Source organism: Micropterus dolomieu, linkage group LG06, assembly GCF_021292245.1.
Source record: "Micropterus dolomieu isolate WLL.071019.BEF.003 ecotype Adirondacks linkage group LG06, ASM2129224v1, whole genome shotgun sequence".
Taxonomy (NCBI): Eukaryota; Metazoa; Chordata; class Actinopteri; order Centrarchiformes; family Centrarchidae; genus Micropterus; species Micropterus dolomieu.
In genome coordinates this window covers 9,639,780-9,711,868 of record NC_060155.1, presented here as the reverse complement: position 1 = coordinate 9,711,868, position 72,089 = coordinate 9,639,780, and the positions used below count along the sequence as shown (strand labels likewise).

The 72,089-nt window shown below is 39.0% G+C and overlaps 2 protein-coding genes across 6 annotated transcripts in view; both read right to left on the bottom strand.

The window, feature by feature from the left end:
• The window catches only part of mfsd14a2 (major facilitator superfamily domain containing 14A2), a 26,148-nt gene extending 360 nt beyond the window's left edge, over positions 1-25,788 (bottom strand). Inside the window, exons 1-12 of the mRNA XM_046051737.1 lie at positions 25,556-25,788; positions 22,917-23,012; positions 16,057-16,119; positions 13,180-13,307; positions 12,908-13,022; positions 12,478-12,696; positions 9,432-9,545; positions 6,866-6,937; positions 6,111-6,223; positions 4,279-4,376; positions 3,209-3,366; positions 1-3,123 (exon numbers count right to left, since the gene is read on the bottom strand). The exon at positions 1-3,123 is cut by the window's left edge and continues 360 nt beyond it. Coding sequence (XP_045907693.1) covers positions 2,911-3,123; positions 3,209-3,366; positions 4,279-4,376; positions 6,111-6,223; positions 6,866-6,937; positions 9,432-9,545; positions 12,478-12,696; positions 12,908-13,022; positions 13,180-13,307; positions 16,057-16,119; positions 22,917-23,012; positions 25,556-25,639 — 1,473 coding nt within the window. The 5' untranslated portion in view covers positions 25,640-25,788 and the 3' untranslated portion in view covers positions 1-2,910. The remainder of the gene's footprint in view (positions 3,124-3,208; positions 3,367-4,278; positions 4,377-6,110; positions 6,224-6,865; positions 6,938-9,431; positions 9,546-12,477; positions 12,697-12,907; positions 13,023-13,179; positions 13,308-16,056; positions 16,120-22,916; positions 23,013-25,555) is intronic.
• Positions 25,789-28,469: 2,681 nt separating this feature from the next.
• Positions 28,470-57,915, bottom strand: LOC123972252 (unconventional myosin-IXb-like). Of its 5 annotated transcripts, none has more exons than XM_046051597.1 (40): positions 57,862-57,915; positions 56,336-57,172; positions 49,360-49,454; positions 49,101-49,163; positions 48,816-48,915; positions 48,006-48,106; positions 46,317-46,440; positions 45,935-46,024; positions 45,653-45,769; positions 45,118-45,252; positions 43,435-43,556; positions 42,703-42,844; positions 42,361-42,550; positions 42,082-42,157; positions 40,964-41,050; positions 40,802-40,841; positions 40,516-40,638; positions 39,902-39,982; positions 39,686-39,796; positions 39,398-39,520; positions 39,047-39,196; positions 38,794-38,930; positions 37,695-37,994; positions 37,339-37,420; positions 35,828-35,934; positions 35,613-35,692; positions 34,992-35,176; positions 33,923-34,030; positions 33,476-33,646; positions 33,346-33,387; positions 33,136-33,247; positions 32,966-33,039; positions 32,654-32,846; positions 32,053-32,181; positions 31,264-31,369; positions 30,961-31,092; positions 30,684-30,807; positions 30,064-30,164; positions 29,860-29,972; positions 28,470-29,518 (listed from the first exon to the last, which is right to left on the bottom strand). In XM_046051597.1, the coding sequence occupies exons 2-40, from the start codon at positions 57,104-57,106 to the stop codon at positions 29,244-29,246; spliced, it is 5,412 nt and encodes a 1,803-aa protein (XP_045907553.1). In that variant the 5' UTR covers positions 57,107-57,172; positions 57,862-57,915; the 3' UTR covers positions 28,470-29,243. The 5 variants fall into 5 exon arrangements, with proteins under 5 accessions (XP_045907553.1, XP_045907551.1, XP_045907554.1 ...); XM_046051595.1 differs by lacking the exon at positions 57,862-57,915 and adding an exon at positions 57,468-57,800; XM_046051598.1 differs by lacking the exon at positions 57,862-57,915 and adding an exon at positions 57,468-57,800 and having other exon boundaries at positions 42,082-42,154.
• Positions 57,916-72,089: the final 14,174 nt, after the last annotated feature.

Below are 72,089 nucleotides of genomic sequence, written 5' to 3'. Positions count from 1 at the left end.
TTATCTATGTGTTGGTCCAATAAATGATAAATAATACAAAAAATAATGATATTCAGAAATTAAATCCACACAAATGACCTCTTGTCTAGTAACACCCCCTCTGAAATAATAAAAACTATGACAGGTTAAGTCAAAATGTTGAGCGTGTAGCGTGGTCAACATGTACAGCTTGGCTTGGAACATTCAGCGACTTTTGTTATGAACTACTGATAAATCTGGGAAAAATTAGCTTATCAAATGTAACTAACCACGGTGAAATGCTTGTTATCAAATGAAGCCTGAAGACAGACAGATGGACATTCGATAATTTACCATCTAGCCACAATGTTCAAAAGATGCCTAAAAATGACTGGACAAAGTTTTAAAAAGCTATAAAAAAATAGCGTTAAAACTTAAACCTTCAGCCAAAGAAATTAAGACGAGAAAACAAAAAATATCCAAATCACTCAAGTACGCAAACACACATACACACACAGTATGAAAAAGCAAACCAATATTTTTTTGGCACAAAATATATATGATGTACATTTCTCTTCAGACAGATGTTTAACAGCATGAAACTCTTTTGGCTACTAATCCGTATCAGGTTGTAATTTGGCTATTTAAACGCACTTGAGGCATTTCTAAATGAAATGTTAAAAATTACAACAAGGATCATTTACCAGTTGCTGACACAGTATGTGAACAACAGGAACACACAGTCACTGATGCGAAGCACCAAAAGTATATTATCCAATTACGAGGCTGCAGCACCAGCAGCTTCAGACCTGCTTTTTCCAAGTTCAACCTGGACCACCTATTGGCAAGAAAAGTAACAGCTGCAGTTCAGACCGGCAGGTAGGCATGCTGATGTGCATCATCTAACTATAATAGATGCTGCACTTTGACACTTGCAAGCTCATTTCAAGTGTGCATATTTGAGGTTTTACATTTTATTTTATTTGTTAAGTGGGTCATATTTACTAATGCATTTTTGGACAACTACACAGTTCAAAAGCTCTCAATCATGTAACCTCTGAGCTCAAGTACCGTCCTCTTGGGTACTTTGTAGATTTACATTTTTAGATTAATTATCCACTGAAGGGTAGAAGGGAGGACAAAATCTGTCATTTTAAATCTTGAACCTAGAGTGACATTAATGAATATTTTTACTTTATCATACCTGTGGAAAATGTAAAACCGTAAAAATACTCAAAACACATCAGCTTTTAAAAAGGAACATCTGCAGATGTAATATTTGCTAAAATTGCAGCTGTTACCTTGCTTACCTGTACAGGGCAACATTGTTTTCATCTACAAGTCCGAACTACTGCTGCAACTGCCCCCCTATAGTTGGCGCAGGTTGGCCTGTATAGTACTGGTCTGACATAACCACATATCTCCCCCTTGTGGAGTATCTGAAGCATGTTAAATGTGAGATTGTGAGTTACAAGCCAATTCCACCAGGTGCTTCTCATGTAGCCTACAATATCTACCATCTGTTAGTTACTGTATAAGAAATGTGCAGTGCCCGTTATAAACATTTGTACTGGAGCTTAAATGTCAAGGATTCTGTGAAACCGTTTCAAAGTTCATGCCCAATTGCCACTGAAGAAATCTTTATCCCCCACATTATACCACACGTAGCCTTTGAATTATCTACTGCAGCAGCATGAGTGATATTCTGATCAACCTACTGATATTAATTCAAAGACGCCATATTAACAGTCAGTGCCAACACTGACATGCTGATAGCAACGCTCTAGCTCCAAATGGTCCAGAGGTTTTTACAATAAAACCATGGTAAGCCTTAACCCTGATGGTGATTAATGTCAGGAAACAAACGGGAAGGGCATGAAAACAAAAAGGAATAAAAAGTGTGTAATGGCTCCGATGGGAGCAATAGCGTAAGATTACAGAGCCTTCTCAGACCTCGGTCTTCATACAGGTTACGTAATTAATATATATATATATAAATAAATATATATATATATTAAGTCACTTTGAGGCAACATTTGTTTCTTGAATAAGAAGTTGAAGCACAACTAGACTTCAGTTTGAACAGAGAAAAATATACAACTCAAACTGTACTACTTATCTTGAGAATGGCAAGTAAACATTGAAAAACAGTTTCAGCTAATAAAGTGGTCTTTCTCACACACGTCTCTGTAAGAAGTGTGATGTTTAAACAAAGTGTGGTCTTACGAAGCTTTTTATATCTGAACTGGTTGACCCATCCTAACCTAGATTAGGCAGCGCCTCTCCAACACTCATCTGCGGAGACTCCCCTCACAGGTATACTGTTGCTGTGCTTCGCCGCCAAGCACACAGAGGAAGAACTGTGTTCCTTTCTTGGATGCTGTAACAGAGCTGTCGCAACGACAAGCATCAGAACAGATGTTACCTTATGAAAAACCAAGTGCTCAACTGTTACATTCTCATTGGACAAACAGACAAAGTTGCCACTGGCTACAGAGGAATATGAAGAATCACACAGGGATTTAGTAACATCTGAGATATAACCCACTCACACTCTAAACCAAATCACTTCTGTTCTGTTTTGCCCCGGAAGGGGCGGGGGTATGCTCCACTCTGTTACTGCTTTATAGAAACCAAGGATTAGAGTCCAACTCAGCTGTGTCTCACACACACCTTTCCACTGCAGCCCGAAAAATACTCAACACAACTCTCTTTACAGGGTCTTTAGAGAGTCCTCACAATACCCTGCTTTAAAAAAGAAAAAGGGCCGCTAAGGGAGGAGTGCCCACTTTTGTGCTGTGGACACAAACACCTTTTCATGGCACCTTCTCAAGTCTGATGTGTGCCTGAGGTGAGTGTGTGTGTCCATGTGGTAAGATGTATAAGTATCTGTCCATGTGTGCGGGAGGGTGTTTGGTTGGAGCGAGGGTGTCTGCCCACCCCAAGCTGAGGTTATACGCTGCTGTCCTCCAGCAGTGGCTCCTTGCCCTCGGCCCCGCTGCCTTGAGGGCTGTGGGAGTGACTCTGTGCCCCGTTGCTGTGCTTCTTATAGGCGCCGGGCCTCATGCCGGGCCCCGTGTGCTCCGGGATAAACAGGGCCACCAGCAGAGACAGCAGCACTGAGCATGCACCAAACAGGAAGGGCGGACCCGGGATGATGGCACTCTGAAGGGACGACAGAAGAAAATATTTTACCATTTGTGCTTGTATCGTGTAACTGACTTAAATGCTATTTTTCATTCACGCTCACCTCATCTGTGGGGTTGGCCATGTTGGATTTGGCACCTTTCTCAGAGCCGTCCGTGTCAGTCAGCTCCACGTGGAACAGGTAGAAGACAAAACCATAAAGAGCAGGGCCCAAACCGTTACACAAGCCCCGAATTCCAGTAATCATCCCCTGGACAACACCTATAGGCAGATAGATATAAACAGAACACAGTCAGAAAAATCTATAAATATCGGTTAAAAATTATGAATCAATGTAGGCATATTTCAGAGTCAACTGGATATCTACTTTACAGATATGTACAGATGTGTCTTTATCCCTCCTCTTTCTAGTAGATTAGTCTGCAATAAGTGGCACAGACTCAACAAATGGAAAGGGCTAGGGATAGAAGTTCAATAAATGTGCGTCTTGCACATAGAACAGAAAACCCAACACAACTTAATTTGGCATCGACTGCAAGTCTTGTTCATCTAGTGATGAACTATTTAAAGACGTCATTATTAGGCTCATTTTCAGGTTCAAAATCTTATTTAGGGGTTGTCCCAGAACAGTTTTACATGGTTTCATTTTCTAAAAAAACACCATATTTTTCGCCATACTGCACATTGCTGCAGCTCCTCTTTTCACCCCGTGTTGAACGCTGATCGTTTTAGCAATGGAGTGATACATCTTACCTTTACAAGATACAAGATGTTGGGAGTTGCACATGCGCAGTTCCTAGTTAAGGACAACTAGTAAATCAGAAGCAGAGTAGGCTTCGGTCCAGCTATATATGTTCCCGTTACCGTGTATTTTGCTGCGATGTCGCAGCAAAGCAGAAGTAAAGACCAGAGTTTTCTGTGTGAGATGGGAACTCCCTTTGCGGTGGACTTTGGGCTTTTTCACTTTGCAAGCCTATTACATGCACAATAAAGATATTTAACTCAATAAAAGCATAATATGACCTCTTTAAATATCACTTTAGCTAAATTTAGACATTTTATGTTTATTTTTAAGTTCACATACAGCCTTTTGTATTTAGACAAAATCAAGCAGTGATGCATGCTGATTTTATTAAATTGAAGGTGATAGATGTTGAAGATGTACAAACTTGCCTTGTTGGTCAGGGTCTGCATTACGGGACACAATGGCGCTGATAGCAGGGAAAGTGATGCTGGACATGGCTGCAACTGCTCCAGCAGCCCACATCATCCTACAACCAACAACACACATTTTTTAAGGACAAAAACAAAATCCTATTTAGCCTTTCAAAAAGTTGCCAACTTGGCCTACGGGAAATTGTGAAGAGCAATTTTTTTTTTTCTGCCATTTTATTGACAAAACGATTAAAACACTAAAACTCCAAACATGAGGTGGGAATGGCTCAATATAACATGTAATCTATAGCAAATGTGTATTTTTTTTAGTACCTGAGCTAACATTAAGAGGACCCCCACAACAGGCACGTATAATACTGTTTTTTGATTTTATACATGCCCTTAAAGGTGAGTTAAAAGCTTGTTAAGCCTACTATGGTTGTTAAGTCTACTATCCATTTCTGTAATCAAACTGCAGCTATAAACAAGCAGTGACTTTAAAGTCCAAAATGTCTAATCTAATTTTAGATTAGATTTGACAGTTGTACTTTCTATTCCATTTATGAAAAACTAAAACCATGACCACAATGACCAGTTGTATGTTTTCCACCATGAATTGACTGCTTTAGATGTTTATACTACTTAGTTTCTTTTTGTAAACATGGAAAGGTCTCTCACCTTAATATATGTTAAGGCCAACTTGACCTTTGTTTAACTTAATTTCCTGGGTATTGACCAAAGCAGAGAGGAGCAACAAGGAGACATGTTGTAAATGTTTTCTTTCAGAATCAATAGATATTATGTCGCTCTGCCTTTCACTCCAGGCCAAAACAACAAGAGAAAGTGGAGGGGTTGTTATGATCTCACCTCAACAGAAATGAAACTGATAATGTGGCCTGTGTGGGTGGTGGTTGTTTGGGAAAACCACCTTTCTTCCTATTTACATGTTTAAAGCGACTAAAGTGTTTTGGTTTCAAAAATCATGTTTCAAAGACACTGCCTCTCAAACCAGAAGTTCCAAAAAAATTAAATAGACTGTGCATATGTTTCAGCTGCTCACAATTTAGATTAGTCAAACAAAAGCTTTCAAGTTACAACACTACTTGATCTCTTTATAAAGAGTCTCAGTTATCAGATTACAGTGTAATGACCTTGCTGGTGACAATACCATTGATTAAGGCTTTGCTCCCCTCTGCTGGTTTGTCAGGGCATTACAACAACTGTGGACAATAAAAGATTTATAGGAAAAATGAATAAAAGATGACAATAGTGCTCATACATGTGCAGTGTTCACTGAGGGATTGATCCTGAAACACATAGGGTTGGTTGTCATTTAGATTTTATTGATTTTGATTGTCTGAGCTGTAATCCCACTGTGCTTCAAGTTAAATTAAACCAAAATTCACTGAAAGCAAAGTTGCACATCTTCAGCAAATTTGAATCCCAAAACATTTGTCACTTCTTTTAAAATTAAATATTTACTGTTTTACTGGGGCTGAATGAGCCACCATCTGATTCAGTGACATTATGACTATGACTGTGGGTTCGCATTATGCTGCAGGAAATGCTTTGTCATTTTAGACAAACTTCCTTCCTTCCTTGCTTGTATTTTATTCACAGAGTGACTACATTTCACTGTAGCACTACCATTTTTTTGAGAAGTCAATCTACACTTTTGAACCTGAGCTCTATGGATACATGCTTAACAAGTGATGCAGACGGAAGCAATCAAGGGCGGATTTGAAAAGCACACTTTTCATGAATTTCTGGTTCTTAGTGTGTGGGGTCTCTTTCCCTTTCAATTAATGTAATGGTGTGTGTGTTAGAGACAAGGTGTGGCAGTTACTTACCAGGGCTGAGAGCCAAAGCCATACCACGCAAGCTGGAGGATCTGGAAGCCTAAGCCGAGCAGGATTGTGTTTTTATTTCCAATGGAACGCATCAGGATGCCCAACACCACAGTCTAAGAAAAAACAAAGCATGCTGGTCATACTAGACATCTCTAGGGAGGCAATAAAAATGTAGCAAATACTTCATTTCATTACTCTTCCGTCTCAACTCCAACACCGAGTTGAAACAATTAATTGATTAACTGATGGACAGAAAAATGTATCTAACAATATTTTAACAAAATTTGTTTCACTAGCTCCGCTACTTCAAATGTTAAGAGTTGCTGCTTTTCTTCGTCTTCTCTGACAGTCAACTGAATAACTGGGTTGTTTTTGGGACAAAATAAGCAATTTGTTATTTCTGTCCACTCTGTACACACAACATCCATCACTTGTCTGTCCATCCTGGACGAGGGAGCCATTCTCTGTTGCTCTTCTTGAAGCTACTTCCTTTCATCCCTGTTAAAGTTTCTCCCCCCTTATCCAAACCATTGATCTAAAAACAGAGGGTGTGGTATGATGTATAGATTGTAAAGCACTTTGAAACTTTGCAACTTGGAGATATACCAAATACTTCAAGTTCTCAACAAGGGCTCTGGGAAATTGCGATGGGCATTTGCCCATGCTGTATTAAGAAAGAAACTAAAGACTCCAGACTCCACAAGGAGAAGATGGCTCAAAATTACATGCAAATGTGTATATTTGTTTCCCAGTACCTGTGCTAGTATTGAGAGGATCCCCACAACAGCGATAAAGGCAGCCACTGTCTCTGATGTGAAGCCTATGACCTGAGGGTGAGATAGTTCAGATTTCACAGGTTAAACCATGACAGGGTTCCTACACATTTTACATTTCAAAAATCCATACTTTTCCAAACTCAGTTGTGAACAATTGGCAACAGTTTTGGAAATCTTGGGGCCATGGTGAAAGTGTTTGGTGTGCACATGTTGGAGTTGGAGCTTTCCCTGGTAGGATTATCCTTTGGGATTCGTTGATAAAATCTTGGTAGTGTTGGTGAGCACGATGAGAGCAGTTGTCTCGTGGGCAGATCCCTGGACTCGGGGGGCTGTTTCTGCAGTTGCCTTTCTCGCTCTGGTGGGTATTTAGTGCATAATTACCCACTGTAAGTAACTGCATGACGACTAGGCTTGAGATTAATACGCTTCTGGGTAGGTAGTTAGTGGGACGGCTCTAATTTTCTTTTATTTTTGCACACCAGATTCTGTCTTGTTGTGGCCACTGTTCCTAGCTTTGTTCAGTCTCCGTCTGAGGAGCTTTTGAATAGTTGTACAAAAGATGAACTTTTGAAGCTCATTGAGCATTACGATTCTAGCGTTGGAGCAAAAAAAGTTAAGAAAATTAAAAAGAGAAATAAAAAATTTAAAAAAAGTAGTACTGAGGGCTGCTCTAATGGAAAATGGTGTTCTGCCAGCTACAATGCAGAGTCGACATGACAGTGTTGAGTGTTGAGTTGGTGAGTTTGACGTCTGAAGAGCTGTTGCGGTTGCAAATGTTAAGGGATAAATTGGGCATAGAAAAGGAATGGCTAAGGCAGTCATTGGAAATGGAAAAACTAGAGTTACAGCAGTACCGATTAGATCCAATTAAGGCAAGTAAGCTGACAAGTAATGCTGATAGTAGTGTGTTCAGATGAGTCTACAGTATCTGTTTCACAAAGTGTGGAAATGTTTAATGTGGCGGACAAATTGCGTCTAGTACCAAAGTTTGACATGAGGGACCCAGACATTTTTCCCCCTCCCTTCTTGAACGGGTCGGCAACGTGAGAGAGGTTGGCCCGAAGTAGGGATGAAACGATTACCGGTTTAACGATGAACCATGGTAAAATTCCCAACAGTTATTATTACCATACACATTTTAATTACCATGATAAAATGGGTTAGATTACCGTGCTATTATAAACTCACCGCAAAGTCCAGCATCAACCAAAGTTAGCGACAGTCTCCCAGAAGCAGGCGTGCATGCGCAATATGCAACGTGGGTTTGTTTGGGTCAATGAGAATATATCGGATGACAGCGCTGCGGAGATTTTTCAGTCACTCTGAAGTCTGGTTAAATTTTAGTTTTTGAGAGGGCTGAAAGACCTTATAGTAAACGCAAGGTGAGTTTTTGTCAGACAGACAAAACAAAGCTTTGTTTTGTTTGTCTGACTTGCTAACAGCTTGTAAACTGAAGCTCTCAATGTTAGCTGCCCTTGTAAAAATGTCAAGTTTTTCTGCAATGAAATTTTCATACTGTTTCATCCCTAGCATGAAGTCCGCGCGGGTAAATTTAGTTAGCAAAGAGTTAGCAAAGATGAATCATGGTCTGTGTTCATTCTTATAAACTTATTCTCTTGATGAGTATTGGTTTGCCACCCCAATATTTTTAGTGGTCCCATTTTGGGGCACCGATGTGCTCTGGCCCATGCTGTCTCACACGGAGTTAAACATTTTGACTGTGCTGGCTGCATGCACCAAATGCCATGAAAAAACACAATAGGGGTGCAAACACATTTTTCCCCCCATACTTCTATAGACCAGGAACTAAAATCAAATTCCATACTGTGTAGGGACTCTGACATGACCAGACAAGACAAGCATAGTCAGACACACACAAACACAGTCACAAACACTTCACCCATCTGAATCTTTGCCACAAAAAGGGGGCAGGAAAGTGTGTAGAGTATGTATTTATTTATGTTTAAATATATATTTTTTATCTCCAACTACTTTGCTGCCTTTTTCAAGATCGTAGCAGAAAAGTATGAGACTGTTTGTATGTCAGATAGGCTGACTGGTTAATCTGACACTGTTTTATGGCTTCCCCCCATTAGCGGACTAAATGTTTGACCCCTAAATGTTCCCCATACGTTCATTTATTTGTGGCGGCCCGCCACAATATCAACGCTGACCGCCACATTGATTTTCGATTGTTTTTTCACTAGGCCTATTTAAAATTGTATTTGATTGCACAGCGCTGTAGCGCAGCACACTCTCTCGCTCGTCTTTCTCGCTCTCTCTCGCTCATATACTAAAAAAGGAATGGCTTTTCCAATTATCTCAATTAAATCCATTTTACACTCAAACATCTAACACCACAGAGAAAGGGGCTGTTGGTGTTGAATACACTTTACAATGGAATCCTAAAATAACAATTCAATGACATTTTTGGATGAGTAGATGCTATGACATGTGGTGGTAAGTGAGTCTAAATGATGTTTGTGTGTATAATCATTCTTTGTGTGTTTGTGGAGTCGTGTAAGCAGGGAGAGCAGAGTGTTACCTGTCTAAGATAGAGGAAGAAACTGGAGTACTGGCCGGCCTCGGGGAGGTAGGAGAGAAACACTGTGATGCAGATGAGGAGCACCGTGGAGTCCTGGCCCACCTTACGCAGAGACTGTCAAGTGAACAGCAAGAAAAGAAAGAAAGAAAAAATTTACTTGTTATAAAGTTAAATAATTTGAAACATGAGCAATGGTCAGGAATTCTTGACATGCTGACTTACCACTGTCTCTTAATTCACCCTTACGTAATAAAAGACCTCTGCTGCCTGCTTCTGCTGTCCTGCTCTAATAACCATTCATAGTTTAACCATCATGCTGATGAGGCTATGTAAGAAAATTCTAATTTCAATTTGCATAATACGCTATTTATGTCAATACAGGTGCTGGTCATTATAATTAGAATATCATCAAAAAGTTAAAAAAGTGAAACTTGGATATTATATTCATTAATTACACACAAACTGACATATTTCAAATGTTTATTTAATTTAATTGTGATGATTATAACGGACAACTAATGAAAATCCCAATTTCAGTATCTCCGAAAATTAGAATATTACTTAAGACCAATACAAAAAAAAAGGATTTTTAGAAATGTTGGCCAACTGAAAAGTATGAACATGAAAAGTATGAGCATGTACAGCACTCAATACTTAGTTGGGGCTCCTTTTGCCTGAATTACTGCAGCAATGCGGCGTGGCATGGAGTCGATCAGTCTGTGGCACTGCTCAGGTGTTATGAGAGCCCAGGTTGCTCTGATAGTGGCCTTCAGCTCTTCTGCATTGTTGGGTCTGGCGTATCGCATCTTCCTCTTCACAATACCCCATAAATGTTCTATAGGGTTAAGGTCAGGTGATACCATGGTCCTTAAACCAGGTACTGGTAGCTTTGGCACTGTGTGCAGGTGCCACGTCCTGTTGGAAAATGAAATCTGCATCTCCATAAAGTTGGTCAGCAGCAGGAAGCATGAAATCCTCTAAAACTTCCTGGTAGACGGCTGCGTTGACCTTGGACCTCAGAAAACACAGTGGACCAACACCAGCAGATGACATGGCAAAAAACAACACTGACTATGGAAACTTTACACTGGACTTTAAGCAACGTGGATTCTGTGCCTATCCTCTCTTCCACCAGACTCTGGGACCTTGATTTCCAAAGGAAATGCAAAATTTACTTTCATCAGAGAACATAACTTTGGACCACTCAGCAGCAGTCCAGTCCTTTTTGTCTTTAGCCCAGGCGAGACGCTTCTGACGCTGTGTCTTGTTCAAGAGTGGCTTGACACAAGGAATGAATCTCCCCCACATTTTTGAATGGGTTTTTGTTTCACAATCCTCTCCAGGGTGTGGTTATCCCTATTGCTTGTACACTTTTTTCTACCACATCTTTTCCTTCCCTTCGCCTCTCTATTAATGTGCTTGGACACAGAGCTCTGTGAACAGCCAGCCTCTTTAGCAATGACCTTCTGTGTCTTGCCCTCCTTGTGCAAGGTGTCAATGGTCGTCTTTTGGACAGCTGTCAAGTCAGCAGTCTTCCCCATGATTGTTTAACCTACAGAACTAGACTGAGAGACTATTTAAAGGCCTTTGCAGGTGTTTTGAGTTAATTAGCTGATTAGAGTGTGGCACCAGGTGTCTTCAATATTGAACCTTTTCACAATATTCTAATTTTCTGAGACACTGATTTTGGGGTTTTCATTAGTTGTCAGTTATAATCATCAAAATTAAAAGGAATGAACACTTGAAATATCTCAGTCTGTGTGGAATGAATGTATACATTATACAAGTTTCACTTTTTGAATGGAATTACTGAAATAAATCAACTTTTTGACGATATTCTAATTATATGACTGGCAACTGTATAACTGTCTTCAAAAACCATGGGTGTTACTAATATGAACTGTGCATTAGAAGATAGGCTCACATTTCTATTTCACTCTGCAAGCCCGTTTTACTCACAGGCCCTTGTGTACACTGAAACAGGTTTTGCACATTGTAATCATTTCTCTTGATCATACTGGTTATTCAACTATCCCTTCTCAACATAGATCCACTGTAAGATAATTCTATTGTCCATGTTCTGTGCAAAAATACATACCAAAGTTTTTCTAAAGGCCTCAACATCTTCCAAAGTTAAAGTTCTTTTTGTTTCTCTGGACAGTGTTTTCCTGTTGCGGTGGAAGGACAGTAAGAAAAAGAAGGAATTCCATACTAAAAGACAACTGGAAGATGACTTGATTTGTCACAGAGTGCTGACTATTGTCTTTAGATAAACTTTGAAATTTATTGAGGACTGTGGACTGGATAAGACACATGCCTTCGGTGCGAGAGAGGTTTGAATCCACTGTGAGACACCATTGTGTCCCTGAGCAAGACACTTAACCCCTACTTGCTCCAGAGGCGTGCAAGCTATGACATATATAGCAATTGTAGACCACTTTAGATAAAATGTAAATTTTAATGAGCAGTATATACAGGAAAAATGATTAGTGAACACAATATGTTTCAGTGTACAGATGGGCACCTGTGCTTTGTGGCAGATTTAAAAATTGTCAACTTTTGTCCCTGCTTACCTCCAGTGATTTAATTTTTCATCTTGCTGCACTTTGCTCCATCTTCATCTTTCTTATACTTTTTAGCCTGCTATGTTTATTGTTAAGCACCAAAGCAAATTCTTTGCATTTTATTTATATTTTAACAGTAAAGTCCCATTGAGACACAGTCTCTTTTACAAGGGAGTCCTGTAAAAAGTATGTGTAAACCTATTTGTCAATAAAGCTGATCCTCATTATAGATTCAAGAGAGCACGCGTCTGACCACACCTAGCAGTGATGCTGGTTGTGGTCAGAGGTAAAACAGGCTTGAAACTTTAATCCAGAGAGGGCAACCCCCCCCCGCCTCAAAAGCTTAACCTTAAAAGGCATTAAACACTATTGGCTGATAAAACACAGCAATTAACTGATGTTTGGCTGGAAACAACCTGCGCATAATACCGGACCATAACTGACTAAAAATGATCAACAAAGACTATTATGTTGTTACTCACAGCGAAGGGGTCTGCCTGTTCCCAGGAGATGGGTGCTCCCCATGATGCTGGCCTCATCTTCTCTGGAAGTGACTCCGGTACGGCCACCAGAATGAAGCAGATGTCAAGCAGTGCAATGGCTGTGGCCAGGATCACCACCAAGGTGTCACCGTAGGCAACAGACAGATAGGCTCCGATGGCCGGGCTGGTGACCAGGCTGGCCGCAAAGGTAGCCGATACCTGGAGGGACACACATAGCTGAGGTCAGAGAAACACGAAGTGATAGAACTTTAACCATTTTTACTTTCTGGTTAAAAGTTTTTAAAAAAGGTAATTAACAAATAAAAAGAATGATTCTTCACCAATGACTTCACTGGATTACATAATCATTCTGGAGGTGTTTAACGAAAACATTTTAACAGGAACCTGTTTTGGTCAACCATCTCCTTACCAAACCGTATGCTGTGCTCCTCTCATGTTCCTGTGTGATATCTGCCACATAGGCAAAGATCACAGAGAAGGTGACGGCAAAGACACCGGACATGGAGATGACCGCAAAGTACCACCTGAAAGAAGAGAATGGTTTGGCTTTTCAGCACAGATAAACTAAAATGACAAAACCTAAATGTTATTACATTGTAAATTCCACCTTTGTAGAGTTTATAACATGTAATAATTTATAATATTATAAACTGTATAGAGTGGTCAATGTTTGGCACTCACCATGGGCTGATCTTCATTAGTGGAATGGGTGCGCATGTGAAGAAGACTGTAAGCAGCAAGAAGGACTTGCGGCCCCATACGTCTGACAACGCTCCAATCAGTGGCGCACTCAGAAACGATAATAGGCCCTGGAAAGGGTGGGGAGAGAGAGTTGGGGGAAGGACATGGCACAGAAAGATTGGTGGATGTATCAGGAAAGTGCTGTAAATTGATAACTTGAGTGAAGTTACCACTCATAGATTCACAGGGACTATGATTTGAGAACATGCACACACTCCGCAAACAAACCAGTTTGGTAGAGGGTAATTTAAAAACGTTACCATAATCTATGCATGAAACTGCTCTTATGGCTAACTCTTAGGTGGAACATGAACACCACTCACATCTAAAAGCTTTAAGTGTGATTTTTACTTCTGCGTCGGGTCTACACCGTAGCTTATAGCGTAAGCTACACACGCAGCCGTGCATTTATACTTGTGCATCGGTGTCTATGTCATTCTGCAATTACACTGCCAAACGCTAGTAGGCGGTGGTGCTACAGCGTCCACAGTGTTGACTTTTGCCGGCCGAGCAGTCTAACTTCCCTCCAGCTAACTTGAACAGGGGTAAAATTAAATACGCGCGGCTATTATAGATGTTTGAAATGTTATGGACAGAATGGACCACATTCTGATAGACAAACAAGTCATTTCGCTTGGGTTGTGGTGCTCAAATATATTGATCCACCGCTTGACTAGCTGCTAGTAAAATTTACTTCCAAGCACGAAGCACTTCCTGTCGGCTCCGAAGCATTGCGAGGCTACCCAGCCGACCAATCACAGTTCTTACGGTCCGCGTTGCCCCGACGTGTAGTTACATTTTTGAAGAGGTGCACGTTAGGCTACGGCGTAGGATACAGCAGAGGGTAACGGGGCCTCGCGTAGGCTCCGCTGTTGATTCAACACAGAAGTATAAATCAGGCTTTCGTTTGTCCTCTATAGCCATACTGACACAAAGGAAGACAATATCTTTACAACTTTTTTTTTGCTTATAAGTCGATACAACAATACATGGATATTCTAGCCCATCATATCAATACATAAAATAAATAGCGCTTTGATGGTTAGCTCAATGCTAACATATGATGGAAATCTCCGTTAACGTGCTAACACACATTAGTATAGCGATCGCGATAATATAATCTTAACATAAACTACACATTTTGCTTCACATGCTTAACATCCTGAGTGACATACTGTGCTACTGTACTTAAAGTACATATGTTTCCTGAGCTCTGTTTGAAATAAAAAAAGAGCTGCTAATGTCAGTAGCTTGATCTGCTACTTCTGCACTCCACACTGACTAGCTATAGCAACCCCAAAGGGTCAATACTAAAAACTCAAAATTCCCAGTGGCCTAAAAAAAACAGCTATCACCAGGTGGAGAAAGGGCATTACAAAGCTGGGTCAATGAACAGTTATTAATATAATGTATTTTCAGCTAAATATTCAGTAAATTCAGCGAATTTGCGTTTGTGCATTTTATTAAGAAATGTTTTTATAATTATTTTTCACAATTGCTCTGTTTTAACTTACAGACTAAAAAACATGTGCTGCAGAATTGTGCTGTTTTCTGACAGTTTGGATTTGCAGCAAATAAATAGAGAAAACTTTTTTTTTTTACTGGCATTTTGTATTCATAGATATCGTGATGTATCATTTTAGAGTTGTCTAGCGATATCGCAGAATTGCTGTATCATGACATTGTTATCGTAAGCCATGTATCACGTGGTACCCTGTGATTCCCACCTGTATGGGAGAAGGCAATAAAAAACAAGGGTCTCATGTGAAAATTTGGAGGGTTAGCAAGTATAAGCTAACCTCTGTGGCCTCCATGTTTGCTTCCATGCAATAGTTAAATTCTTCTTTTTGCACATGCGGGTCACTTTTAGGCCATGGCCAGTTCACACTGGAGTCTGATATGGGCCACAATAAAAAAATAATGGGAACAGTAAATCAAAAAAAATTGATTTGGGGAATAAATCGGATTTGAGCATTAAGGCCTGCAGTGGGAATGTAATGGTAAATTTGTGTCATCAAGTAAAACACATTTCTTACTTTTGTTGTCTTGAAAAGACAAACAAGCCATTATGTTGACAACATAAGATAACATAAGTTGTTTATGGGGGTCAATAATAGATTTGTCAACTCATTTTAGCTTCAGAAAATCTCTTTCGCAGAGTAATTATTTCTTGATGAGAGAAACAATTTTTTGTCAATATCACAACACCCATAATGATAAGAAAATTGAAAAACTAAAATAATTACAAGCATGTACTCTCAGCTATCTTTAGACACACTTTCTTTTCACTGAATAAAGACAGTTACAGTGCACATGAGGTACTTCACCCCCAAAGGTGCTTCAACAAGCTGTACTGTGGCCAGCTGGGGAACCTGCTATGGTTACCCGACAGCTTGCAGGTGTTAACATGTCACTGAATTAGTGTCTAGCAGGGCGTCGCTGAACAAGAGCACACAAGCTCAGCAGATCTTCTATGGGCAAATAAAAGCAAGACAAACTAGTCGTGTTGAAGGAGGACATACTGTAGTACTAAAAACACAAAGGGGACGTCACTGCTGGCCATGAAAAAAAAGAATACAATTGCTTATTTATTCCTCCACAGTGCACAGAAATATTTGCAATACCACTTGTTTAAAGTCAATACATTTCAAACAACACAAAGATATTGCTGGTTATTGTGATACTGTCAATAAAGGCTTGAGAAAACGTGCTAACATGCAAGTGGGACTGTGTTTTCTCACTTTGCATGAGTCACTGTTATATTTCTGTCAAGAGTATAGAACCCAGTTATTCTGTTTGTATGTAGTGATGTCTTACCTTTACACCGTGGATAAGCCCATTCATCAGGAATGTGTGTTGGGGGAATGTCTGGTGTAATACCTGAGAGCAAACACAGATAACACCAGATGAAACCATGTTATCCACATAGTCTGCATCACATTTGACATTTCAACAATGACCTTCAGTGGTTTATGTACTTTTCAGAGTTAAACTACAGCTAGGGAGCAAAACAAGTGTGAGGCCACTGGACAAAAATCTACCAAATGACGGAGGGTTGAAACAAAGACTAATCCACAACACCTCTAATTCAATCTCTGAGGCCTATGGCAGAACACTACATGCTGCAAATTTTCACTCCAATGAAAGAACTAACAAAATTATATTAATTATACATTGTGCATATCTACATTAAACATAAATATTTGATCTTTAATGTGTTTTCTGAGACCCTCCACAGGGATATGATTTACAGGCTGAGTCATTAAACTGGGCTGGTTTAGGTGTTATTTCATCATCATGCAACGTACATGTAAACACACTTTCACATATTCACCCAGAAAAGACAAACAAAAGCACACCAAAACGTGTAAAATACAGACAAGACATGCAGAAAAACAGTGTAATGCACAAAAGTAAAGCATGACACAGTATAAAAACTAAAAAAGTTCAAATAACTTAGATGCACAGTATGTAACTTTCTGGCGCTAGGGGCCTCCACATCAAAACAGTAACAAAGAAGTAGTTTGATGATGTCATGAAGTAGCAAGGGGTAACTAGAGAGGATGTCTTCACCACCATTGCCTTAACTGTAGTCAGCTTTCCCTTTACTCCCTAACTTCAGATCCAGACATTCAGGAAGTTTTTACCAGGGGCCGAATTGTCAGCAGAGGTATCCTCTCCAAATCAAACGGCCCTCCTTGTGACTAAAACTGGTACAAACACTCATCAAATGGTTTCACACTAAAAATCAGTGTTTCTCTGATGCTGTTCGACAGACACCGGATGCTGCGAGCCATAGCAGCCGCTAACGTTTGTTCAGCTTGTTTTGTTTAAATTAAGATCTGTGACTAAAATCCTTTATCTGGTTAAAATATACAGTTAAAAAAAGGACCAAGACCTAAAAAGCGTAATGTTAAAATGTGGCTTAAAATTGGATAAAGATTCTACTTATAAGAGCTTCTGGCAGACAACCAAGAAGCTGATGCATGCGCAGAGGGAATATAACGCCATTGACAAGCGACCAATTGAAATACACTGTTACCTTGAAAACTGATGGAAAGATTTGGTATAATGGAAGTACACAACTCAAAAAAAAAAAAATAGGTCTAGTTGTTTTTAAGACATTTTGATGCAGAGAAGTTACATATTCTATCTTTAACAAGATTATAGCAGATACAATATGTACAATGAGTAATATTTAATAAAACACTTATACATTCACCTATTTCTCCTCTTTCCATTCTATTAAATGTTTAATGTTCAATTAAAATGTTTATTCATTTGTAAAAACTGTAATTCTCACTTTATCTGGTAAGCTGTTCCAAAGTTTAGCCCACACACACATTTCAAGGATTTAGACCCAAAACTAGAATATCATTGAATTTTGACTATGCCTGGTATTATTTCTGTACTAGTCTCCGGTATGCTCAAACGCCAGTAAATGTCTGGTGCCTAGCCATTGATTCACATGACTTGCTGAAACTGAGTGAAACGCCAAGATCAGATATACATGGTTGTCATTCCTCATGTGAGTGCTAAACCCTGTTAAATTTACAAATGAACTTTGGTCATAAAACAACAGCCTTCTTAGGTGGCCACTGCCAAATCAGAGTTTGGCTTTAAAAACACATTTTCATTCAAGTCATTTTAGTTTCACGCATGTTTTATGTTCTGGGAAAACCCAAATCATCCACACTCTGACGAACACACCAAAAGATAGAAATTCATCAGGAGGGAAAGACTATAAAGTTGGTGTTGCTTGTTTTCACGGGACAAAACAATCTGGATGACACTGCTCGTTTACCTCTGCTCTATTGAAGATGACATTTATTCTTTTAGTAAATACGATTGTGAAACAGTTATACCAATCCTGGTGTATGGACCTGGTTATAAGAGCTACGTAATATCAGGGAGCAAAATAATCTCATCTCTTTGTCAAATCTCTATGTCATGTCACAACATTTGACGAACAGTGAAATCCGGTTGATGGTTTTTAGATAACCGTTTTGCTAGGAAACTGCTGTTATCAAACTTTCAGTGCGGATAAGTAAGTACACTCAAAAGTGCCTACCCTGTCAAGGCTGCACAATTCTCTAAATTTTATTTTAATTGTAGAAAATTTCTTCTTAATTTGGATTTTGCCAGTTGAGGACTACTTTAAATAAACGCTTATGAAATAATCAAATGTGTACTTTATGTACCACTATCTTTAAAAATGAGGTTTTTAAAACTTTTATAATAAACACAAGCTCAGGCTTTAGACTGCTCTGAACACTTTTTTGCTGAGCTGATGTCAGATCGGCCATCCACCTGCTATGTCTTTCTCAGTTATGCTTTCTCCAGCACTAAAGGGAAGTGTGTACGTATGGCAATCCAAGACTCAGGACAACTCTTCACATCTTTGGAGGTTCACAGAAGGAATGTGGGAGGTTGTAAAGGAAAGTTAGTTACTTTCTTGATGGACATTTCTTGTTGCTAAAATAATCGCCAACTACTGCTAACAGTTCCCACCATTAGCTAGTTGGCCATGCAGCTAGAGGTCCCATTAGCTCAGTGCCACTAGCTTCAAAACTAACTGCCCTAACTAGTTAACAGCAGCTAATGTTACAGTTCTAGAAGCTTCAAAAAATATTATCAGTTTCAACCAAATCTGTGAATAAAGTTACAAAAGCTGTGTGTTTTTATAGAGTAATCAGTCAGGCACCACGAATGTCTGCCAGGCAAAGTATATCTGGTGCCTACACCGCCTCCCAGAAACACATGCAAAGCTACTCTAGTGGAGTAGTTAATTCTAGTGCCCAGAATTAAAATATAGAGATGGAAATTAGGGCTGAACGATTTGGAGAAAAAAATCTAATTGAGATTCTTCTGCTAGATATTGTGATTAAGATTTGCGATTTTGCGAAGTTTAGCTAAAGTTCAGTATTCACTGCCAGTCTATTTTTGACGGAACTTGCCTTGTCAAACAGCACCGAGCAGATGAACCGGGCAGGAAGTCACTGAACGGCATAGAGAATCCAGTTGATTTTCAAAATAAAAACACCCTGTGCAGACTCCCAATCATGTATCAACAATAAACCAAGCAGGAAGCTTCCGGTCAGCAAATCGATGCAAATGCGGAAGTCCCTTAAACCTGCATTCTATTGAACGGCCAGCAAGGGGCGACTCTTCTGGTTGCAAAAAGAAGTCTGGCTCCATTAGAAATAATGGCAAAATGATCCTACTCCTCAACTGAATAATTGCCTCCGTACATTTACATTTATTCATTTAGCTGACGCTTTTATCCAAAGTGACTTACAATTGTTATATATGTCAGAGGTTGCACGCCTATGGAGCAACTAGGGGTTAAGTGTCTTGCTCAGGGACACATTGGTGGATGTCACTGTGGGAATTGAACACGAGTCTCTCACACCAAAGGCATGTGTCTTATACACTGCCTCTTCACCACCCCATAAACACTCAGTAAACACTTTCCTAATGAGTTTATGGTCTCAGTCGCTAGTTTAATGTCTTCTTCAACACAGCATGATGTTCATTTAGTAAATTAATTAATTAATTTATTTTAAAATAGACCATAAAGCAGAGTATGCTTCAGGCAGGATTATCTATGGTTGACAAGGCGTTACCATGGCGACCTGTCATTCAGGCTACAGTGACTCGTACGGCACTGTGTTAATTTAACCAGCACCACTGAAAAAGCTTATTATTAGGAGTTCGCTGTTCACTTTCTCTGGTGAGTACATTTTGTATTAAGCCCGTTTTTCACTACACAAAGTTGTCAGCCCTGTTAAAATGCCACTTAAGGTGAATTGACCCTTTGCTAAGCCACGCCCTGAATACTCAGCTGGCCAATTACAGCGCAGTACAGGACTCGCTCTAACTGAGGTCTGACACTTTCATGGCTGCGCTCCATTGACTCTAATGCAAAAAGAGTCGTTTTCTAGCTTTTTTTGGCTGCATTTTTCTAAGATCTGGTCAAACGCTGTTCCTGGGGCATCTTGTAATAGTTATAGTTGCTACCCAGATAGGCTGAAAGGAGAAGTATGATTTATTCTCTTTCCAAAACCTAAAATAAAGAGATTGCTTTTGCCAGCACATTTGACAGTCATTCTCTGGGGAGTGCATTAACAGACAGTGGCAGCGCAGGCAGTTTGTTGGACTTAGCAACAGTAACTAGGGGGGCCAGGGCTTAGCAAAGGCTCCATTACAGATGCACCTAGCTAATTTAGCTAGCTAGTTCCGCACACGGCCGGCAGATCCATGTTAGCAGCACAAAAATCAAGGACAAGCGGACAAATCAACAAAACCTGAACAAGTCAGCAAAATCAGGCAGGCAAACCACTGTAATTCTGAAATGGTCCATGTGGGAAATGTAGCCTGCGGAGAGCAGCACAAAACTCGTTCAGAGAGAGCCGTTATCCGTAGTTGAAGCACAAGAAAAGACAAATTAACAGCCCGTCAACAACGTAGGGCACACTTAACGCTCCGCTGCTGAAACACTTCACTGCGAGTTGACGCCGGACAAAACTGTGGCACAGCCGCTGCCTGTTTCTGTTCAGCTGATGCCATCATCCCACGTTTTCATCTAGCTTCGTTTGTTGTTGTAAAATGTACATGCCCTGTGCCTGCTCTGATTGGCGAGTAGGACCATAACAGGAGACGCATGGCGCTTGTGGTTGGCAAGCAGGTCTGTCACACAAGGATGAGAACGGAATGAATGTAACTGCATGACAGTTTAAAACAAATCAGATGCGCTGTATAATTAACCTACATTTTAACCACCGTCTTCATGATCACGCGTTCTTTCAAACTGCAATTACAATTTGAAAACGATTTGGCCCTACTGGAAATGAGGATAATAGGTCCCCTTTAAAATCCATGGGATGTCCAGTTCAAAGTCCATAACACTAGTGTGCAGCAAGTATGGGGTGCAAGTGTCATTGACATTGGTGTGGGAACATGGAGACTCAGTTTAATTTAGCATGTGGAGCTCAACAGAGACTGAACAACAGGATCTGGTTATTGTTTAGGGGTACAGGGGGAGAGCTTCTGGCATGGCCAAGAATCCCCTCTCTTCCTCTGGTACCCTACAGACACAAACTGAATGCTCAGTGAAGACTGTTGCTGCTGGATACTAATGAAGCAGTGTGCTCACTGGGAGCAGTGAAACAGTCCTTCTCATCTTCAGGCGCCCTCTGATTAGTCCAAAATGCAAATCCTGCCTCTGCCCAGGGATCTTCAGGGCAACAAGCCTCCAGTAATTACTGCTCAACAGTTAAACATTCAACCACCTCTTCAAAAACAAGAGACTGCTAAAAAGCAAGTGTTGCATAAGCCTGTCTGGTTTACATCATGTGGCTCACAGATGTTTGCTCATCGTTTGTTTGAGATACCAGTTTCTAGGGCACTTTAGAATAGTTTGAAGCTTCATTCATAACGTTGAGATTCAAATTCTGAATCAACATTCAAATGCTCAGGGCAGCTTTCTTTTGCATGTCTATTCATTCGGTTTAAACCTGTTTTTTTCTGCACAGTTGCAGATAAAGATTAGGCTACACTAATATTAGTATTATACTATCTGTAGAATAAGATTCCAGTGGTGGCTGCGTAGGATTGTTTCCATTTTATTTCTCTGAAACGCTGCTTTGTTTTTGCTAATGCTTGACCACCGCTGCTCTTGCTCTTTCAATCGCGTGTTTACAAACCGCAACAAATCCGACTCATTTGGCCTTTACTTAACAAAAGCAGACTCATTTATTCTGATGAATTACTTTATTCAAATTGAGGATTTTGCATTTTTTGTTGACGTCATAAAATATGACCACACATGAAGCTCTGTTCGAAAACCTTAATAGAAGCGTCAAATGTAAAAAGAAATTATGAATTTCAGTACAGCCCTACAGTTTCCACCCAAAGTGATTTAAATTGGTAGAAAAAAAATGTATAGGTAAAAAAAAAAACAGGACAGGAGTTCAATAAATACACAGAGCTTGCTGAAAAATAGCAAGCTACTGTCAGAAAAAGGAAAAGTATTAATATACCATCCCTGCTGGTATGAAATAAAGCATAGCATCATTATGAGTCATCTTAGCACTCAGGATACAAAATAGATTTGTTTTTGAGAAAACAATCGTCTGTGGATTTTAACTAGCCTATTGACAGATGATGTTGGAGCATTTTTCCAAAACAAAAAGGTTTCGTTTTGGAATGAAAGTCCTCTAAATAAAGCTGTTAGAGTTGCCTGTACCAAACACTTAGATCACACTACTCTGCGCTGAGGTGAATGTGTGGTGTGGGCCTGGCAGGCATTGGTGCTGTGGCCTGACAACACACACCAGTGACCCCCTGATAAGCCTTTTCAACAAAGAACTGGTGCTCAGACAATACAACAGTTTGATGCCCTTTTCATATTTCTCAGTCCATTAGCGCTTGGCAAGACATCTGCCTACACACATACACAAAAAAACAAACAAACTGCGTCACTCGCTCATCTGATTAGAAATTCAATCATTCATAGACACTGATGGGGCCTTGTGTAGTCCCAGTTAATGGGAAATGCTACTCTTTGGCTAGGTTTCCAGAGAAGAGAAGTGTAGGCGTATGAACATATTAACAAACTTTTATGTCAGTTTACATAACAGTGTGTCTATGTGAGAGTGCGATATATCCAGGCTTACCGAGAGCATCGGGGTGGTAAGGAGACCCCATGCAAAAAACTCCAGGAAAATGACCACCACAGCATGGTAAACACTGGGCTCACCGATTCCCTGAGGCTGGATGGAGACAGAGAGAAACATAGGAATTAAACTGTAATTAGGTGTGAAGCAACAAACATTTTTAAATGCTTCAAACTGCCCGGTAATGATATAACATTAACAGATTGAACCTTAAACTGGAATCCATTTCATGGCAGCATTCGCTTAATGATACAAAGACTCTGCATCACCTGATCCTGTGGGACAGCCAGCAGCTGGGTAAGAAAAATAACTCAACTGCAAGAAATTTTGACTTACCAATACAGTCAGTGCAGGGCTGAATGTTGAATTAAACAAGCCACCAATCATATTAGAATCACTATAACTAATTCTTTTCAGTTCCTGAAACTACCCCCAGTCAATGACTCTATACTGCACAATATTTCATTAAAAATTTTAAATCAATTACTTTTTAACCTAATAGGTAAAATAACCAAATAATCTGTGTATAGTTTTCTGGGTCACTCTAAATAGAGACCTATATCTGGGGTTGTAGCAGTATACTGGTTTCATAGTACGGTCAATATACAACTACTACTACAGCAACAACTATTACTACAATTTTATTATTATAATAATTGTGTAATACCGTATACTGTGATATTTTCTGAGACAGTTATCATACCATGAAAATCTCATACTGTTGCAACCCTAATCTGAGTAAAACACAAACTTGCATAAAACCCGCTCCCTGGAGAAGATGTCACTTTACTGCAGCACAGTAAAATCTATACAAGTCTGTAAGGTGAAGAGAAAGTGTTATGGCGTTAAAACGGATATTTGGCAGGAAACACAGCGGGGTGCGATAATTGTGGAGACTGTAAAGTAGGCCAGGACCAACGTAACAAAGACCCTAACTGCTAGTTTACTCGCCCATGTGGTTTGTCATTTCCCCACGTGGAGAGGATGAAAACATCGAAGAAAACCAGTTTACAGGTCTGGTTATGACCAATTAGGGAGTAAACACCAAATCATAGGAAGCTTCCACCTTTTTGTTCCATAAGCCTATGATAACACCACCTATTTTACTGAGAAAATGAGGAACAATCTGTAACTGTCTCATTATATGGATGTTGCAACTTCCCCTCCCTTAAAAATGGCCAGCTACGTCTTTCGAGATCACATTTTGCTATTGACTGGTGAGTGTCTAAGTCTATTAGATGCTATGGCTGGATCAAGGGCTGGATGTGGAAAGTTAAATCTTAATGGCTAAGTGGTCAGACCTAGCTGCAGTAATACAGTTAGGCAATAATGACCTGAACTAAGGACTTCATTGGAATAAAGCCACATGATGTCAGGTGTTTGCAGACACAAGACTGTCATAAGGATGACAGGACAATGTTCAAAATACACATCAGTTTCTGGTCATTGTAACTGTGTCTTCATAACGGATATCCAGCATGATTGGCATAGCTGTTCAACTGATTACATAACCAGCACTGATGCCCCACTGTATTTATAACAATCCTAACATCCTAAATTTTTGCCAACAGCCTAAATTGGGAGAATCATCACTTCCAACAGCTAAATTACCAACACAACTAGAATCCTGGATTTGATAGTTTGTGGACTATTTGATCTGTCTATTGAGCTAGAGAACTTGGGTGCTTCCAGGTAAGGGCACCTTATCACACTGTAGGACGGTTTTAATCATACATGGACTACAGGTGTCAATGACCCAGAAAAGGGATTATAAATGTGTCACAACAACAAGCCATGACTGATATTTAACCAATCATTTACACCATATGCTCAACAGCCATAGTATAATTTAACAACTGATAGTTTAGCTTTGGCAGCGACAGTCTATGTTTTCAAACGGTGTGTTTGTTTTCAACCAACGTTAAGTTACCAAACCCAGAGTTTGAATGTTTTGCCTTCGTCCATTTATAAACCACAGTAAAGATCTCTCTTGTTTTATGTTAATATACATTGCTTTGACTCTTAACCAATAAGCTAGGTAACATTAGTACATAAATAGCTTAACGCTAGCTAACGATAGTTACCTGTATATTGCACCAGGCCAGGGTAAAAAAAAATAAAATTAAACATATGTGCTAGTGAGCTAATGTTAACCTGAACGTTTGTGCCCCTTGTGATGCACGGATACGTAATTTCTACAAGATTTGAACAAACATGAGATACCATTAACAATACGTGCTGATTTAAGTTAGATATGATCATATTAACGTTAAGTGTAAAAGATTTACTGTGAGGAGACAGTCGATAAAGAAAAAGACAGCTAACGCTGACATTAGCCAGCTAGCGCTAACGTTACCTGAGCTGACGTGTTAACGCCTAGCAAACGTAGGCCGCTAACATTAGCTAATGCTAGATCATTGCTAGCTGTTTATGCTAGCCAGGTAGCAAGGCGGACCCAGCTAACGGTTAACATTATCCGCTGTGGCAAACCATCGAAGACAGAAAGCTATAAGCAAATGCCGCTTCAACTGCTAAATTTTCATTTAATAAACGATGCTACTAACTAACTTCAGCGGCTGAAAGCCAGTTTAGCTCAGCGGCAAGCTAAGTTAACGAAGATAAATAAATATTTAACTCACACTTCCTCCATCTTTTATTATAATTTTCTTTGCAAGAAGAATGCTGCGGTTCAGCCGCTTTTTCTTCTTTTTCTCCCCCGTCATTGTTAACTTATGTCCATACTTGATGTCAGAGGGTCATCTTTGCACCTAACAAAAGTTAAATAATCTACTGATTTCGGCTACAACGCTAATAACAGCTCAGCTTCAGACAGCTAGCAGCGGGCTAACTAAATGATGATTTCTCATTCCCACCTCACTTCAACCCGTCTTCCTGAACTAAGCATTGACCCGCCCTTCCAATGGAATAGCACTTAACGATTGGCTGACTGATGAAGGCGATAGTCCAAACTGTGGGTCTGATTGGTTTAGAAAAACCTTGTGCTATTTCTCCTCAAATGGTGATTTGTGAACATCACACCGCGGGTTCGGTGTACAAAGTGGAAATCCCTTATATGGTGAGTGGCTATGTTTACAAAGAAAATGTACGAGATGTGCAGCTACTTCAACAAACCTAATAAAACAATGCGGTAATAGCATAGACATATAATACAGATACTAAAACTATTTTTTAATGCTCCCATTCCAAACATGTTTGATATCCTCAGCTCAACATCTTTAAATGCCTCCAAAATCCACTCTGGTCACCAATCAATGAGAAACACACATAGCCGATTTCGTTAATCTCAATTAAATTGTTGGTATTAAATAGTATAAAATACCTTTACATACACTTCTTTTCAGATTGGTCTTGAAGTATAACTTCTATAGCATAGATAGATTTTCTGGTATCTGGTTAGATGTTCTGATACTTCTGCTCGTTTATATGTTATTATATTATTTTATCTTTATTTTAAAGACCTTGTCAGTCACTATTTTGTCTCTTCGTGTTTTCGTTTTGAGTATTGTGTTTTCATTACACATTACCCATTAAGTTATACGTTGTCTAGATTATACAGAAAATAAAATGCCAGAACAAAATTTAAAACAAAATATAACTACCATGTCTTAATAGAGGAAAATATATTTGGGATGACTATGTATTGCAAACACCAGTTTAAATAAAAAGCTACTTAAAATAATTACATAGTGTGGTGGCACAATGTGTTAGAAATTCATTCAAAAGTGGCACAATGTGGCACACCATCAAACAAAGCTGTTTTCTTTATGTTGTTATTGTTATGAGGGATTAAAAATATGTTAAATTAGGTAGGCTTTAATTAGGTTCCATTTATGCACATTAGACTTTGCGCAAAGGTCATCAGAAGTGACTGAACTGAAACTATTTTAAACCTTTAATTCATCTTTGTAAAAGATCCATAATTTAGAGAATAACTTTGGAAATTGATGTCCAAAAAACCAAATTTCAGAATGCAAAAGAGAGGTGTTCACTAAGTTTTAGATTTCTGGGAAAAGGGAAACTATTAAAAATGAAACCTCTTGTGCTGGAAATCTGCTACAGGGTGTGTGCAGCTATTAGAAATCTATAGTGAGTCACTACAAAAAAAACCCCAGAGAAGTTTGGACTTTTGAAATGCACACTTAGTAAAACTCAAACTAAGGATGTAGTATCATAAAGAATCAGAATAATTCAAACTGTTCTAACCTAGAAAGAGTCATTTCACCAACAGCAGCAGGGGTTTCTGACCAGCAAATGGTCTAAAAGGTTTTAATCACAGCATTAACTTGATTGTTTGGAGCTCATATTTGATTAGGATTCTTGACTCAAATTGATAATTGACAAGGTATTACATTTTTATTATATATTTAACCATAATCAAACACTTTGGAATGTCAGTTACATTAATTAAAAAAATCTGTATTTCTCTCAACTTCTACCTTAAGTACAGTCTTGCAATTTCTTCACATATTACAGTAGATAAGTTTACATGGTGGTTTCATATTTCATATTTAATGTAATTTACATTTACAACATTAAATCTCTCTTAACTTGTCAAAAAATGTAGTCTGTCTAGTATAGCATAAACATTAACAGTAACACATCATGGAAGCAATGTAAGACTGATCCATATTCAAATAACCTTTCATGTTCATTTTTATTTTGAGCAGTTTTTCACAAGCTTTCTCCATCATGTACGGTATACGGTTTTTCTGCAGTGTTTCCCACAGGATTTTAAGAGAGTATGGTGGGTGGGCCTCAGACCCTCTCGGTAGGTCAGGGGGCATGCCCCCCGGAGGAACATTTTGTACATTTTAAAGTAAAATTCAATAATTTGGTGCAAACTTAAGAGGCTATCTATGAAGAACTTTGTATGCTTGTAAACAATGTTGTGCTCTAATAAACTATTTGATCATAAACCCATTGTAAAGCTATAAATGGTGATGAAACAGCAACAATAGTCAACAAATTTATTTAATGTTTTTCCAAAAAAAATAATGTTGTATGTGGTTCTCGTATGGTGTAACCATAGACTGTATATAAAAAGTGTGTAACGTGAAGACTTCACAGCCTCTCTTCCGGTAGGACTCCCATACCTCAACACTTGTCTTTGTAAAGAGACAAACTGACTGCCTGACAGCTCGCTCTGGGCCGTTTCACTTACCATAAAGGCTTGAATACATGTGCACTCCAAATTTAGGTGCGGCTAGTTTAATCGCCTTCTCACCTCACAGACGAGTGACAGAAACAGACCGTTAACGTTACCGTAGTTACCTCGAAAGAAAAGTGGTTGTCTCGAGTCGAATGCCAAAGTATGCGAGCGTGCGAGCTCACAGTAGCGCGCAGCAGCGACGAAAAACACAGCGTTAGAGGTCTGAAATGTAATTATGAGATGTGTAAAAATATTTTCGTTTCATTTTGAGACTATGGCGGGCCGCCATGGTCTCGTTAATTAATGGGAAACACTGTGCTGTCTAGGTTTTTAGTTGTTTTTTTTAACCATAATATACCACATCCAGTGCCATCAAAGCTGCATTATTTGTTAAAGTCCATTTATTTCAATTGGTGACAAAAGTCAAACTTGAAGGATGCTCAACCCAATACGCATTATTCCTACCACTTATAAATCTACAACCATGCATATTTTAACAAAACCAAAACAATGCACTTTCAAAACGTTTACTTGGTGAAACTGCACAGCCTTGCAATACCAACAAAAGTGACAGAGGGAAGTATTTTCAGTCAGTCTATAAGGCAGCTATATGACCATTTTCCTTTGAAATTATACTGAATTAGTGGTTAGTCACAGCGGTATATACCAGAGGAAAATGAAAAGCAGACAACTGAAATGTTTCAGATGCACAACAATACAATGTCACACTGTACAATAGAGAATCACTTGGTACACTTGCAAGACATCTTTTTTCCCCACATCCTCCTCATGTCCTGTTTTCTAAACACAGCTGTTGACGGCTTCACAGAGCTGGTCCACAATACCTACCTTTTTTAAAAATATGTGCTCTACAATTCTGAAATATGTTTAAAATCTCATACAGTGTGTATTGGTATAAATAAGTCAACTAGTCCTTGCTGTTAGGTCTTCTCCAGATCTGTATCGCCGTATGATCTCCGTATGATCTCCCATTACATACATATAAATTCTCAAAGCACTTTGTTTCCATAGCAGCATTGACAAATGAACATTTCTATAAAACTAGGCACACAGTTACTTTTCACACAAGTCTTAACATAACAAATGTCAATACATACTTGAGAATAGTCCAATTATTACAACTTTTGGTGTTATGCTCATCTTACATCTTCATCATCATCGATGTAAGGGATATCCATGTTGTCAAAGCTCCCATTTAAAGTCTTACTGGTGACCTGGGGCTTGATGGCTGAGGAGTTGTCTTGGCTTTGAAGGAAACACATGCTTTGGGTAACATCTGTCTTTTGTCCTGATGCGAACTCCCTTGGTTTATCATCTGTTTCAGCCATTAGACTTCTGACTCTCTGCGCCAGGTCCGGAGGTTGGGGAGGACAGTCAGGTATCTGGGTTTTCATTTGCATGGTCACCTTTCCTGGTAATAGAAACATCAGATTAGCAAACATAGAAGGCCCTGGTGAAAAAAAAAAAAGCAGTGTAATCCTGCAGCTGAGTTGACACTTGCTGGACCACAATGCAACGTCATCCACCACAATGTTGTGATGGCCAACCAAATACGCACAAGCACAAATGATATATATACTCCAAGTGGACTTCCTGGATTGTATTTTATGTCTCACTGGTACCTAAACATCATGCCCCCACCGCCGCAGTCCCTTAGGTAATTTTAACACAGGTATGAAAAAACTATATAATCACATTAACCTTTTTAGTGAGTTATAGAGGAAGGTGAAGGTACCATACCTCCCTACTGACCTTCGAAGTCAAGGCTCTCCAGGCTCTCCATGCTCATTGATGACAACGAGTCCAGGTTGTCATTGTCAGAGTTCTCCTGTTCCAAATCAGTTAACCTGCAGGCCAAGTCCACCCTGAAATTAACAAAACAAGATATTATTTTTCAAATTAATTTAAATGCATTGTGCACAGTCCACTTATCTCCACTGATTCTTTTTAGCTCACTTTTCTTGCTTGATAGACTTGATCCTATTTATGAGGGTTGTCTCTGTTTCATCCAAATGCATTTGCTCTGGAACTTCCAGCTGTGAAGGCTTTTCAACAACCTGCACAGAGATCAGATGTTAAATAGAGACACTGGCTCCAAATCCAAACCAAAACTGAGCTGCTCTGCAACTACTGTAATCTACTTTTTAGAATGTTTCAGAAGTTAAGCTATCGATACTAAACATATTTATATTTTTAGGAGTTTTTCATTGTTTAATCTGTACATTAAACATTAGGTGACTCTGGCTAATACTGGCCACCTCCCAGGTGTAAATGTATGGATTAATATCAATATAAAGGAGGATGGTAACTTCCTGAATCTTACTTTTATCAGATTTATATTAAATTAAACAGTACCTGGTGGCAGAAGTGGATAATCAAGACAGCACTTGACAGTGAATTTACTACATTTCTGTTAGTTGGTATACTTTTTCCCGTGGCATAATCTGTGCTGTTCTGATGCATTATGCATCTGTGCAATATTCCAGCCAGTTTGACTTAAAAACAAAATTTCTGACAGAGGCTCTCAGTTGTTATTTCATGATGCATCTTCCTTTGGCATTGTAGTTCTTTCTCACCGTGTTTTGTCTCCTTAGTCTGAGCTGATTTACAGCCATGGCCTCTGCGTATTCCAGCTCCTGGATATTCTGCATCTTCTCATTGTAGCGTCTGAACTGCTCAGTGATCAGGATCTCCACACACCTGCAAACGACATGGTCAAAGATGAATATATCCCCATAAAAACAGTCCATATCTAGAAACACAAACAGTATTGTGAAGCTGGCAAGAAATAAAGAAATACATATAATAAAACTTCTTGAATATAGTGTTATGGAAGTGTGAAGTCTGACTCACAGTGTAGTCTTGGACACATCATTCATACCAAGGAAGGGGTCATTGACATCAGGTGAACGCAGGATGCAGGGGGCAAACACAATGGCGAGAGAGCTTGGTGACATCTTATTGTGCTCTTCCTCCTTTGCAACCCTAAAAAGACCCACAGATCAAGACCCCTCAGAATCAAATAATCACCATGAAGAGTGGAAGATTCACTGCAACATTTTAGAATATAGTGGAAAAAATTATTTTTTGGCAACACACAAGCATTAACTTTAAAAGAGTATAAACAGCATAAGGGAATAATAGAGATCCTCCTACCTGACAAGGTGAAAGATGAGCCGCTCTAACGTGTTATAATTAGCGGAAGGAAGTTCATCAACCTTTGTGTATACAGCCCTAATTCTCTCAGTGCTTTCTGGCAGCTCTGGGGGCAAACAAGCATGGAGAACAATAAACTTCAAAAACTTGACAAGAAGATCACAAGTAGAGCTGAAAATGAAATGATTTTGAGACAATTAATCTGCAACCTTTTTGATAATAGGTTAATCTATTAGTAGTTTTTTAAGCAACAAAGCAAAAAACACCTCACTAGTTACAACTTCTCCAATGTGGCTATGTCTTATATTATATTAATATGTATTTTATATCATTTTAAACTGAATATTTTTGAGTTATGAACTATTGGTTAGGCAAAACAAGACGTCTGTAGATGTCACCTTTCCCTCTGGGAAACTGAAATTAATATTTCTTTGACTATTTTCTGATGGACAGAAATGATTCATCTACTAACTGAGAAAATAATCTGTAGAATGATCAATAATGAAAATAATTAGTTGCTGCCTGCAGTGTATAAATAGGTAAGTGACTTTATGGCACTAAAAACATGGGCAGCAGCAGTGGTTTTCTATTTCTAGTAGCTTATTTCATCATTTTAATTGTACTATGGGCAGCCGTTAATATACTTGGGTCGCCCGCCCAAGTAAAGTCTATGTGTGGGAAACACTGAGCTCATTTATCAGGAATATACTTGAATGCAAAACAAGGGGGAAAAAAATGCATAAATGCACACCTTTCTGGTTTACACTAATAACATCAATATTTACTCACCTGTGGCATGTAGAAAGTCGCTGTAGAGGGAAAAAGTCATGAGGGGTTCTGGCAGCTCTCTGAGCCAACGTTTAACCAGACCTGTGACGGTGTGGATGGGGAAGTTCTCTAAACATGTTGCCTCAGGATCTGATGCCACAAGACAGAACACACGCACCAAAACATTTAAAATAATTTTAATATTATGTGAAATCATTTTTCAGTCTACACAGTTGGTTGACAAAGGATATGACAATATTTTATCATCATAAAGACAGATTAATAATTTGAACTTGAACTATTAAAAAATTAATAAATAAACACAGATTAACAGAGGAGACCAGACTAAGAAAGACAAAAAAAGAAAGAAAATGGAAATAATCTGAGTGTCCCTGTGGTGGATAAAGAAAAAGGTTCCGGGGAACTAAAAAGTTGAAGAAAGTATAAGAAAATTCCATAGACTATGTGTGTCATTGCTCCACACCAATAATGCCACTTAATAAAACAAGAAACATAATGTTATGTGAAAGTCTGACCTATTAAGTAGACTGTAGCTGACTGGATTTGTTGGGTTCCTCAGACAATATTTTGTACATTTCAATTTTCAAGAATTTCTTCTTACCAGTCTCCAGAAGCTGGTGGAGCTCCCTCGCTCGACAGGCTGAGCCCGACTTGCGGTAAATACCCTCTGTGTAGAGGCCGTTCAGCTCCACATGCATCAGCAACATTTCTACCACTTTGGGCACAGGGTGGGTTTTACTGGTAAGGATACACACCTGCACCCCAAAGTGAACAGAGCCTGCTCCATGGTCGTCCTATCACAAGACATAAGAGATTTATGGACAGGGAGTCTTGAGAAATTAAAATGTATGTTGCTAGAGTATTGCTATCGTAGTATACTATTTGTAAAAGTATTATAGATGTCTGCTTCTACCTGCTTGGCACACCTCTTCGAGCAACCTGTCATGATTTTGTTCAGGCATTTCTTGTGGCATATAAACTTGCAAGCTAACATGAAAAACATTAGAGAAAAAAATTTGTTTAGTTTAATCGTGTCCCTCCATCATTTGTTATTTTCATTTTCTTACAGCTCTTTGAACTCACCATTGCACATGTAGGCCTTCTCCATTCCCCAGATGTAGGAGCAACACAAGTCACATGACTGCATGATGTTCACCTGGTATGTGCTGAACAGGTGATCCAGAGGACTATTAAGCTGCAGAGAGGATGTAGAGACAATGGACTTGGATGATTTACCTGGCTGTACCAGATAATGCAGAAACTTCACAATACTGGTAAAGATATTCAACTTACACAGGTGTCGTTTTTCCGCCTCTTCTTCGTCACCTTGGAGGCCTGAGAGAAGGCAGAAGTGAGTTATATGACTGAGTCATGTGATCAAGTAGTTTAATGACAGATGACTAACTGTAATTCTCAAAATTACCTTGGCTGGTTCAGTTTCCACTCGTTTTATCTCGCCCCTAACAAAGCCGTCCAGCATAGACTGAAACAAATTGACCACCAGCGAGACTTCTTCCTTCTGCTTGGATCCTGCTAGTGTGTTCACTTTGTTGTGGTAGCCCATCATCAGATCTTTGTAGCTGATTTGGGGCTTCTGTTAGTCACAAAGTGTGTATGAAAAGTACAGTTAGGGACCACTTTCCAAGCCTCTTAATTTGGCTCGTTTGTAAGATTTTAACAGACTTAAGTGACTTCAACAGTAAAATAAACTTTAATTGATCTTTATTCTATATACTAACATCAGAAAAACTGTAGTAACTGATAACAGCAGGTCAGTTTGTTTTCCTACAATGATCATGAATGGTAGAGATGTGCTGGCAGATCCTACTAGATTAAACTGTATATTGTATAAAGAAGAAGCTGAACTGACCTGGACAGAGTACATGCCTTTGATGGTCTCTCTGAACTGCATGGTGGCTGAGAGGAAGATGCTCTCTGTTGGTGACAGCTCTTTGATTCTAGTTCGCAGCTCATTCACCTGAGAACAAAGGTGAGGAAGATGTAGAACAAAGGATTTTTTTTATTGGATAGGGACAGAAAGGGGTACGACATGAAACAAAAGGTCCCCCGCTGGAATCGAATGGGGGGACAGTTATGTGGCATGTGGCTTAAACTTTTGGCTAGCTGGGAGCCCCAGAATACAGGATTATTACAAAAAATATATACAATATTTAATGCCCATCCTGTACAGAGTGCTCGTGTTATTTTCCAAAATGCTAGAGCAGGGATCGACAAATAAGTCTGCCATGAGGCCAAACATGGCTTGCACAGTAAAATTATTTCAAATTGGTGGATACTCAATACTTGTGTACGTTTAGCTCAGTTGGTAGTGTGCGGGACTCCTGTTGGGAGGATTGCATGATCGATCCCAACATACTACCAATATTTTTTTTCTCCCTTGTTAAAGATCTGCATTCATAAACCTATGGACGCTTATTTTCATTTCCCTGAGGAAATTCAGGGGAATCCAATCACACGTTTACTGACGGCTTTTTCAGAGGTGTGTTAAGCAGGACGGAGACTCTTCTGAATGGCATGAATGAATAAGGCATTATATAAAAATTACACAAATGGGCCTGTATCTAATGAAATAATCCAATAAATGATCAAAACTTCGCTCATTAAATCTTTTAATGGAGCAAAGGGCCGCGGGCTGGCATTGATCCTGTGCCCCTGCGGTAAGGACCTTAGTCTCTGTATATGGTGTGTGTATATAATGCCACTTTTAACAACACTGATGTTGTCAGTAATCCCTGGCACCTCCCGCCTTAGCCATTCACAATGCTCCATCCATAACAGCTGAATGTATGTATGTACTGCATATAATTAAAATTAAACTGCACATCTAGAGTACAAACAAGCAAGAGCCATATGTGTGTCAACATTTGGAAGTGCTATAAATAAAAACCAGAGTTAGCAATTTGCTGCTTTGGTCTCACCTGATTGCCGAGGAACTCGTCCAGGTTTCGCAGCTCTTTGGGGTCGGTGATCTCACGGTCCAAAGACACATTCCACTCCGTCACCCGTGTGGCCCGGCTAATTCGAATGGTCGGGTTTCGTTCGACCCTCTCACTGTTCTTATTTGGCATGTGGTAGGGATGTGGAGTGTAGCTGGGCAAGTTGACTGCAGTCAGATGAGGGAGATGTGGCATTATTAGTCTGACATGACTATTACAAGTTTAAACACTACATCTACTACAGTATATGTATAAGTGATGTATAGGCACTATATGTATGTACACTTCTAAAGAAAATAAATATTTCTATATTCAGTAGAGCTTCTTCAAACCCCGCAAAATCATGTAGGCACATTATATTAACTAATGAACAAGCATGATCAGTAAATATAGATTACCATGCAAAAAGCTATGACACATGTCATTGTTTCTGTAGACCTTAAGTTATTCACATTTACTTTATGCCACCGTACAGTGCACTTTAAATTGCCAAACTTAGAGTTCACTGTATATGTATATTTATTTGTAAAGACCTGCATTGCTCAAATAAATACATTAAGTTTCTTGCTTTGGGGAATCAGACTTTGAACACTTTTTTTTTACCGGTTTTATCGGACGGAGAGTCATTGTTCTGGGAATATTTAGGTGCTCGCTTTCTCAGGAATTTGCCAAGAAACCAAACCCTGTTGAAAAGACAGTCTGTATAAGTTCCATGCAGCAACATATCAAATACATTAAGTACTGGTAAAAACATAAAGCTCAGTCATGAAAACTCACAACCTTAAACAATTTCCTTTGAACTGAGTGAAGGGTTTTACCTATCAGGAGTTGTGGGTTGTGATTGGTTAGATGCCCATTGTCTTGAGTCCTCATTGGTACTCCTTGGTGGAAGGCTGAACCTTGACCCATCAAGTTCTGCTGGTATCTGCATGAGAATCAAAACATGCTTTAAGTCCAAGTATAAACTACTTGGGAACAAGAAACTCAAAAAAACCCTACTTTCCCAAGAAAACTAAAACTGCTGTTGATATCCCAAAAAACATGTTACTCCGGTTTCCCCACCATGGCCCTGCAGCAGCTGCACCACACCTCCCCCACCACTAAACCAGACAACATAAACATGATAAAATATCAGCACAATAGTGGTAGTCCTTCACCAATTTTTCATGCAAAGCTAGACTGTCACCTGCCACCAACTGAACTCTGACCTTTTTTGCATTAATTAGTATAAGTTAGTTCATTTACAGTATTAATAACATTGTGTCAGTGAGTTACAAACATTTATTATTTACACACACGCAAGTGAGATTTAATTGACAAATGTACAGATTCTAAATCTTATTCCTATGTTTAAACATTCATTGTTAGATGTGACTCGCTCTGTACACTAATAATATTTTTCACTTTTGATTTGGATTATCAACAACATGCCAGTATGTTTTCATTATTTAAAGTATAATTACTGCCATAACCTGAAGAACATTTATATAATAATTGGTTCATATGTACAATGCCATACACTTTAAGGTCAATACAGGTTGCCATGTATAGTTAAAAAGATAAATATGATTAAACTCAAAAGATCATCAAAGTCACAATCCCTGTCTTAATTTTAAAGTGACCAAACACTGACATAAAAACAATTGACCATATTTTGTAGTGAGCCTGTACCTGCTGACCTACGGCTCATTTGGGTGAAGAAACAAAAAAGATCAGAAATGAGCTTGGAAATAGGCTCTGCTCATTTTTTTTATCCTGGGCTGCAGAGCAGAAAAAAGAAGTCCCAGAACATTGCAACCTTAAGTCAGTTCGGGGCATACATATGCAAGGCCTGCATGCAGAGGAGAGCCGTAGTTGGTCAAAACCTCTCTTTGGTCAGTACCTTGACCTGGGATCTGAGGGCCCGGATATCTTCGCTACTGGCCGAGCTCTTCAGGCTGGGCGCATTCGGGCTCATGGGAGGCAGCGGAAAGCTCCAGTACTCGCTCTCCTTGGACCCCCCAAAGTCAATCATCAAACCACTGCGGGTGTAGGCTAAGTGCCGCTTGCGTTTGGGCAGATTGCGGAAATGCACCCTGGCCTAATTGGGCCAGGAAAGGTGATGAGGCACAGATTGGGAGGCCTTATTTGATTCACGTGTAAGGAGTTCATGTGTTTGTCAGCTTACAGCACACTTAGTGCTTTGAAAAACCAATGTCAGCATTTCTTGTTGTATAGGACACTAACAACAATTATATGAGAAGCAAAAAGTAAAGGAGGGTTGAATGTTCTAGTCGAGTATGCAGACACAATGTTTTTGATTATGTAATAAAATATCAACGAAGGTTACCTGCTTGGTAGAGGGTGAGCTATCAGATTCTGAAGAGCTGAATTTGAACAGGTCATCAGCCGACTTGGACTTCCCTCTGAGCCTGTAATGAAGAAGGAAATAGAGCAGAGCTATTGTGGGACTATAAAACACTGTGCAATTATTGGTAACAGCGACAAGATGCATGTATTTTGAGAAATGATTGCCATATTTATATTTTGTCACAAGATAGACACAATAGAAAGAAAAATATAGAAACGTGTTCAGATTAGTAAAACACAATGAAGTTTTTGACATTATTAAAAGAGCTTGTTGAGGCCATGCTAACAGAGCTCCAACATTTGTGGAGAAAGAGTTTTTGAGTGTAGGACACTAACCGAAACTCATCTTTCGTATTGTCTCGCCGCCGTAATTCTGGACTTGAGTCATCACTGTGTCTTTCCTTCCACCTCTCGGCCTTCTCCTTGATGCCCCCCATATCTTTATAGCGCTGAAGTAGGATGGCCTTAGAGGGGCTGGTGGAGCGATGATCAACGCCAACTTTAGTGTCAAGTGGGAGCGAGAGGGGTCTGTTGTAAGTGTGAGGCTTCTCCCTGCTCCTGACCCTCTGCGAAGACTGGCCCCTGCAGGGGCTGAGCTCCATGCTGTGCTGCCTCTTTAGCTCTTTGTTTGTGAAGCTGTTATGTAAAAACCACAAAATCAGACTGGCATCACAGCAATGATATATTATATTATGAATGCTAATGGTTTAGTATCTGTTTGGATTAATTTTACATGTAAACTAAACAAGAACTATCTTGCCTAGTTAATATTATTGGATAAATCCTGTGCAGATTTTAACCCATTTTAGCTTATCACAGATATATTAGTATTGGCATGTTGGCCTGTATGTAACAAAAAATGTTTATGCTATATAATATTTAGCCACCAGAGAGCACTAGTTGTATATTATTCAAAAGTAAAATGTTTAAAAAAACATTATGTGTTTGTTTAAAAAACATGCACACAACATTCACGGGCAGATAGACACGGCTAATGCATAATGGTATATAGTGTGGAACACAATGTCAATATAAAGAGTGACTTTAAACAAATCAGTGTTCGGGATTTGAGTTGAAGTTGTTCGGGCTCTTCATTTCTTTCTTTCCATTGCTTCTGATGCTATAAACGAAAACACATTTTTTTTTCAAACCCACCATTTAATGTGGTTATTGACCATTTAAGTGTTGCTTTTCTAAGTAGGTATTTAGTTGGGTGACCTGTCATATTAAGTTAACAGAATGGTGCTGAATGCTTTTAATTCCCAGGTGCCAGTGGGATCCTGCTGTAATACCTGGCATGTGTTAGCTTGTATTCTTAATTCACGCAGTTGCCTTTTTATGTTCTTTAAAACAAGTTAAACTCTACTAAAGTGACGTTTTATTCAACAAGAGCAGCTGGTGCTCCTACAATGCGAGCAGTGTTTGTGGTCTATACCTGTCCCGTCCAGGCTGAGGTGTGGACGTCTTCTCGTCATCCTCATGTTGGTGCTTTGATTTCAGGGAACTCCTCCATGCTGTCTGGATCACTGTAGCAGCTCGGTTCTGGTTCTCATAAAACCCACGCCAGCTCCTCTGAATAAACGGCAGAAATCCTCTTGTTAACTTTAGTCTGGGGCCATGTAATTTATTTCCATGAGGAGATTTCCAGTTGAATTCTATTTTACAATATTTTATACTATAAATGCTACCTGTATAATCATAGTGGCATCTCTCTTTTGCAGGAAGTGCAACCTTAACAGATAGACACGGATCCAGCGCTGCAGGTTGATGATGTGACGCATAACTTCTTTGTTAAGAGTGTCTTGGAGCAGTTGCCTCTCCTTCTCCTTGAGGAACACCTGAGTAGATGAAAGAGCAGCATATGAATTATGAAAAACTGGGAACATTTGTCCAGTGTCATCTGTAGTACATGTCAGTACATGCATTACTGCCTATGTGATTTTTATGCGTTTTTATGACTTCATGTAAAGCACGAAATCCTCTTTCATCCTCTGGCCATGGAGAGTTAAGATCAGACTAAATTACAGTTGAATACTTACCTTGGTTTTTCCTATTTGATAGGTGGTTTTATTCAGCTCCATCCTCTCAAACAGTTCAGTTATGTGCTCTGCCGATGCTGTAGCTCCTTTTGGAAGCAACATTCTGAACTTCTCAACAAATTCCTGTCATCAAGAGTCAAACAGTAACAGAGGTGCAAATTAACTTTATAAACAGGTACAGAATGGAGTTAATTTCCTTTTCATTATAAATTCCTTGAATATATAGTAAAGTGGGCTATCTATATGCATCTATATAATATACAACATCATTTTGAAAGGACTGCCCACCTTAAATGTGTATTTGGCACTGTAGCCAGACTTCTGGATGTGAACCATCTGCACTAAGCCTGTGTACTTGATTTGCTTTAGCACAAGTTCATCATCAAAGTGTAGCTCCTTCTGTAAAAACAAAACATTTTCCCAGGTGATGAACTGTGTTATACAGTCCAACATGTGGGACTACATTTATCGGGATGATGTTTACAGGTTCACAGAAGATGTTACCTTTTCAGCGTTGGAACGAACACAGAAAATAAAGAGTGGCTCAGCCTTTTCTATTGTCTCCATCAGCTGTCTGAGCGAGGCCTGTGAGATACAGAAGTGCAGTGAGTGATGGCTGATGTAGCATTATTATGACAGATTCAAAACTTTCTTGCTATAATACAAATAACACTTTTTTAATGCTATTCCTATTTCATTCTCTGTACTTTTGTAGTATAGAACATGAGCAGCCCTATATTTAGTTAACCCAAATTATAGTGCACGCAGTATGTAGTGCACTGAATAACTTAATTTCTTGATCACATATGTCAAACTATATATAATAAATAAATTAAAAGAAGACATTTGTTCATTCCAAAATGTTATACTGAATATCCGGTACCGGGAAAAAAAGAAAAACAGAAAGAAAATGCCTGAAATTGAAGTGCCTCTTAACTAACTGATAATGCCTTACTATTAACCAAGTATTAAGCTGACATAAGTCAGTCTCACTTTTAAATAATGGACCTCATTCTAAGATGACAAAATATTTCCCTACCACTTACATGTATGTCAGATTATGTCATGATTTAAGTTGGAGAGCAAGAATAGTCAGCAAAAGCACAGAGAGGGCAGACCTGAAACTGAGTGCTGACTGTAGGGGGCTTTGTCTTCCGATGAGGATGGAAGATGAATTTGCTGGTTCGGTCATGCGCGGTGAGACGAACCACATGTTGGAGTGAGGGCAAATCCATGAGCTTCTGTTTAATAAAACATAATATAATCTGTGAGCTTTCTGACTTCCAAAACAAAAGGACTCTGGATGGATGAATGGATGACTGATAGACAGATGGACAGATGAACTGAATGAACAAACTGAATTAAAAAGCTTAAACAACACTGTATCCATTACTATCACTTGACCTTTGGAATGAGCTGTTTCTCTCGACCGCCTTTACTTTTCCTGCAGAAAACACAGACACAGTGAGGCTCCATTCAACACACAGCTCCAGAGATAGAATGAGAAGGTGAAGCACAATATATAAAAAAACAATGTCTTTAAACTAAAGCCATATGCTCACTTACTTTCTATCTTCATAATTGGCAAAGATGTCTTCAAATACATCAAGAGGAATTTCATCAGAGCGATCGAAGGAGAAATCCAGAGTGCTGCTGTAAATGTCAGAGTATATTTGCCTTTTGATATGCATGTTTACAGGTGTTCATTAATCACAAAAACCTGATGGTTCCCTGCCTTCCACAACTGAATGCTGGTAAAGACTCCGCTGTGTAACAAACTAAGACCTATTCATACACAAGATAGCCATCGCACTCACCCCTGACTCACTCAGATCTAGCAGATAGGTGGCCTTTAAAACTTCCTCATACCAATTCTGAACTGGAGAAGCACTTTATTACTGTTGAAACCGTTGGAAAACTAACTAAGATGGTTTTTTAAAGATATTTTTTCAGGCTTTATTGCCTCCAATTAGTGCAACCGAAAAGAGACGTGAAACATGGGAGAGAAAGGGGCGTGCACTCTACCAACTGAGCTAACTGGCACCCCGAAGCCATGATGGTTTTGTTAAAGAGGTGGTATTATGCTCATTTTCAGGTTCAAAATCCTATTTAGGGGTTGTAGCAGAACAGGTTAACATGGTTTAATTTTCAAAAAACACCATATTTCTTGTCATACTGCACATTTGGGCCTTTTCACTCTGCAAACCTATTACATGCATAACTCAATAAAGGAGAGGGAAAAAGCCAAAAAGCATTATACCACCTCTTTAAGTTTTATTTATTTAGTTTGAATAAAGTGTTTTTTATTATGAGTTAACAAGTTTTGTGAAAGAGAGACACTTAATTGAAGGTGTGCGGTTGTCAGAATATTTCCTTTCTTGACATTTTGTGAGTTTATTTATTAGACTAAAAAAAAGTTAAGAAAGCTTGTATTACATAGCAAACTCACCACTCTATTAAAGAATAAATAAGTGAGACAAACGAACAAACAAATAAATGAAAAAACAATAATGACTAAATGGTTATTTAATGCATTGATTGTACTGATTAAAGACCCATTTTCAATTTGAATACATTGGTATTATATCATATTGGTTATACCAATATGAAGATCAGGTTACAGTGGAAGAGAAACGTGTAGTGGCAGTAAAATCCACTGTAAATATGCCAGTGTAGTAAATTACCTGTTCAGTCTGGTCATAGCACTGCTGTGCCGTGTCATGCCTTTGAAGGACTTGCAGGAGCTTTTTCTGGAAGCTACTGTGGTGATAATACAACATGCCAGTTGTAAATAATCATCAGAACATCAAAAGAAAGAAAAATTAAAACATGTTAACGACATAAAGGATAAGTGAAACATATAATTTCTTATAAGCTGTCTAGCTAGCTTGTCCTGCAAAGACACATGCACAGTTTTACCAGGTAACTTCTAGAGTAGCCCATTAGCAACTAAAGGCACCTACTCAATTCTGCCCGCTGACGTCCCAGTTTCTTGAATACTGTAAGGAGGCGAATGGTGGCTCGGAGGACTCCCCATCTGAACTGCGCTTCTGGACTGGATGCAACCAAGTGATGCAGGAACGCCCGATTACTGCTCCGCAGAAGTGATACGACTTCAGGACGCATGTGCTCTGTGTTTTTCTGCTGGAAATCCTGAAGAACAACAAGAATCACGATTAACATGCTGTATTCTTTTGTTCTTGCAGTAGTTACACAAAAAGGAATCTATGGGGAATCTGTAGCAGCGCTGTGTTAAAGTGGCCAGGAACTATTATGCACATTGCACTGTGGGAAATTTACTTCACCTTGATGTGATATTTAACCCTTCCAGCAAAGTGTTGTATGACAAAAGTCAGCTCTGTATTTGAAGAGGGTACAAAGAATGGGTTGTCTTGATGCTGGTGCTTCAACTTGTCCAACAGGGTTTTATCTGTGGCCTGAGTGAGGCTGAAGATACACAGAGAGGACAGAATATCAAAATCAGCCCATAATATCTAGAAGAAACCAACTTAAAACAGCAAGTCAAAAGCAACAGAAATGACTGCATGAGTCAAGTGATGGACTAGAAAGGTAGAAAAACACTGTACACATAATAATTCAGTATTAATTGATGATATTTTGATACACAATACTACTGTCTAACTAGAGCAAGTTTTAACTGAAAGAACTTTAAGGATACACTATTTTTAGATATAAGAGTTTTGTTTGAAATGATCATGGATGCAGTTCTCTTACTAAGCCATATTGACATCACAGAAAAAAAATATATTTTTGATTTAAACTGAAGTTATACTTCTAGCTAGTCCATGTTAGCTGCAATTGGAAGCTTCAAACTGCTCAGATGACACAGAACAAAAGGTGATGATTCTTTTGTTTAAGATGAGAAAATTCCTCTCATTCCTAGCTAGACTGACCTGTTTGTCACTGCATTGTATTGTAATGTCTTTTGCCTTAATGCCTTAATTTCCATATTACCCTGACAAGTTAAGTGAGAGAACTCACAGCAGGTGATAATGTTAAAAGACGAGTTCACCCACCTGCTCTCCTTATCCAGCAGATCAAAGAGTCCGGATGACTTCATGCTGATCAGCTGAATGCTGCCACTGTTGTCAGTGTATGTGATGTTTTTCCAGGTGATGCCTTCTGACGCATAATCTTCCTGAAATATATTTTAGTCACAATTACTTAATCAGGTTACTCAGGTGAAATAAAGTTTGTCTGTGTTACTAATGAAGAGACTTATTGGTAACAGCCAAAGAGTACATTCAGAAACAAGGACATACAGAACAGAAACATACAGAACAGACGGCTTAAACAGTAACCACAGTGCCCGCAAGTTGCACTGGCGCCCCCCAGGGGTGTGTGCTCTCCCCACTGCTCTTCTCCCTCTACACCAACGACTGCACCTCAGGGGACCCATCTGTCAAACTCCTGAAGTTCGCTGACGACACAACAGTCATCGGCCTCATCCGGGACGGTGACAAGTCGGCCTACAGACGGGAGGTTGATCAGCTGGCTCTCTGGTGCGGTCAGAACAACCTGGAGCTTAACACGCTCAAAACTGTGGAGATGACCGTGGCCTTCAGGAGGAGCCCCCCCACTCTGCCCCCCATCACCATACTCAACAGCCCTGTGTCTGCTGTGGAATCCTTCAGGTTTCTGGGTTCCACTATATCCCAGGACCTGAAGTGGGAGCCCAACTGACACCATTATCAAAAAGGCCCACCAGAGGAGCTCAACCTGCCTAAGGAGCTGCTGATCCACTTCTACACAGCCATCATCCAGTCTGTTCTGTTCTCTCAGTTTCTGTTCACCAAAAAGGACAAGGACAGACTACAACGGACAGTCAGGACTGCAGAAAAAATAATCGGTGCCAACCTGCCCTCCATTCAGGACTTATACATTTCCAGAGTCAGGAAACGGGCAGGAAACATCACTGCAGATCCATCTCACCCAGACACAACCTGTTCCAGCTCTTCCCCTCTGATAGGCGCTACAGAGCACTGTACGCCAAAACCAACAGACACAGGAACAGTTTCTTCCACAAGGCATCACTCTGATGAACAGCTGATTTCTGACTCACAGTGTCAGGAACAATTCCTGTGCAATAACCCAGTAACTCTGCCTCTAATCAGCACCTGTTTACTGGTTTCCACTTATTATTTATTTATTCACCATTCTCTATTTCAGTGCTGTTCATACTATGCCTACCTCAGGTCATAAGTCTTATTTATTTTTTCCAGCATCCTTTGCACTCTGATCACTGCACTATTTGTCAATATGTCTATATTGTTTTGTTCATAGTGTGTATATTAGTGTTGTCTATTCTGTAGTTTGTGTCTGATTTTATTTTATTATTATTTTATTATTGTATAAGTAAGCACATCGTGAGCAATGTACACATGTGTACACATATCTGGCAATAAAAACTGATTCTGAAAGTTTTAATGTGAAAAATAATCCAAAATAATGGAAAATAAAAACAAATGAAAACACCAAGAAACACTCTGAGTTAGAACTGACTTTATGACATAAAATGTTACAGTATGAATTATGATAACTTAGTTTCAGATACTTTAAGCCCTTTTCAGAGTGGTAACTGAATGCACAGGCTACAAAGGCATTGGAACATCTAACAGAAAGTGCCGGCCATGCAAAGTCCAAACAAATAATGAATATTAACCACCTCTGAATGAAAAATTAAAAAGAAAAACACCTACTTGCTCACACTTGAAGATGTGCTGGTTGATGTAAAACTGCAGTTTCTCATTGGTGTAGTTGATGCACAGCTGCTCAAAGCTGTTTGTCTGGAGGTTCTCAAATCCAAACATATCCAGGACACCAATGGACAAACACTAACAACAAAACAGCAGAACAGGACAAATCATAAGAAAAAAAAAATAAGGCAGCATACTGGAAACACAGTGTAATAAATTTTCTAATTTAAGGCTTACTTACAACGTATTTTTGATGAATAACGCAACAGTCATATAACTTAAGATACTTAAGCACTTAAAAAATGCAGTTAAAGACTTGTAGTGGAAAACTTATATGCAATTGTTAATAATTTTATATTTCAATAAATGAAAATGTCCAGTGGGAAAATTTACATTAAAGTCAAAGTGGAGCTTTATTTTTCAAAGAGTCCCATTGAAAACATTTGACCCCCTCTCATGTAAGTAACTATGTGGGCCTCCTGCAGCCAATATTTCAGTTTTTTTTTTTTTTTACTTAATGGTGCAGCATGTGACTCACAGAGACGGACTCCTCCATGTCTCGTCTATTGAGCATTGCATGGTTGATGTGAAGGGTGATCCAGTCAAACAGAGCGCTGTATAAAGACTTGGCCATGGAGTCCCGTGCCCTGTAGGCCTAAACACACAGAAATATCAAACAACTTTCATGCAGACCACAATAGCAGACTTAACTGAGTGTTATGCATGAGGATTACAAAAATGCTAAGTGATGATTTGACAAGATCGTTACTTTTAATGATTTAAAAATTTAACTTAAGGAGGCAGGCCTAATAAACTTTACCTCTTGTAGTGTGTACTGTGAAACCCAGTTGTCGCTGGTAGTCACTACTCTCCTCTGGGTCAAAGTCTTCACCAGTAGCTCCTTTTTCACCTAGAAAAACACAAAACAACATAAACCAACAGTTCAGACAGTTACACACTACTAACTCAAAAACAGAACAGGTTGAAACATGTATGTTCTTAAACAATAAAGACTGTTATTTTAGGCATCGCAATGACACTTTAGGAGTCGCTCTGCTCACTGAGTGAAAATATTACTAGTTACTAATGATTATATACTGTGATGATATCCCAAAACTTTAGATAACACATCCAGATGATTATTTAGCAGTGTGTGTAGCATGTTAGCATACATAATCAGGTGTTTCATTTCAGGAACATACTTTGAGCAGGTCAGACAGTGTAGACAAAACTTCAGCAGGTCCAACCTCCAGGACTTCAGTGTTCTTTGACAGTGTGTAGGTCACATTGCCCAGGTGCAGGATGGCAGAGAGGATGGAAAATATGCTGCATAGTGGAAATACACATACAGATTGCATACATTTTTTTTTTTTGGTGGAATTAACACACTTGGCAGCCATAATAAAGATTCTCAACTCTAGAATAACAGACACAGACCCCACCAGATTTCAAAAATACGTGCCTATTTTTCCACTGTATTTTGATTTTTTATTTTATCAATGATAAACCTAGAAACCATCAATCCCAATTATTTCTGCAACGTATATAAAGACACTTGTATTGTCAGTTGCACTGTTGAGATTTATTTATGCATATTTTGTGAAAGGTTTTAGTCACAGCATCCACTTCAACAACAAATGTGATTGACTTGTTTCATATGTTGTTAAGTGTCTGCCTTTCAAATCAGACTTCAGCTTAATGCACTCTAACTTTATTTCTTAATGACTGATAATTATTCTCACACTATTTATACAGATTACTAACATTTGTGTCATTTGATTCACCTTTTCTTGCTGTATGTCAGTAATAAACCAAAGCTGATGTGAAACTTGTGCATTTGTAGCCAACTTACAGCAGTGTCTGTCTGGTAGACAAAACATTGCTGTTTACTTAAACATATAAATGTCACCTTCAATGAAGAACACCCAGTATTGGAGAAGGTAATAGTGGCTGATAGTGGAATAACATCATCTATTTTTCTATATTGATATGTCTGATCAGCTACAAAAACAAGCTGCACATGCAGGTCAAGAGTTACTGAGTTAGATCAACCCACTGTAAATGTAAGAAAAATACACCATAACAGACTAATCATTTGTGCACAACTAATTATCAACTGGATCTCTGTGACTGCACAAGGGGTGTTTGCTGAGGAATGTATTATTAATTAATATAGATATATATTTTTTTTTTAACTTTGGCTGTACTTTCGGGTTTTATGCCCTACTATACATTGCTCTATAAGATTTCTTCACTTTAACAGGTACTGTGGGTTCAGTTCGGTTATTCTCCAGGGGAACCAACCTAAACAGGTTACAAACTGTGCTTCTAGCACTTTTATGTGTAAATGATGTCCCAAGGCACTTGTCAACATACTTGCTGCATTTTTGTCCCATTTGACTTGTCAAGCTCTGACTTGTTACTGACACCATTATAGAAACAGAAACTCTTGACAGTGTTCAGTTATTTTCTGTTGGTTAGATTGGTATAGCTGACTGAGAGCTGTGCAGTGTCACGGTAAACACTGTCTGACTGTGAGGCAGAGTGAAATGTTGATGGGCCATGTACAACAAATATTTTTTCTTGCAAATATGTCTATAATTCCGACCTTTCTTCACCCTCTCCAAGTGAGTGGACTTCACTGTAAAAATAAATGTTCCTGAGACGGTCTAAGCCTTCTGGCATGTACTGTTGTGTCCTTCATGACAAATCCCACAGGTCCGACAGAAAAAAACAACAAATTTTTATTATATTATTTAAAAACATGTTTGGTGTTTTGCAGGCACATTTTTACGCTGGTCCATTAACTTTTGTGGACTTTTCCTAAAAGGTAGATACACTATCGGTTCTCTGGTTACTTTGACTCTGGCCTGCAGCAAAATCATACATACTGTTTCTTGGTGGAGGCCAGGAACCCGACCATCTCCATAGCTTGATGGAGCCTCTTGTACTCTTGCTTAAGTTTCTCCTCATCATCTAAGCGGAAGTCTTCCTGCAGAACGATCAGACGAGATATAGAGAGAAAGAGGGGATAAACATTACGTCTAGCAACAGCAGTATGTGTATAAATAAAGATAACACTGTCAACACCCTGAACATAAACAAAAATATAGAAATATAAACAATTGAATTGTTTCTTCTTTTTTTTTTTTAGCTTTTTGATAGTCATGAAGACTAAATGGTCCCACAGTTATTTCTTAGTTCTCTACATCTTTTGTGTTTTTTTAATTTAATCTAAAAATACTGATTCTCATTCATTGATTTTCATGTGTACTCAACAGTCTATGGTGCTCTATAAATAAATTGACATGGTTGTATTATTGAAGATTAGATTTGAAATCAGACAGAGAAACAACAGCATTTTCAAAAGACATATTGATTAAATAGGCAAATGTATCTGTGTGAACATGGTCTTGAATTCTCAATATAATACAATGATTTTGAGGGAAAGCATGTGCACTATAAGCCTAGTTAAAGTGCAGTTTTACAGTTTTATGCGAGTGTCTGTTTATTCACTTCACAACCAAAGCTTTGATGCACAACTGATTGTTGAGAAGCTTCAAGACATTGTGGGTCTGTTTCTAGCATCTAACATCTACCACTGGTTTTCCCCATTTGTTAATGAAATGACAAATCATGCCTTATGCTAGTCCTCCACTTTTTCTGAAACTGCTGCTATAAAGTGTACAGATAAAAGGTACCTGCTTGAGGTAGAGATAATCTTGCGGCTTTAATAGATGAAACTCCTCCTGCTCTTCTTTGGACGCTCCCACCAGCAGATAGTAGAACACGTGGTAGTTCCTGCGGGTCAGAAGTCACAGAGCGCCGACAGAGTTAATCCGGGCTTGCGCAAGTGTCATTTCCTGTGTTATTTACACAAAATGTCTCTGCACATGAAGCTGTAAAGGTGGTTAGGTTACACTGAACTTCTTCCAAAGTGTTTTGAGTGTTGTCTACTTATAGTAGGGGGTCAGGGTTCATTATACCTCTCACTCTTATCTCTGGACACCAGGCGGCACTTTTCTAGTAGGTACTTCTCAAGTACTGCCCTGCAAGAGACACACAAGAAGAGAACCCGTGAAGCTTTTGTGTGGTTGCCAACATTGTCCAACTATGACATAGGAAGAAAAACAAACTGTTAAATGAAACAAATCTATCAACCAAGAAAAGCTGTCAACTAGGCTGCAGAAGATTCACTAAATGAATACAGAGGGTTGGTGAGGAAAACAAAACATGATGCCTCACCCTCTGATGACACCGCTCTCCAGATAGTTGAGCTGGATGAACTTCCCAAAGCGGCTTGAGTTGTTATTCACTGCAGTCCTAGCATTGCCAAAGGCCTGTTTAAAACATAGGGAACATAATTTTTCATTGTGGGCATGTGTCTCACTGAACCTGGCACCCAGACCTAAACACTGTAAATGTTCATCAAATAAATCACTTTGGTTTGTGGAGGCAGCGATTAGCAGCCTCTTGTAACACTGAAGATCAAGTTGGTCTAACTCCGAACTAGGGCAGCAACTACTGGTTATTATCAATTAATCTGTCCTGATTCACTGATCAATCTTTGATCTATAAAATGGTGAAAAATGGCCATCGCAACTTCCCAGACGAAGGTGTCTTCAAATGGCTTCTATTGTCCAATAGTCTAAAACCCAAAGATATTCAGTATAAAACACTAAGGAAACCTGAAACATCCACATTTGAGAAGCTGACATTTCTTTTGTTTAAAAATGACTCAATACAATTAATCGATTATCAAATTAGTTCTAATTTTCTGTTGATCGACTAATTGCTTAACCTACTAACTGTTGCAGCTTTAGGCCCCAATTAGACAGAAAGTGCTTTGCAGGTTTGAAAACGTGAGGCGCACAGCAATGCCTTTTTTGGTTGAATTTAGAAAAGAGCAAAGCACTGCATTTTTTTTATGTTGCTAGACAACCACCAAATCAGGTGTCCTGTCAGTCTAATCAAAGATTATAGCGCCAGTGATCTGTAATCTTTGGTTTGCTGCTAAGTAATAACTGTCATATTAGCAGAAACTTGATCACAACTCACAGGTCTATGTCTTTAGTTGCTAAAAACATCTGCTTTAAAAAAAAAAAAAAAAAATAGACAAACAGAGGGCGCTAGCTCTGGCATTGTTTATGGGAGACAGATGTATAAACACGGAAACGGAGATCCATGTGGGTACATGACACCCTCAGAAAGGGGAGACACCGCTGGTAATACCACCAGCTGTACCTTGAACATAAAATTAAATGAAGGAATTGTATAAAACTAAACAGCATAAATGCATTGCTTTTCTAAAAATAAAATAGATTTTTGATGTTGTGACTTATTAACATATACTGAAACTGTTTGCCTACAAATTAACACACTGACAAGATGTTACAACTGAACCACTTTTTCATTTTTTTTTACCACAACATCACCATTTCAAAACTCTGAATCTAGGGCTACAACTAACGTTTCTTTTCTTTATTAATTAATCTGTCTATCATTTCCTTGATTAAATCAATTACTTGATTGGTCCATAAAATGTCAGAAAACTCGTGAAAATTTTAATAACTGTTTCCCAAAATGTCATCAAATGTTTTGTATGGTCCACAACCCAAAGATATCCAGTTCACTGTCAGAGGGGAGTAAAGAAACTTTTTTTCATATTTGAAAAGCTGAAATCAGAGAATTTGGATTATGGGTGTTAGAAAAAAAATGACTCAACATGATTAGCAAAATTGTCTGTCATTACAATCGTTGCAGCTCTACATAATTTTTCACTCCTCTTGGCCGAACTCATAGAGAGCAATGCATTTTTAGTGCTTTCTTCAGTGATGCAGTTAAAGTTAAACCAGGAAACTCACACCCATTATGCAGATGGCCACAAGCACTGAAAAGCACCTGTTTGTTATCAATGAGGCTTCAGAATAAACAAAGTGGAGTTTTACTGTAACACACTTCCTTGTTCAGTGGTTGTTTTTTTTCTGCTCAGCTTATGTGGTTGCTCTTTTTAATGTCTATTACATGTCAGTGAAAAATGTATTTCTCTACTGCACAGCAGATAAAGCAGACACTTTGGGATGACTTGACAAGCATGTGTCATTATTGTCTAAGGAATTAACGACAAACAAACGGGTAGAATAATTGCTGACTAAAGTAATTATTAGTTGCAGCCCATGAGGAAACATTATGATTAATCTCAGTGTTGCATGAATTGTTATTCTATGATTGGAGACAGTAACTAAGGTTCAATGTCAATAACACATCAGACTCCACCCAGGCAAAGTCACTGGGTAAAATGACGCTCATTATCTGCAGCTGACTCTGGATCAGCTAATACATCCAAAGTTTTTCCCCAAAGGAAAACAAAATTCCAAACTGAGCCCATGCCAGCATCTGAAGGTATCATTCTCCTTCATTCCAGGGTGAGCTAAGCTGAGGTTCGTGTCTTAACAGGCCAGAGTCTACGCACACAGTGAGATAGATATGGTTACTATTGATCGCACGCAGGTAAAGCTGGAATGTTCCTACCCAGTGCACCTCTGTAAACACAGTGTGGGATTTTTCAAAACACACATGCCTTTGATTTTCAACCAGATATATATATATATAAAGGAGTTGCGGCATGGAAAGGATGAAAGGCATGTGGAAAGAAAAGTAAAAATGGCATGTGGGAGAGGGAGAGAAATGGGTGATTACCATGTCCCAGTTTAAGGGGGGGGGGGGTCCTCTGAAGGACACTATCATGAAGACGGCCAAGTTGATATTGCGTCTCCTCCCTAACTGAGACAAAAACTATTGATGCCTTCAGGGAGACCTGGGCCCTGTTTCAGAAAGCAAGCTTAACAAACTGAGTTTATCCCTGAGCTCTGAGTTGATTGAGCCTGAGGTGGGAAACTGAGTTTTCGGTTCCAGAACAGCTGATCAGAATAAGTTCAATCAACTATGAGTATGTTGAGCCTGATGGAAGCGCGTGCGTGGGGATGAAAAAAAGGCATCATCAATGGAGCTCCGATACTACAATTTACCATGGCAACAGGTAAATAAAGGCAGAACCTCCATTTTAATAGGGTGGAGCTAGAAAAATGAATGCTACCAACGCGGACCATGATTGGCTCTAAAACGCAGGAGTGGAGGAAGGAGTCAATACGCTAACGTAAGTACTTTCTATACAGCGTGGCACATTCATCATTTAAGTGCTTGAATTCTTCTATAGCCCATTACATCATTTTATAAATATATAAATCATAAATAGATAAATCATAAAAGCGTTCATGTTCAAGATCATGTTTGGATGAAAAACTAATAGCCTATCCAACCGGGATTTTAAAGTTGTTAAAGATGAGCTCAGATATGTGCTTTGATATGGACAGTATGAATGAGGAAATGAAACGGTGTCAGACAGCCGCCTCAGGCTCCGCAGGAGGGGAGGAGTCAGAGAGAAACTGACGGTTTTTCAACTTATACTGTGAACATAAGTTTATCTGATCTCGCTCTCTGCAACAGAAAACCCAGAGTTTCCCTCAACTCAGGCTTAACATACTAAGAATTTTCACTAATCCCGCTTTCTGAAACGGGGTCCCGGTCCGATCGTAAAGTTTATCACCAGGAATTTGCCCTAAAAAACTGCCAACAAAATGAGAAACAACAGTGATAAACTGAGATGTTGAAGTTTGATGACACCAGAGTTGACAAAATGAGCTGTGACATTTCCCTTTGACAAATAATGGACGCCTGAAAAACTGTTTATTTTGGTTGGTTTAGCAAGCAAAAGTGCTAAACATGCTCTGGTTTCTCAAACGTGAGGATCTGCTGAACATGTCACCTTGGTGTTTTGGTAATTGTTTTGTGATTACATTACTAAAACACATGATCTACAGATCCACTGATAAATAATGAAAACGAATTATTAGAATTATCCCTAATACATAAACACCCTTTTATGTGTCATGCCATGCGATTAACAAAGTCAGGATGCTAAAAACAAAATAGAGTTTCACCCTTTACTGTATTCACACCCTGCACCCTGCTCTTTCATTCACCTGGTTTGGTGGTTTCCAAACTTTTTGGCTTGCGATTATACTTGTGACCCATCATCAGTAGTTGCTTATGATAATGAGTTTTAACTGGGATACACAAAGACTGATTATAACTTTTGGAGGCCTTAAGGTTAAACAGGTATCCAATAATTCACAAGAAAATAAAACAATTAGAGTTGGGTTAGGGTTGGGGCAGTTACATTACTGACTGAATGGTTGTTGTACAAGGCACTACCTTGAGGTCGTAACCCTGAGGTAGGGAACCAGGTAGGGGATTTTCTGAACATTACTATAAGGATAGTGAAGGCTGCAAGCTATATGAACCAGACAACAGAAGGGGACAGTGGGATATAAAACTTTGCACTTCTGCCTTGAGACCTTGGAGAATCCATTATCCCTAAGTTGAAACACAGCCGAACAAAAGAAATAAGAACGAGAGAAAGAGTGCACTCGTGAGAGAAAGCAGGTTACTTTGTTGTAGGGGTTTGTCAGAAGACTAGCTGAGCCTGTTCTGGCATGTTCCTGTGTCTGGTGTTCCTTCAAAGACAACGCCCTGCACATTCCCCCTATGCTTACGACCAACACCCAACACAAACCTTGTGCAACAACCATTCAGTCAGTAAGGTAACTGCCATTATAAATGAATTAAACTTTTCCTGAATTTAAAAATCAAACGACATGCTTTGATATCCTCATTACCTCACAACATTTTGTGGCACTGAGTACATGAGTCAGTGTCAGGTTTTTTTTGCAGCAGAGAGATTAAAATCGCGTGCAGTTTCTACTAAATGCTGACATCAAGTGAGATAACATTGAATAAAAAGCCTGAAGGAAAGACAATGAACTCAGTTTTAGTCTTGGGGTGTGACTCTATCTGATCTAGATATCCCAGGATGGCATGAGGCATTTTGCAAAGCAGCCAGACAACAGAACCATAAAAACAGATTCACACATCATTACTACAGCAGGAATCTTGCCAATATTAATCTGGTCTTAGCCTCTAATGACAGTCAGCTTTAGTGTGAACACTTGTGCATGGCCTCCTCTGGTTCAATCTCGGAATCCATAGGCTCTCGTCTGACGACAATTCAGCCTCTGAGGGCAACCGCCAATGTTTCGGAGCTTCTGGTGAAGCCAGTGAGAATATGGATAATAGACAGATAAAAGACTTCCTCTTCTGAACCTCTGTCATTGTTTATAGTCCGATTAGCAATCTAGGAACACATCTACTATCGCCTGACGACACTTTGAATGTAATTATACAATTAAAAATAGATCATAAAAAAAAATAATCTTTAGAGTTCAGAGATTGAAAAAAAGCTAAATTGTTGTGAGATGATAGCCAGTGGGTTCTGAGATTACGTGTTCCCCCTCTTTTGCTCTCCACACAGACTGTTAACCTGCACCAGCTCAAATGCAATTGGTCAATACCACTCGGACTACAAACTGCTTTATATGCAATCTGCATCTGTTTATAGAGACTACCTCTGGTTTAACCTAAGGCTAACTGTCGTGGCATGACCTCTGTCTTCTTCAGCAAGCTTCTTCCTCATTCACCCAGTTAACAAAAATTAGATTACACCAAAATAACAAGCCATTTTCTCTCCTCAAACTAAATCTCTGCCTTTTTTGAACAAATTAGGAGCACAAATTAAAAAAAAATGCCAGAAAGATCACTTAACACAAACAATACTGTCGCTAAGTGGCTTATTTCCAAGGAGAAACTTGTTGGACTTGTTCAGAAAGAGGAAGAAGCCATATTTAGTCACTATCTGAAACCATGCTGGCCCCTTGGGATTGTGTGTTTGTGTGTGTGTGGAAGGGAAATTTTTCAGCCTATTGATGAATAGATAAACCGTGCACTTGTCTCCACAACTACTGTGCTTCAAGAATTTCCACATATTGGTAGCTGGAATAGATTTAAATGGTACAAATTAAAGAGCCACAAGCAGCACTTTTTGTTTCATAATACTGTATTTTAAATGAACTGAAAACAGCTAATGCATTACTTCCCACTGGCAGTGTGTGTTCCCATAAAACACAATGCTTGGTATGTCCCAAAGAGCCCCCCCACAAATGTCTGTTGAAATGGTGCTATTCAACAGTAATCAAAATTGAAACAGAAAGCACACATGTTGGTAATGTTGTCTGGTTATTCATTGACATGGGTACTGTAGCACAACGCTGATGTGACAGCCAACAAACCCACCTTTAACCTAAATGTCTGAGAGTGAAAGTAGAGTTGAATGTTAAGTAAACAAGAGTCACACCGTTTTGCCCCAAGGTGCTTTTTGATTTGAGGAAATGTTCAAATGTTGATATTTTCAGCTCAGATACAGATATTTCTGGGACATATTTGTGGCCCTTTATGTTCTGTGATTTGCTGAATCTTCTTTTACAAATAAATGACTAACACAATACCACAGAGTAACTCAGTGTTTACATCACACAGCCCTTTTGTGGTTATTGTTGATTTCACTGACGTTTATACTGCAGGAAGTGCAAAACCCATGAAGCTGATGCATACTTTCTGTGTAGGGGGAGATGTATTCTTCTTTATGTTTTTGACCAGAAGTGATTAACATGTCTAAAAAAAGGGCAGGAGATGACTTCTGGTACTTTGGAAGATGCAAATGCAGTTTCATTTAGACTCTGCACCCTGACGTAGAACCATAAAACAGAAATCTGCACATCAGTCTGGTGCTCGGCTAACCCATATAACCACGATTCAATGAAGTCAGGTCAGGAGAGTCTTGGTTTGTCACTCCCTGCTGCTGGTTAAGTAAAGTCTATCAAAAGTTCCCATTGCAAAATCTTCACATTGCTTTTCTTGGCCAGCCAACATCAAAACCAAAGATATTGTATTTGCAACGTTAATAAGCAGTAAATCCTAACATCTGAGAACCTGCAACCAGAAAATGTATCACAGTTTTACCTGACAAATGACCAAAAATGTTGTCTATTAATTTTCTGTTGACTGCCTCATTGTTTAACCCTGGATCTACTAATTTTGAAAGACTGACTGCATTATTTTGTGTATCTGATACTGATAGCGAGACGACACAAAAGTGACAAACTCTTTAAAGTCGAAATGCCTCTACAAAGTTAACAATATGGACAGATGCTAAGACAGATGTGGGCGTCAGTGGTTTTAGAAGGTGGTCAGCTTCACAGTGACCTACCTCTAGCACTGGTCCAGCCCCGAGGATGGTCCGTTCCAGCCCAGTGGAGTATGTCTTCTGGCTGAGAGCAGTCAAGCAGTGGATAAGATAACTGCTGCTTTCAGTCTTTCCTGAGCCACTTTCACCAGATATCACGATGCACTGGTTAACCTGCCTGTTCAGCATAGCACGGAAGGCCACGTCAGCTATGGCAAATATATGAGGGCTTAGTTTGCCCAGTGGCTGGTTCTCGTACATCTTGACATACTTGGGATTGTAAACAGGAAGGAACTTATTGGGGTTGATGGCGATGAGGATGTTGCTGGCGTAGGTGTAGATGTTAAGACTGTAGAAGCGTTGGCGTAAAGCCTCAAGAATACTCTTCTCAGTGACAGTTTGGAGGTTACAGAGGTCATCATAGTCCTCTCTGCTGGTTTCTCCATGGTTACCTCCTTTGTTGGCCTGCTGCAGTATGAAGTAATACCCACGGCTCTTAGGGTGCCACCTCTGTGTCTCTGGTGGCCACAGCAGGACTCGGTCCAAAGGGCATTCTCCAGCCTCCAGCAACCTCTCCTCTCCGCCGCTCTCCCTGACCTCCAGCAGACTGTACTGCCGTCTGACATCCAGGCCCAGAGAGACCACTGCATTGCGGATGACGGACTTTGCCGTGTCCCCACTGCTGACCTGCAAGGGACAGTAGGCTAGTGTGTCCTGGGACAGCTTGGGGAATATCTGCACAACACGGGCCTCTCTATCCTGTTTAGACCCCCTGGCTCCATCTGTAGCGCTCATTCTGATGTACAGATTTAAAGGCAGGCTTCAGCATAACTCACTGCCCCAACCCTCTGACAGCATCCACTGTAGAAACACACACACACACAATGTGACCAAATGTCAAAGTAGGAAATAGCGTAAACGTACAGTTCGATTTCAAACATACTCTTGACGGTAAAACGCATTATTTCTGGTAAAAAGTTTCATGTATCTTTGTTTGCCTAATTTCCATCCACAGTATCAACATCCCTGCTGTATCAACGGCAATCTACATTTCCCCTTATGACCATTAAAATTCCCACATACACATCCGCCCACGTGACAACTGACGAACAGTAACAAGTGTCAAACAGAACCAAAATGTCAAAATAAGTCTCACCTTTCCAGAAAAAACACCAATTTCATCCTTAAAAGACGAAATACCCCTGACAGCGGAGAGAGGGGGAAGATCGCTGCACCTCCTGTTAGCGTTAACGAACTCCAATCACACAACTTGACCAAAAAAAAGTTTCTTCACCTGAGCTTCCCAAAAAAAAGGTGAGCCGAGAAACCGCTTATTCACAGTTTTAAATGATGAAAAAAAATTTTCCCAGCAGTTCGTCGGTGTTATTGCTCGTACAATTCACAGTCTCTTTGAGAAATCAAGGATTAACGTCTCCTCGTCGGCCCGGTTGTGCGTTACTTCCTAGATTTCTCCACAAACACACACACACAAACACACACACCCGTCGACGAGGTGGAAAAAAAAAAAGGGTGGTTTTTCCTCCACTGACCTGAGAGATGCCACCCTTTAGCCAACACGATATAACTGCAGAGAAAAAACACCAGAGTTCATAACAGAAGGAGAGAAGGTGAAACTGGCACATTACCGAGGAGAAGTTAATAAACAGCGATACGAGTCAGCAGTTTAATTGAACTCTGAACTGTTATTAGTAAGCTGTGTGGTTTGAACACCTCCTAGCGGAAGTTTGAAGTATTACAACCAACTCACAGCAGAGTAACACATAAAGGCAATGGCGTAAAGTAACTAAGTAGCTTACCAGAAGTACTCAGATATTTACCTTAAGTAAAAGTAGAAATACCACAGTTTAGAAACACTCTGTTAGAAATAAAAAGTCCTGCATTCAAACTTAAGTAAAAGTATAAAAGCTTTTATCATCAAAATCTACCAAAACTGAATGGCCCATTTCAGAATAATGTTTATTACATTATTGTATTATAATTATCGATGTATTGATACATCACTTTCATGTTGCAGCTGGTAGATGCGGGACTAATTTTAACTGATTTATGTACAGTAGTACTGCAGGGTAGTTTGTGAATTCCCCTCTGGGTATCAATAAGATAAGAAAGATAAGATAAGATGTTCCTTTATTGTTTGCCTGTAGGGGAAATCCAGACTGGGACAGCAGCACAGGGGAATGCAACAAGACAGAACAAAAAATACGATAAAAGTAGAATCAGTAACTATCAGAATCAAATATGAAATATAAATATACACTGTATACACATGGTTCGATAACGGGGGGGATGGTAGGGGTCTGACCCCCCCAGTTAAGGCTTGGACCCCCCCCCAAAAGAGGCAAAAACAACAGTTCAGGGGGTCTTTCTTACCTGTAATTGTAAATATTACAATAGTTTCCACACTAATTCCTTATATTTAAGAATTTTGAAATATGATTTTAGACACCCCTAAATGGACCGTACCATTTCCTAACATTGGCGTTAGTTGAACGTCTGTCTGCCCCATAGACTGTATATAAAAAGGTCTGCACACATCACTCGCAGCAGCAGCAGCTGCTCCAGTCCAGTACATCACGCTAATGGAGACACTGTAAGTTAATGTCAGCAGTTAACTATCCAGCTGCTTTAATACACTTCTCTTTCCTACCTTCAGAATTTCGTAATTAGGATTTCTTTCACTTAAAATGAGCTATCTGATGTTAGCTAGCTGAGAGCCCACCCTGTCATTTCATGATCACTATGTTATTTCAAATTTTATGTAATTGTCAGCTAACACTGGTGCTTAGGCACTACGATCCAGAGTTAAATATTGTACTTTTTACTCCACTAAATTAATCTGACAGCTATTGTCCAGTAACTAGTTACTTTTCAGTAATATTCAATAAACATATAAAAGTTAAACATTTCAGATGTCCACGAGTTAATCAATCAGCGAGACATTTCCCCTCTAAACTTCCTCACATGGTTTATATTATTTCCAGCCCAAAGAGGTAAAATGATATATATATATATATATATATTTCACAAAAAGGCAAACATTAGAAAATTGTCCAAATGTTGATTGAAAGTGTGTTTAACAGAACTTTTTTTCTCTTTCCTCTCCCATTAATAAACTCAGAACCCCTCAGATTTATGTTGTGAATCTTTTGAGGGGCCCCGCCCCAGGTTGGGGAACGCTGAACTAAACTACCTAAAAGTATATAAAGTAGTTCAACTAGATTCACCTCACAAGCTACAACAGTAAAATGCTGCTTACACGTTGATGTATCAGTATTAACAATCTAATAATATCTATCTATCTATATCTATGTCTTATTAGAGATCACTGTTTTTACTAGAACAGAACATTATTCTTTTACCTGGGCAAGACATTTGTTTTTGTCTCACCAAAAAACACAATAAACACAGTGAAATAATCAACATTACACAATGAAAACAATTAACACAACACAGTCACACACATTATCAGCTATAAAATTTTTTTTAATTCTCTTGCCTGGGAATGTTTTAGTGTCATTTGTTTATTAAATTGATTGCACAAGGTCCTTTTATTTGTCTTTTTTTTGTTTTAGATGTTCCCTGGAGGTGGAGGTGGAGTCAGTGTGTGTTTGGGTGATTAAGATTTATTGCCAGGTTTTGATGACACTTTCATGTGTCTTAAAAGTTGTCTTCACTCTTAAAACAGGTTCAGAGGCTCCAAATCCTTTTCCCTTTTTAATAAAGATTTTGGCCGAAGCAGCGGAAAATGAAGCAGTTATTTGGCCTTGAAGGACATTAATTTATTTATTTATAAGGGGGATTGGGGGTTATGTACGCTTATATTTTAAGGTTATGTTTATTGGTATGTGGCTTGTAGAGCTGCTTCAGGTGATGACAAATCCTAATAACTCATTTATACATGGAATCCTGCTGGAGTATTATGGGCATTAAAATGGTTTAATTATTATATAATTGCCTTTATAGAGGTCTGTTGGTTTTATCATCAGTTAATATTTAAAAAAATCACAATTTTTAGGTCTAAAAGCAAGTTTATTTTAAATCACTGGAACATTTTCTGCATGTTTTTTTACCTTCACAAGTAGACACAATTATTTTTCCTCTTCATATATAAAGGCAAGGCAAGTCTCTTCTGTATAGTGGTGTTATAGCCTATATAAAGTGCTTTACATAAGCAGTAAAGAGAAAATACAACATATAACATTTAAATGCATATTAAAGGTGTAGAAACAATTTTAAAAAGCTGATTTGGAGATATGGTCACTGGTGATTGCCTACAGGATTTTGTCAAATGGAGTGCAAGAATTTTTATTGGTATTAAAGGAGTAGTCTTTGACATAATCAAACCAGAACAGAAAGCAGAAGTCAAATCTGTGCTTCACTCTATACCCTCAAGTACAGTTTAAGTGAGAAACAGAAATTCAAACTTAAAGCACACGTAACAATAAATACAAATAAATATTTACTGCTTTCTCAACAGATATGTAATTGCAATGTAAATTTTTTAGCAAGTCAACAAGATTTTTACCTCTTTTTCGAGCAGGCTGTTTTAATAATTGCACGTCTTCAGATTTTTTAATAAATGAGTTCACAGGACGATGGCCCAAGGTGAAAAGTAATTGTTCACATGTCACCCCGACAACTGAGGACATCCAAAATCAATAACATGTCTTATTATGACCGGTTTTGCTTATGCTAATGCAGCGCCTGTCCATTCAGGTATATAATGACTGCAGAGGTGTTGAGCCGGTGTATCCCAATTTAGTGAAGAAGCTCGCAGACACACTGACAGCTTATTATAGTGTGAGGAATGAAGTGAGGCTTGTAAAGTGTTACTCAGCACAAATCAGCTGCTGTTGATAACGGCTACCCGTAGAGGTAGCCAGATTCACCCGCACAGGAAGACAAATTAGGACACACACATGTATACACACACGCACGCGCACACATGCACATAATTTCTCTGTTTCAGAATCGCAAAATCATCACTTCTGACAAAACACAAAACAAATTCTGCTGAGTGCTGTGATAAACATGTTTGTGGTCATTTCTGGTATGTTCCTTCTGATTACTTTAATGGGGACGATGATGACTTGTCACATTAGGTGTCACTCTTGTTCCTGCTGGACTGAGCCAGTTCTGCAAAGACACACTGAATCCAGTTCAGTAGGCACAGGAGTACACAACTCAAAAAACTCCACATCATCACAATCCCAAAATGATTAAAAGCACAAAATGTGACAAATTATGGTTCTATTTCAAACTGCCAGGCAAAGTAAGTCCATAGTTGACACATTGATAATGCTTTTAGTGACTGAAACATCTTTGTCTTGGAAAATCTTTAAGTAGTAATCTTTTAGATATAAATATAGAGTGTTGAAAACAAACATATAACAAAAGAAAACTGCAAATGAGTGCTGTGCTTCACAGATCACACTGACTTGACCTTCTGTCATCCATCGTTGGCCTTTCTTCTTCTTCTTCTTCTTCTTCTTCATAAACCCCCCATAAATCAGGGGAAGCTGAATTCTGTTCAGTGTGTCTGAACATGCAAAGACTTTTACAGCATTCCTCTTTGTTTTACAGTACAGGTGGCCCCTCTTTTTCATCCTGTGCATCCTTCTCCCCTCACCTCTCCGCAGGGGCTCTCAGGTATGCGGGAGCTCATTCTTTCATGTCAGACACTGAACTTAGCCACTGTGAACAATTCCTGTTTGGTTCAATGCTCACTAATGAGCTAAGTTCTGCATCTTCAGAAAAGTCATCCCAGAGTGGCATTTGCAACAGGAAACCTGAGTCTCATTCTGCAAGAAAGAAAATCTTTATACAACTCATCAAATTAAAAAGATTCAAATCAAACACTCAATCCTGTAAAAATAAGAACATCTGCTGCTTTCATGCTGTGATTCGTCCAAACGAGAAATCCAGGTACACTTCGGGCAAAGAAGTCATTAAATATAGATGTAATGTATTTAGTTGCTTTCCACCCCTTCTCAAATGTAATTACTAAAGAAGAAGAAAAAACAGTAGTGGGTCAAACCAGACTCAGATGCAGGTCCCAGCTTTGGGCAGACCATTGCTAGAAGGTTTAGTAAACGGTATGTAAACGACATGATTACTAGGGGTTTTATGAACCTTAAATGCAGATATCGGCTTTCTCTTCTCACACTGTGGGTATATTACTTCCCTCCCGGCTGGGAAGAGTCTCTACCTTCGTCATTTGTACTCAGATAGTTTGTCTGAGCCTCAGGACACAAGCTCAGTTTTCAGAATAAACTGTTAGTCCGCCCAAACAGCGGTGTCATGACATCATGGCTCAGTGGAAAACATCTTGCTCTCACTTTCGTGCCACCTCGATCTGGACCCTTACGAGTAAACTTCCTACACACGCAGGCAACATTTGTGCCTTGATAAACTACAATTTACTCCTCTATGATCATTGAAGTGGCAAAATTTGACTGCACATGATCAATATTTAGACTCCTCCCTCCTCCAAGTTGCACTAGTTGAGATGATAATAACACTTATTCACAGGATTAAATAGAGCATATCCTCATCACTTCTTGTTGCTGTTATCTAAACAAGTCGTCATCATGTTCTCAAAATGACTTTCACACATCATGTAAACACAACCAAAGAGTTGGATTATTTTCAAGGGTATCAGTGTCCAAGTTACCTGAGCTCGCCTGTCATTATGTCATTTTTCAAACTGCTTCAGGAGAAGAAAAGGCAGCTGCAGCCTTTGTCATCCCGCCACCTCCTTCTTTCCTGTGGAGAACAAATACAATGATCCATCTTGGGATTTAATAAGCAGGAAAACAAAGCCTCGACCAAATCCCTATTATACACGACTTTTTTCAACTTCTCAAGGCTTTTTCTGCTAATTTTAATAGTTTCTTCTATAGGGTGAAGCAAGCAAAAACATTTCACAGATGGTGAAGTTGTTATAAGAAAATGTGGGTGTCAATGGAGGATATAGAATACATAGATAGGGGAACAGAAAGGAAAGACAGGCACAGTGTGTACAAGCAATTTGGCAGCGCCATATTCTGCAAAGATATTTCCAAATAAGAAAAGATGCACTTAAATGCATTACAGTGTAATTCATGCGATTGATTTCATCTTCCACTCCTCTTCTGATGACCAAAGAGCTTAGATACCAGACTTCATGCATCATATCATAGATGTTCCTATAATGGTCATGAATCTCAACTTACCTGTTTGTAAGGAAGAAAGCAGGAGGACGAGAGAGAGAGCGAGAGGCCTTCGGTGTTGTCAAACCCCGATCACTCTCTGCTGGTTTCTCTGGTGTCTGTTGCATGTTCTCAGCAAGACAGTGCTGCTTACTGCTCCTCAAGCTGCTCAGTGAGAGGTGTGGGTGAGCGACGGGTGGGGGGGAGCATGTGTGAAAAGAGAGGCACAAAAGGGGAGGGGAGGGAAAGGGAGGGGAGAGGGAGGGAGGGAGAGAGAGAGAGAGAGAGAGAGAGAGAGAGAGAGAGAGAAAGATGATGGGACAGGTGTGGAATTTACACACCCTGCGCACTACTGGCATGTTATAACACGTTCTGTTTGACTTTAATGGGTAAGTCTTGTCAAACCAACAACTAATTGATCCTAATAACAATCATTGTCTGTGTAGCCTCAGCCTGACATTGGTTTATTTGTCTGTGCTATATAGCTCTGTGCTATTAAAAACACATAAATGAATTACACTGTTACTATAACGGGCACAGCCACTGTAGATTATTTTGAGTCGATCCCACATATACACCGAAAAACCCCTAAAATACTTAAAATGAATCAGGAATAACTCCACCATTTGGCCTAGATGCATAATTCTGGTCTCCTTTGAAAGGTCAGAAGCTAAGGAATATAAATCCATCGTAAACTAACATATTTATTTTAGAATTACAGACTTTATGGAGATGCAATATAGAAATAAATATATTCATCCTCACCTGGTAAAAAAGCTACATTTTTAATGCAATAATCATCAGATAGATTATAATGCAACAGAATATCTTCTTATACACCTGGAATGCAACTATAACTGTAAATTTGATGAAAATAAACTAAAATACAACAGTTATCATACAATTTTTAAAAAATATACCAGGCGATGTCCATATTTTGGCAATATTTACTGTTTAAATGTTGACTTTTAATGGGAGTTATCTTTAACACACTATTTCTGTATTATTGTCTCTTGGGTATTATTGTCTTTACACGTGGTAAAGCACTTTGTAACTTGTTTTTGAAAAGTGCTCTACAAATAAAGATTATTATTGTTATTATTATTATTATTATTTCTGTCCATACAACCACGTACCAAATAACATAAAGTTTCCAAAACATTGAAATATTGATAAAAACAGTGAATATTCATCAACATTCCTATGACCAAAAGCACTCCCATGCTTTACAGGTGTGTAACTTGAGAACGGTGATGGGGGGAGGGGCATCAATTGATCTGGATTGAACAGACCTTTCATTTGATACCTATGTAGCTGGATGTCTATGTCTGTGTAGCTACTACGAATCGGCTACCAGACAGCGAAAAATAATAAATAGCGCCCAGGTATTGTACAATAATCAAGAGGGCGCCTGGTGATATTTTTAGCAACAAATCAGCTGGTTTTTGGACTGAAAATGTCAAAAAAGGCAAAAGTAAGTCAGCAGTTATAAAAATCGCGTGCTGCCCACGGTACTGGGGGCATCGGTGGTCAGGAGAACACTGTCAAAACTTTTTGCCAAATGAAAATTATTTAATAAAAAGTTAGTTAAAAAGTGACTCCTGAACTCACTTTTGGTTTCGCCCTTCTTGTCTGGTACTCTGACATTATTTCTTTTTACAAACCTGGTCTAGTTGTAACAAAGCACAGGAAATGGAAAACTTTCACCCTCCATCACATGAGGGCCCTCATGTCAGTTACCACAGCCACCATGTACATTCTGCCCTCACTCCATCAGGATGATCGTTTTGATTGTACGGCTGCAACCCGATACGCAGCTTTTCCATACATGGTTGCTACATGTCGCTGTCCCTGTACAGCAGGGCAGTGGGACTGAAAACACAGGGAGGCTGTCTCGAGTTGTTTTTCTTCTCTCGCCTTTTAAGAGCACTCTGCTCTCTGGCCCCTAATGCACCCGGTCCATTTAGCAAAGCAGAGCTGTGAAACCCAAGATCACAGGCATGGTCAAAAACAATTTCACCCTCTGATTGAGCCAATATCCACTTTACATTTTGAGGAGAAACAGGAATCTGGTATGTATTGCTGAACCTCTACAATATACAAATTCTGCATTTTGTAATCTGCTGTAGCAGAAACAGTAATTCCAGATTATTCCCTACACCAAAAAGTCCCAATATATGTGTATGTAAAACCTCAGACGTGTTTATTATTGTGTCAGGTACCTTATATCCGCTCCTTGACCTTGTAACCTCAGCTACTATATACACAAACTTATTATGAGAGAGAAAACAAACATTTTCTTAGCTACTGTTTCTCAGGGGTCACTGTTTTTTGAGCAAAGAGTTGCCCTGAGCACAAAGAGATGAGGCGGCTTCTGTGTGAAACCAGATCCAGTCGGGAGTGATGGGCAGTGCATGGTGGGGAGTACTGGATGCATAAGCCTAGGCTAATGGGCTAGCTGGCTCCGAGAGGCCTGACTGTCCATTATGTGCGACTACGGCTGGAAGAGTTTGAAGGTGAACTGCTTTTGACCGCTCTGATGTCCAACAAGCCCCTTAATTCTCAAATAATTATGTGTTACTGATGTCTCCGAGATTTATATTTATAATTACTACTGGACATAAACAGATTGTTCTTATTGGCATTCTATATAATAAAAACAATTACATTTCCTTTTCTCATATCTATCTATCTATCTCAGGAGATGTTTTGACCTAATTTGGAAAAATATACAGCAATAACATTTTAGAGGAAAAGAACTAGAAAAGTACTACAAATCAATCTAACAGAACCTGTCATTTGTATGTAATTTGACATAAAAATTGAACAAGAAAAAAGAAATAAGCCTGTGAGAGCGAAATGATCCTTGCTTCACTGAAAAGGTGACTGTTAATAGTTTGACTGAAGGTAGATAATGAGGGTTTTCTGTCCTTGCAGTGAGGTTCAGGGCATTTGGCATCGGCTCTAAATGTAAAAGTTAAAAAGGCCACAGAGACGGGAAGGAGGCACGTGGTGAACAGCTCTCTAAGTAGAGAGATGTGGATTGATCTGTATCCTTTCCTGCATACAAAGCCAACAGGCGTTTTGGACGGAGTGAGTAATGTAATAGAGCAGGAGAGAGAAAGAGAGAGAGAGAGAGAGAGAGAGAGAGAGAGAGAGAGAGAGAGCGAAAGAGCAGTCTGGCAGCAGGTTTTTGGATGTACTGCAGGACTTTGGAGGATGTGCCATAGAGGGTGCTATTGCCTTAATCAAATCTGGAGGTGATAAATGCCTGAGTAAGAGTTTCAGCAGCCAAGAATGAGAATGAAGGACAGAGATGGACATTGTTTTTATGGCCGAAAAGGTTGTTTTACTCAGCAGGATTATTCAGAATAAGATCCATCAAGCTGAGCAACATAATATCTATGTTTGATTAATTATTTAGGATATAATAGAATAACAGATACCATTGCAACATTTAAAAAAACTTATTTTTCAATGAAATGAGGCAAAAAATTTAAAAACCAGTGAATAGATTATTTTTATTTATTTATTTGTAACTGACTCACTGCTTGCTGCGATAATTAAATCTTGTAAACAGATGACATTGCAAAACTGTCAAGGATCATGAGTGCCACCTACTGATCATGTTGGGAATTTTAATTTCCAGGCACAAGAGATAATTTCAATCAATTTCACGCCTGCTTGGTTGAAAAATGAAGAAGGGGCAAAGCAATTCAAAAATGTTCTACATGCAAGATCATTTACTTTGTGAGCAGATGCAGAATGTGTAACACATTTACCCCGATAACCTGGACTCTCAGCGGGATCAGTAGATATCCTGTTGCTTACAGAAAAGGAATATCTGTGAGAATGGCTGGGCGACCTTTGACCCTCCCAGTGGTTGGCGGGAGTCAGTGTCACTTGTGCATACCAAGCTGTCAGGTCGGCTCAAGTGGTATCACACAGGAAATGCAGAGGAGCTAATTATAATGAATAAGTTACATGTATCTCGCTCTAAACAAGTGTTTCATTTAGAAAGTAAATATATAAACCATCAGAGGAGGTGACACGCTATTTCAAATGGTGGATATCTCACTCTTCTTAAGTGGTCTAAACTAATACTTAAGTAAGTTTTCCAGTGAGATTCACTGACATTGTTATGGAACAAAAATGTCCTCCTATCATAGCTGCATGCCATTTTCATTACAGCTGCAATTAACAATTATTATCTCTCATTTATTTTCTCGACAAATGGATTAATTGGCTATCCATTCCAGCTCTAAATTCGATACTACATTCTAACTGTATACAGAATATGCTATTAATCTTTATAGTATAATGTTTTTGCAGTTAGCATACAAGAAATCAAGTTTTACGCTAACAGAATACACACGGCCTCTAACAGCAATGCACCTACCAACTCACTGACGTTACATTTAGCCGACTTACTGTATGTCAGAGGTTGCATGCCTAGTCTGGAGCAACTAGGGGTTAAGTGTCTTGCTCAAGGACACATTGATGGATGTGTCACAGTGGGGAATTGAACCCGAGTAGCTCACACCAAAGGCGTGTGTGTTATCCATTGTGCCATCACCACCCTGTCGTGAACACAACTTCACAAATAAAGGCAAAATTGCGTTCCAAGTACTTAATATATCACTGTATTTCTTCTTTTCTGAGACCTCTCCGGAGCAGTCTCAACGCCATTTTGCAATTTATTTTAATATGTTACAGCTGTGAGTACCACCTTCACACCTGACCTCCATTTCCTTTATGCATCAGCAAAATAGTGTACAGCAACAGCACACTCAAAAAATGATTAGTATGTATTTTGTAAGTATACGTAACAGTGTCACTTTCAGGCTACCAGTGTGAACACACAAAATTTTCCACCAGATTGTAATCACGATCCTAAACGTTTCTCAGAACAGCGTTGACACAAAATGTCTCTGCAGAAAACGGCTACTACAACTACAAGCTGCTTTCATCCAAAGTGTTCAGCGAATCTCATGTTCATCATCCAAAAGCTCTTTTAGGGAAAGCATTGTTCTGACTGAGGCCAGCTGCTTGGTGGACAATGGCAGAGAAATGATGCTCTCAGATGGCACATAAACACACTACCATGCTGTATATTTCTCTGTTTCCATTATTATTTTTCTTTTCTATGCAAGTAGGAGAAAATATTCAACTTTCAAACATGTCTTCATAACAAAGCACATTATTTTGGTTGTTCTTGAAACTTTGTGTAGTTTGACACCAGATAATTTCCAACAAACTGACAATGAAAGCTCTTTAATTATCTGACAAACCCATTTTCTATGTACCACTGGAACAATCTGAATAAATACTAATTAAATAATCTATTTTGCCTTCCGTTCCAGGATTTTGAGACAAAGTTAGCAAACTTAAACACATCAAAACCAAACAGTCATTCCAAATTTTGCTCTTCTGTGCACCAGATTATTTTAGGGTTTTGTCGAACCATTTGATGGACCGATTCACTCTCTTAAATCATCATAATTTTTAGAAGTTTAATAAATACGGGCCCCAGTCTTGACAGAAACTGGACTGGACCTGAGGTTGAAAGTTGATGATTGTCTTAGCTACACTTTTGCACAATTATGATTTAGAGGACAAAAGAAGACTCAGCTCTCAGAGACAATGCTATATGAGAGCTGCAGCACTAAATAAGACTCTGCCACTTAGGAAAATAAGAGAGGTTGGATAGCTGGAGCCAAGATTGAACGTTGTGTCAGCAGAGTGTGTTAAACCACACTCCCAGGCTTGGCTGTTGAAGTTGGTTCAACCAAGGTCTTGCAGGACTGCCCATCTTTCTTTAATGGCTGTTTACGAAGCATAAAAACCTCCTCTCAAGACCGCCACTTACCATGAGCAGCTCCTCTAAAGCTACGGCTACACGAGCACATCTTTCCAAACTTCCTCGTAATGAGGTCACATGTTCTTTTTAATGACTCTCGATCTATGTTGGCACGTTTCTCCTCAGATTAGATTGGAACCAAGTGAAGGTTTCAACAGCAATAATCTATTGCTCCAAAGCATCTCCACAGTGCAGCATAAGATGATTTTTCTTTGCCATTTACTGTACATTTCCATTATCTACACAACAAAAGACACTGTGAGCTACTTGAAACATCCACAAAAGGACAGCACTTATATGTTTTTTAAAGAGTAAGCATTTGTTTGAGGCTGATTTAAAGTAATAGTTTAAAAAATATGTGAAACAGGGAGAAGCAAATTATGATTTTGACGTTAACTGGTTACCTTGAAGCATTTTACACATTATCATAATGGATGTGAAATTAAACACTATAGTGAGCAGCTGTCAAGTCAAATACGGCTTTGATTTCTCCCTCGGTGCACTGCTTTAAGTGCATTGCTATTCATCTAAAATGGGAAAATATGAGGACTGAAGGCTTCACTGTTCACTGAGGGAGAAGGCAGTGGTGGAGAGTAAATGATTCAGCTGTTGTTTGTGGATAAACCTGAGAGATTACTCTGAACAAATGGACAACCATGAACTTCAAGGTCAGGGAAATAGCAAAATTGAGTATTTAGAGTGCTACTTGCTCTATGAAACCAAATGTTAAAACTGCAGGAGTCTTGAAAAAAACAAAAAGGAATTTAACTAATGTTTTCAGCTTATTATATGTTACAGCAAGGATGTTTGCAGTAATTATATCTCACCTGCATCTGAGAATTAGTTAATCAAATCTGAATATGGTAGGTCTACTGAGATTAATGAATGGAGCCTCTAATTCCCCAAATGTTACGTAATCAGTTTAAGTTATCTAGATACCTGATCATGTAAATGTGTGGATGCCTTTTACCAGTGGTTCACCAAACCTTTTCGCTTGAGACTCTCTAAATTAAAATTTAAAAAAAGTCTAGACCTACTTGTAGACTGGTCTGTGGGTTATCATCAAATTGCTGGTTTTATTTTGGCAATTTATAGAAGCTTAGAAGTAAAGCTGTCTAGTAATTCACAAGAAAACAAGCAAAGAGTGGAGAAACAATAAATGTAATTTTGTTTTGCATAAATGTTTGACTCTAGAGATGGCAATGCCAGTTGGTCGCTCCACCACTTTGGGCCAGACTGAAATATCTCAACAAATATTGTTCATAAAATGTTGTACATTGGAGCAGCTGTGGTACTTTTAGGTACAGGACTTTTACTTATAACAGATTATTTTTACATTGTCTTAAGTAAAGGATCTTGAATACTTATTCCACTATTAAAAACAGTCAATGAGCTTTGGCAGTGATTTCTAATCTTCTGCACTGCACTAATGACCAAATGCGTTGCCATTCAGCTTTTTAATGAACAATGTGATGTGGGTTTATCTGGGTCAGTGCATGTTACTGCTGCAGGTCAGATCTGAGTGAAAAGAAGTCTGACTGTCTGTTCCTGTTTTAGAATCAGTGTCCCAGGCTGTAAGACAATGCCAGGCCAAGCTTTCATGTCCCAGATTTATATGGTCATTGTGGTGCATCGTTTAGTTCCCAGATTAAACAAAATATAAGAGTCAGACATTTCAATAGAAATGTTTTGTAATGACTAATTTTGTAATTTTGTAGCCTCTGTGAGGTTGTAGTGTTTAGACTAAATACTTTCTTGACATCTTGACCTCTGGACCTCTTTCTGGATATTAACATGACTTTTTAGCCATGCTCAGGTCTCTCAAGCCTCACGCATTTCAGCCTGTTCACACGCCACACCGTGTATTTCTCACACAGAGAAGTTAGGCCTAAACTATGAGATAATGCCCTTGAAGTTGTCCCGCTAGCCTATATTCAATTAATGGACGATAATTTTTGTGCCGAGTTCATAGCTTTCCCTGTTGCCTACTAGATGCCAGAGCTGTTAAGCCAATCAGAAATTAAAATGTGTTGTTTTCGGGTAAATTCTGTGATCCCGCTGCAAGCACGTTGGTTACTAGGCAACATGGATGCGCGTGCACACACGGAGTGAAGGTTGAAAGCGCAAGACCCGATGAATACTATTATATATAACTATTATACTATACATACTATTTTAGAACTATTATGCTATATAATATATCATTAGATTATTATTCCTCATGCATTAATGTAATTGGTTGAGGTACCACTATTTTTTATCAAACATCAGCTGATTACTTTCTCCATTAATCGATTGTAATAAATTCTGAAAATAGTGAGAAAGGTTGTCACAGTTACCCAGTGGCCTAAGTGAGACTTTCACAATGCTTGTTTTGTCAGTCCAAACCTAAAAATGATTGAAAATACATTAAAATAATCAAAAGTAAAAGCAGCATGTTTGTGAAGCTGGAACCTTGAAATGTTTTTACATGATAAATTACTACTAACAAAACAGTTGTAAATTTCTGTTAATTAGTCTAACAGATGTAGTTCTACTAGCTGGACTTGTATAAACTGTTAAGTAATTTCATTTATATCAAAAATCATATTTTTTAAGCTCTTCATTTGTTTTATGTGTAAAAAGCTTATTTTTTAAAGTAGCCTAACTAGTAACTGAAGCTGTCAGATAAATTAAAAAGTACAATATTTCCCTTTGAGATGTTGTG

What these genes read in the sequence shown, in the direction of transcription:
- LOC123972252 (XM_046051597.1), bottom strand. Translation starts at nt 57,106, where the DNA reads ATGAGCGCTACAGATGGAGCCAGGGGGTCTAAACAGGATAGAGAGGCC. An exon ending in GAGAGCGGTGTCATCAGAGG is followed by an intron (nt 49,164 to 49,359) that starts GTGAGGCATCAT and finishes TGTCTCTTGCAG; the next exon opens with GGCAGTACTTGAGAAGTACC. An exon ending in CAGTCAGCACTCAGTTTCAG is followed by an intron (nt 39,983 to 40,515) that starts GTCTGCCCTCTC and finishes TGTATCTCACAG; the next exon opens with GCCTCGCTCAGACAGCTGAT.